Below are 72089 nucleotides of genomic sequence, written 5' to 3' on the forward strand. Positions count from 1 at the left end.
TATTTGAGAACACTTGATGTATGTCTTGCCGTGCGTATCTGTGGTGACAATGGGATATCACGTGATTCACTTGATGTATGTTTTGGTGATAAACTTGCGGGTTCCGCCCATGAACCTATGCATAGGGGTTGGCACACATTTTCGTCGTGATTCTCTGGTAGAAACTTTGGGGCACTCTTTGAGGTTCTATGTGTTGGTTGAATAGATGAATCTGAGATTGTGTGATGCATATCGTATAATCATACCCACGAATACTTGAGGTGACATTGGAGTATCTAGGTGACATTAGGGTTTTTGTTGATTTGTGTCTTAAGGTGTTATTCTAGTACGAACTCTAGGGCTGTTTGTGACACTTATAGGAATAGCCCAACGGATTGATTGGAAAGAATAACTTTGAGGTGGTTTCGTACCCTACCATAATCTCTTTGTTCGTTTTCCGCTATTAGTGACTTTGGAGTGACTCTTTGTTGCATGTTGAGGGATAGTTATGTGATCCAATTATGTTATTATTGTTGAGGGAACTTACACTAGCGAAAGTATGAACCCTAGGCCTTGTTTCCTATCATTGCAATACCGTTTATGCTCACTTTTATCACTTGCTACCTTGCTGTTTTTATATTTTCAGATTACAAATACCTTTATCTACCATCCATATACCACTTGTATCACCATCTCTTCGCCGAACTAGTGCACCTATACAATTTACCATTGTATTGGGTGTGTTGGGGACACAAGAGATAACTGTTATTTGGCTGCAGGGTTTCTTGGGAGAGACCATCTTCATCCTATGCCTCCTACGGATTGATAAACCTTAGGTCATCCACTTGAGGGAAATTTGCTACTATCCTACAAACCTCTGCACTTGGAGGCCCAACAACGTCTACAAGAAGAAGGTTGTGTAGTAGACATCAAGGCCCTGTTGACTGGGTTGACCCAGTCAATGTGCTGACTGGGCAGCCTAGTGCCACTAACATGTGGGCCCTGCGCTAATTAAACAGGTTTTATAAATAAATAAAATGTCAATTAATTTGTTAATTAGTTTTAATCACTAATCACTGACTAATGGGGCCCACACCCCTAATTAGTACTGTTAGTCAAATTAATTCACTGTTAGTGCCACAGTCGCTGACATGTGGGACCCATTGGTCAGGTTTGACCTAGTCAGCCGCTCTGTTGACTGCTGACATCATCAACATGTCATGCTGACGTCATATTCCATCTGTGTCAATATAAATAATTTTAGAAAATGTTATAAACTTTAGAAATTCGTAGAAAATAAACCGTAGCTCGGATCGAAAAACTTTATATATGAAAGTTGCTCAGAACAACGAGACAAATCCGAATACGCCCTCCTCATAGCTATCACATGCCCCTAGCATGATGAACATAGAGTCATCCCCTCTCTTTTCATCTGTGTGGAAAACGTCAGACGCCGGAAAAACCCCTCCAGATGTTTTCCCTCTCCGTCTGAACGTCTAGCTCTGCGTTAGTTCACCCCTAACACAGTGTATTACATATTATGCTTTATGATGCTTTGTTTGTTTTATATTTATTGTTTCTTCCCCCTCTTCTCTCCGGTAGACCCCGAGACCGATGCTACCCCTGTGATCGACTACGTCTCCGACAACCCTTCTTCCTTTGCAGCAGAGTTTCCAGGCAAGCCCCTCTTGATCACTCTGATATCGCCATTCCATTCTCTCTCATGCTTGCATTAGATTTTGCTATTGTTATTGTTTGCTCCTATTCTGATGCATAGCCTGTTTTTGCTACCTGCTTTCATACCTTACCTGCTTATTATAAACTGCTTAGTATAGGCTGGATAGAGATCCATCAGTGATCCCCACCTTGTCCCAGTTGCCCCGCTTTACGTTTGATGACTTGATCAACATGATCGACGTCCAGGCCTCGACACCGCATATCACCCCCTTAGTTGTACGACTCTGCAGAGTTACTATCGAGTGCCAAGGGTGATACCTTGTCAGCACTTCTGATGTTAACCCTGTAGTGTAGCTATTCGGTCATGGTAATCAAGGGTGATTCCTCCTTCACCACTCCCGATAACGACTCTGTTGTGCAACCCCTCAAGTGTGGACCAACGAGGGTGATTCCTCCAAGTCCACCTTGATGGTTACATCGAGTGGGAATCCATCAAGGGTGACTCCTCAGGTTCCCCCCTTACTGTTTCAGACACACGGTTACTTTGACTTACCACAGAACCATGATAACATCGGGTCGGCCCCGAGGGGTACCCGCGAGTGATGTGAAGTCGGGTTGATCTGGAGGATACCCGCAAGTTTTCCATGCGGCGCGGCCAAGCATTCTTAGCCCTTGCCGCAAGTCCGTGAGGCGGGGTGACGGGACCACATATCATGGATTATTGATCGTTACCGCACTACCAAGACACTAACGGTTTGGATATTTAATCCGAGTAGGCCTCTGGCCTTTTTCGCACTAACCACCACGCGGGAATAAGTATGGGCACTCTGCGTCGTATGTATCAGCCGAAAGCTCAACGAACGTCATCGATGTATCAGCCGGGTTGCACTGGAACGCCTCGCCTTGTATAAGGGGGGCTAGGTCTGCTCACCGGCCGCGTACAGAACGTGCAGGAGTGCGAAGGGTGATGGGCCCAAGACCCCTGCGCGCTTAGGATGTAGACCGGCGTGCTGGCCTCTCTAACGAGCCTAGGTAGGACTGCGGTGTGTTGATCAGCCGAGGGCGGTCATGACCTAATGGTGTGTCCGGCCGGAGTTGATCGAGCGTCTTGGGTAAGTTGGAGCACCCCTGCAGGGAAGTATTTTATCTATTCGAATAGCCGTCTCCACGGTAACGGAAGCTCGGAGTTGTATCCCGATCGATACAACTTGAACTTGATGTTGAGGCATGTAATGGAAATGATGGCTCCGGGATTGTTTTCTCGCCAGGAGTCGAGGAAGTGATCTCTAGGCGATGTTACAACATATTTACTAATATTATAATATGCCACTCTTATCTCTTCTGATGCTGCAAGATGCTTGGAGCTGCTTGAAGATGCTAGTCTTCGATAGGCTAGGCTTTCCCCTTCTCTTCTGGCATTCTGTAGTTCAGTCCACAGATACTACCCATTTCATTGATACCGATGCATATGTAGTGTAGATCCTTTCTTGCGAGTACTTTGGATGAGTACTCACAGTTGCTTTGCTCCCCTTTTTCAACCTCTTTCCATTCTTCCCGGATGTTGCAACCAGATGGTGGAGCCCAGGAGCCAAACGACACCACCGACGACTACTACTACCTCGAGGGTGTCTACTACTACATGGAGGCCGCTGACGACCAGGAGTAGTTAGGAGGCTCCCAGGCAGGAGGCCTTGCCTTTTCGATCAATGTTGCTTTTGTGCTAGCCTTCTTAAGGAAAACTTGTTTAACTTATGTCTGTACTCAGATATTGTTGCTTCCGCTGGCTCTTGTGTATTCGAGCTTATGTATCCGAACCCTCGAGGCCCCTGGCTTGTAATATAAAGCTTGTTTTATTTTAATCTGTGTCTAGAGTTGTGTTGTGATATCTTGTCGTGAGTCCCTGATCTTGGTCATACATATTTGCATGTATGATTAGTGTACGATTGAATCAGGGGCGTCACATAGCCGGACGATGTGTGTAACGCATCGACGTAGTTGCATGAGTTTGTATCGATTTGAGGTATGGTGAATGAGGTGTCCGGTTGTGAGAAGAAAAAATTGAGGCTTGACCGGTCAGTGTCAGCACATTTGAGGGGTCGGATTTGCCCATCGCGGCTGTAGATGCTTGCAGATCATTCCGAAATGGTGTATGAGTTCCTCAATTTTGAATACGATGGTGCATTTGGAGAAATTGTTGAAACGCTGTGCTGGATGTGATTGCTCATGTGTTAAAAATTCAAAACTTGGTGAACAGTCTCAACCTCATCACCCACAATCGTGTTGTGTCTGATCACACAACTTATCACGACCTCTCATAATGTCTCTAGATCCCATTGTTTTGCAGGTATGCAGATCCTTGTCGAAATCCGTCGTGATTGTTTCAAAGTAAAGTAAGCTATGAGAATGTCAAAAAGTTGTGCTTTGGCATTTAACTGAACACTTGCCACGTGCGGTGTTTTCCATGGATGACGTCGGCAGAGGCAAAGGGTACCTGCACGGCGATGGGATGCAGGGAGTGTGGTGGCAGTGTAGGTCGAGGCCGGGAGGTCGCTGGGTAGCAGAGGAGGTCCAACAAGGCTTGGGCGGCATTTGAGGCGTATGGCGGAGGCTTCAGTCTCCTGGAGCATAGATAGAAAGTGTGAGTGGGGGTGTTAAGAACGCGGGATGTGGTTTGGTTTTTGGGTGAGTTTGGGGTGTCGGATGCCGATGTGGCAGACGTTCGGGCTTCTCTAGAGCTCCCCCCCCCCCCGGTTTTGGGGTTGGCCTAGGGGATTTTGTACGCCTGAACAAATACAAAATTGGTGTCCACTTTGGAGACATAAAAGCGATTGAACCGGCTCAGTCCAAAATGGATGTTCGCATTGGTGTCCTAAATGTGCCCGAACCATTCAGCCCGGACATATAGAAGAAAATTGGTGAGCCACATTGGAGATGCCCTAAACCCATGGCAACCACAACACTTAGTAGAAGTGGCCACACCATGGGATCTTATGCATATGACATCACAATTTTGAACTCTCTCCTTCGCCGTTGCTTAGGAGCGGTGAATGAACACATGTCTGGTCAAGGTCTACATGTGGTCACGGATGTGGCGCCACCACTCTTCACCATTGTTGTCACCAATGGAGATGGGTTATTCCTCCTTTGGAGGGGGTCGTTCGATGGCTCTTTTTGGAGTGTGTTGTTTATCATTGTGGTGTGCGAAGTACTTGATGTCTCAGCCCTTGGATGGTAGATCGTCATCGTCAAGATGGTGTAGAATGCAGTTCATGTCTAAGGTGAAAATATGAGATCTGATTTTTACTCTTAGAGCCGACAATTTTTTTTCTCTTTTACCTTGTTGAAAGTGATGTATTTGTGAGGTTGTTTTTGCCTCGATTGCTTGAACCTAGCATCCAGGATGAAAAACTATGCTCTTGTCGTCACAGGCTAGAAATTGGAAGTAGGCTCGAGTGTGTTCCCCCTTCTTATTTCTTCTTAATTGTGTTGTCACATAACAACAACTAACTTAGTTGTAGATAATAAGTCGTGTCTTGTCATTGTTCTACCATGGTTGTGTATTCAACGAACTCTTGTTGTCGATGGTTAATCGTGTTAAGCTTCATGCAGTAGCCAACACAACCAAAAGTCTGTACCGTTGGGAAAAGCTAGGCAATCCACATCTTTTGGAAGAAAGGGAAAAGGTGTATGTCATGTGTGTCATGTTTTGAAAATAAGTCTAGTGTCAAAGAATGTCATCTTATAGAAACTCTAGCATAGTAGCCAAAACGATAGCCTCTGAAATGCATGTAAAGAGCATTCCATAATTTTTTGAGGCCGCAGACGCTATTTGCAAAATTAAGATTGCAAAAAATGTTGCCTCCATAAGGTTTTCTTTTTCATTTCAGTATTTGATGAAGATAGGTCTTTTGGGCATCTATCCGCCTACTCGCCCATCTCCTCATCGGGGTCTTCGTACTCCTTAGGGCCTCGAGGATGTTGGTGAGGTCTTCCACATTGGTGATCAAATGGGTGGTGGGTTGCTCAAAAAATTTGGCCTGCTGCTCCTCGGGCTGGCATGACGCCAATCCTTGGAGAACAAGTTCTCCATGTGACCTTCGCCATACTCTAGATTGTTGAATCTAACACTCTGTCTTAGAACTTAAATCTAGACAGGGTTGATGTGGTCGGTCAAGTCAACAACAAAACTCGTGGAGTATGGGATCAAAGGAGAATTTTTTACTTAATGCTATGGTTGGGTTTTACCTTAGTAAATCTTTAGTAGTTGTGGATGCTTGCTAGAGTTTGAATCATAAAAACATGTGATCCAAGTACGGAAAGGATGTTAGCTTAAGCCTATCCCTCATAAGTATGATGAGTGTGACTATTGTGTTATATTCAAATGCCTAGGGACAATTTTTTCTCATTGTTCTCCAAAACACTCTACTTTATTGTCTTTTATTAAAATATCAACTAACTCTTTATTATCTTTCAAATCTATTTTTTTGTTCCCACAAAGTAGTTTTATTTGTTGTTCTAGGTAAAGCGAGCAGCGGTGTGCGTAGAGTTGTATCGGTGGTCGATAGAAGTTGAGAGAATATTAATTCTACATTCAACTCCTCATTCGGTTCGATGCTCTTATTTATCGAAAAGGCTACAACTGATCTCCTATACTTGTGGGTTATCAGGCACATGCCATCATCTCCTAGTGGCACCTTATTTGTCAACTTGTTGTCCTCAGACATTATCTCTTCCGCTTCGGGGATTGAGCAGAGGTACCTGGCATGTCTTCATTCCTGAGAGCTCCCATGCTAGACTTGCTCATCCTCGGGGACGGCTGACGCAACCATCCTGTATAACCTCTCCACACAGTACATGATATATCTCTTGTCAATTTGGATGGTGATAACATCCAAGGCGCCCTGTATTTTCAGGGTGTTGTAAGCATAATGAGACACTGCGATGAACTTGGCAAGTCCAGGACACCCTACTATGTCATTGTAGGGAAGTGGGGTATCAACCAAATCAAAGGTGATGCTCTCTGTATGGAAGTTGTTGGGACTGCCGAATGTGACTGGCAAGGTGACTTGACCTAGAGGTTGGGTGGACCCGAGGTTCACTCCCTGGAACTTTCCCGTTGGGCGTAGCTGCCTAGCCAGGAATAGCATCTTCTTGAAAACCTTCTTGAAGAGGAGGTTGAGGCCGGCGCCGCCATCCACCAACATCTTGGTGACCTTGAGGGGAGGCCAAATTGGAGGGGGACCCCCCTCCTCTTGGCTGGCCAAAGGGGGGAAACTTCCCCCTTGTGGTGTCCCCTGTTCCTCCTCCAACTTATATATACTAGAGATTTTGGGCACTTTTGAACACACAAGTTTGGATCCTACTCTAGTTCTGGTTCTAATTGGTCCTAATTGATCAATTAGAGCTAGACCTAGATCCACTAATCTTCATAAGTAGAATCCTAGTGTGGTTCTAATCTCCTTCCTCTAATTCTTCGGGGACGATTAGCTCTAGACAGTGAAACTGTCGGATCGTGAAGACCGTACGCTTGCAATCTGTGGAGAGGTCATGCCTTCGGCCTTACGTTCAAGGGACCGTTCATAGACAGTTCGAGAGACTTAAAGTATTATCTACACTGACTCATTTTCTTCCACTGCACTTGGAGTTGGTAATGATCCGATCCAAACCGTGTTCCTGGTTTATCGTAGGATAATTGTTTTTGTTTTCTACTACGTTTCCCAACACAAAGGTCATGTGAAGCCATGGAAGATCAAGAGACATGGTTTTGGCATGCCTATTTTGCAATGTCTGGATCTTGCAATGACATCAATGTGCTCCACTGGTCGCCACTCTTTTCACGGTTAGCCAATGGGGAATCACCACGGATGGAGTTTCAAGCAAATGGTTATGCATACAACATGAGCTACTATCTAGCGATGGGATATATCTGTAGTGGGAAACCTTCATAAAGTAAATTCCAAGACCCTAAGGTGAGAAACAACTTCAATTCTACAATGCTCAAGCAACCGCTAATAAGGATGTGGAGAGGGCGTCTAGAATTTTGCAAGCCCGATTTTCTATTGTGCGAAGACCGGCTAGGTTTTGGGAACAAGAAATTCTTTGTACTTCATGATTGCCATTGTGATCTTGCACAACATGATCACTGAGTATGAGCATGGCTAACATATGGATTACTCCTACGATTTCATGGGAAGGATGGTGCATCCCATTAGAAGGGAAGACCGCGCCTAACGCTTTCTCAGAGTTCATCATTAAATTCGAGAAGCGGATACTCAGGAATATCTTCATTGAGATCTCTATGGAATGGGCAAAAATACCACCTGAATGTCTTGTGTGATGACCTTTTGTGTTATGTTTGACAAATAATTGTGTTGAAATTGAGGTTGTGGTTTGGTGAACTATGTAATAATTAAGTAATATTTATTTTTATTTGTCTCAAATTAATTTTGGAGAATCTGTCAAAGTAAAATCTTTTATGGTGCTCAAAAACCTTCATCCTCCTCACCTAAAACCAATTTTAGGGCACCAAGTTGTTGGGCATCTATTGGAGATGCTCTAAAATAGCCCTTTACAACCATTAAATATGAAGGGAATACTACTAGTTTGAAGCACTCTCCAAAACTGTAAACTTTTTTGAAAAATCCAGCGTGTGTTGGCTTGTGTATTATCAAAGGCAGGTAGCATTAATTACACAGCCGATGTTGTGACTATAGGGAGGAAATTAAGAGAAATGAAAAAATGGGTCACTAGCAATCACTATGTTTCACGTCGGATCCCCAAAAGGAGGATGCATACACTTGGCACCTGCCAATTGATACGTCCATTTTGCATCATGTTTTCTTACTGTTATTTATAATGTTTTTTATCCATAATAATGCTTTTTGGAGTAATTCTAATGCCTTTTCTCTCATAATATGCAAGGTATACACAAAGAGGGAGAATTCCGGCAGCTGGAAATCTGGACCTGGAAAAGCTACGTCAGGCCACCTATTCTGCACAACTCCAAACAAGCTAAAACTTCACGGGGATTTTTTATAAAATATGTGAAGAATATTTGAGCAAATAACTACTAGAGGGGGCCCACCAGGTGGGCACAACCCACCTGGGCGCGCCAGGGAGCCCAGGCGCGCCCTGGTGGGTTGTGCTCACCCAGGACCACCTCCGGTGCCCATCTTGTGGTATATAAGTCATTTTGACCTAGAAAATATAAGGGGAGGACTTTCTGGATGGGGCGCCGCCGTCTCGAGGCGGAATTTGGGCAGGAGCACTTTTGCCCTCCGGCGGAGCGATTCCGCCGGGGGAACTTCCCTCCCTGAGGGGGAAATCGTCGTCATCATCATCACTAACAACTCTCCCATCTTGGGGAGGGCAATCTCCATCAACATCTTCAACAGCACCATCTCATCTCAAACCCTAGTTCATCTCTTGTGTTCAATCTTATTACCGGAACTATAGATTGGTGCTTGTGGGTGACTAGTAGTGTTGATTACATCTTGTAGTTGATTACTATATGGTTTATTTGGTAGAAGATTATATGTTCAGATCCAATATGCTATTTAATACCCCTCTGATCTTGAGCATGATTATCATTTGTGAGTAGTTACCTTTGTTCTTGAGGTCACGGGAGAAATCATGTTGCAAGTAATCATGTGAACTTGATATGTGTTTGATATTTTGATAGTATGCATGTTGTGATTCCCTTTGTGGTGTCATGTGAACGTCGACTACATGACACTTCATCATATTTGGGCCTAAGGGAATGCATTGTGGAGTAGCAATTAGATGATGGGTTGCAAGAGTGATAGAAGCTTAAACCACAGTTTATGCGCTATTTCGTGAGGGACCGATTGGATCCAAAAGTTTAATACTATGGTTAGAATTTATTCTTAATACTTTTCTCGTAGTTACGGATGCTTGCGGGAGGGTTAATTATAAGTAGGAGTTTTGTTCAAGTAAGAACAGCACCTAAGCACCGGTCCACCCACATATCAAATTATCAAAGTACCGAACACAAATCGAACCAACATGGTGAAAGTGACTAGATGAAATTCCCATGTACCCTCAAGAACGTTTTTCTTATCATAAGAAACCGTTTTGACCTGTCCTTTGCCTCAAAAGGATTGGGCTACCTTGCTGCACTTTTGTTACTACTATCGTTACTTGCTCGTTACAAATTATCTTGCTATCAAACTACTCTGCTACTTACAATTTCAACACTGACAGACATTACCTTGCTGAAAACCACTTGTCATTTCCTTCTGCTCCTTGTTGGGTTCGACACTCTTACTTATCAAAAAGAGCTACAATTGATCCCCTATACTTGTGGGTCATCACCAATCTCCATGATTCAATGGATAACCTGATGGAGAGCAATGATTGGAGTAGGGCACGTTGTCCAGCACTGTTCATCAGTTTACCCTTCCAGCTGCAAGTTTAGCCTTGATCTGGTCAAAAATGAATTAGAGGTGAACTTTCCTTAGTCTTCCTAGGCTAATTGGTAAGACAAGGTACGTGATCGGGAAACGCACTCGCTGTCCAGCAAAACCCTGCACCACCTGGTCCAAATCTACATCTTGACATTAGATATGTGCCACATTATACTTGGTAAGGTTTATCTTCAGCCCCTGGCCACATCAAACCTTTCCATGATCTCAAGAAGACAAGAAACCTCCTCTTTGCCTGGATTGGAAACGAGAATTCCCTCCAAAATTATTGAGATAGAGGAAGCAATGATAAATCTGCTAGAGTTGGTTTCTATTCATCTAATCTTTATACTAGCATTATTATATAAGAAGTAGACATACCGCGATTCTTCTAGAGTTGATCTTAGGTGGCTCTTCCGATGTAGAGTGGGTTTGCTTGATTGAATAGTTGCGTGAACCATGGTCGTTAAGATGCCAACATTAAAAATGATGTAATATCATTGGGAGTCACAATACTTGCGTTCGATGTTCAGTTTGATACTAAAACTTTAAAAATACCGATTTGTAGTTATTCAACTTGCGTTCTCATGCAAATATGGTGCTTCCTCTCGTATCCAGCCGTATGACCTGCTCACATGGCATACCAACCTGCCGGAGGCCCACCTGTCAGTGGCTAACAGTGCACAAGCGTTGGTGACCCTAGTATGCCTTTTTTTTAAACTCCCTTGCAATTTATTTAATTACCCACAAAAGGCCTTAAATATAATTAGAAAAGATGAGGCGAATGTGTTTGAACCCAGGACAGGTTAATAAAACACTAAGACGCATGTCCATCCGACCAGCGCCGGTGGACAGTAAGCATGCACAACTAAACTTTATTTAATTACACGAAACAGTGTGTCAAGTTTGCGTCTGTCAATCAGATAAAGAGGCTCATACTGTTTGATGGATAATTTATGGGTGGGGCCACTAGTCAGTAGGATACTAACAACGTGTTAGGCTGACCAGGTAATTAGGCTAATTTACACAGGGTCCATCTGTCATTGGGTCAAGCAGAAGTTGGTAGCCTGGGCGCATGGATAATTTTGCCAAAAAAAAGGAGCGACAAAATCAATCTGTAGACCTTGAACGTGGAAGTGCAGGTGCTGACCACTACGTTAAGTACCCATTAGTGCATATAAAGAGAAATACTGAATTATATATTTTGGCCACGACAACTACTCGTATTGATTTTTTTTCTCCTGGACCAAATTTTCTATAACTTGTTTTTTTAAGTAAATATATTAGATGTTAAAATTATTTCAATTCAAAATTCATTTTGAAATTTTAGGCGAAAAAACTAGAAATTCTGAGATATTATGAAACCTGGATTTTTCCGACCACTTCCCAAAAAAAGGGAATCGGAAAAAAATCTCGCTTGTGAAAAAGTTTTGTACATTGTGGGTTAAGCATTATATATTTCGACGCTTTTTTTCATTTCAATTTTTTATGATGAAAAATGCTAAGATTTTTTCCAAAACCCGGGAAAAAAAGAATACAAAAAAAGACCTACTTCCATTATAAAACTGACTGTATCTATGAACGTGCTTGCTAGTGGGCTTGTTGTATATGTGGTCAGGAGTTCGAATCCCGCACGCTCCCTTTTTTCTCATTTCTCTATTTTTAATTAAAGACAGAGTTAGCGGTGCTTAATAAGAAGAAGAAAAAAAGCGTCAGTCGCACCAGCTGTTTCAGTCACTGACAGTAGGCCATAGCCAAACGCGGGATACATTTGAATACGAGCGAAGTGACAGTATTTGTAATTGCACGGACACGAAAATGGATGACATAAATCTGTATTTTAAAAGTTTTTGCATCAAACTGAACATCGAGCGTAAGTTATGTGACTCCCAATGATATTACCTCATTAAAATCATCCAAAATGTGAGCCTGCAATGTACAAATTGTACTCATATGCATGGCGTAAATCTGGAGAACTAAGGAGTTAGGAAACAAGTTGAAATTTTTCATAAGAATTGTGGAATTTGTATTTATTTTGATGAGCTTATACAATGATGGACTTTTTTCTTCGCGGGGTATATAAAGATGGGCATTTATTCACGGAAAATTCTTGGGTAATGCATATGGCCAACTTGGTGATGCTAATTTGTGCAATGGGTGCCTTCCCAAAAATACCAAAATTATATTATTTTTTTGCCTACAAAACAATATTGCATTTTCTAGAAGTAATCTTACGTCTTAGAATGTAAGAGGTCGCTATGGTCTACAGCCCTTGGATCAAAATTTATAGACAACTTGAAATAGTTTGAGGTCATGTTTTAAGAAATGGGAGTCCCAAGTCTCACAATAGTCAGAACGATGTGGTCTCAGGAACATGCACACACCTAACCTATCTTAGATGTCTTGTATGTTATCAACTCTACTCACCACGAGCGACTCCAACAACTGTGGTTTTCACACCTATCATTGGTGTCATCGTCGATCTACCATGCCTCATGTAGCCTCAGGACCATGAGGCACGGTGGATCCCGTCCCTTGGCGGTGAGAGGGCTCCTGCTCCGTTTTTATGTGTTTTTAAAGTTTGTTTAAGGTTTGTGTCCTGTTTATGAAGATGAGGAGGTAACTGATGAAGCTATGTACCTAGGGTAGGATAATGGACATGTCCTAACTGCCCTACCCAAGGACATCTCTAGAAGAAACCACCTTTCAATCGACTTGGAGGTGTTCCACTCGACAGACTCGAAGACGCTCGACCAAGAAGCAATCACTCGACCAAGATCCAACCACTCGACGGCCAGGAGACCTGAAGTCACTCCGCACGCTAACGGTCGGTCATTAAGTAGCTTTTATGGTCATCATAGCACTTTATTACTAGCGTTACCAGTAACGCCCTGCCTTAATGTACATTGAACCCTTTGTAACGTGGGCTGGCCGGGGTCCTGGCGCACTCTATATAAGCCACCCCCCTCCTCCGAGACAAGGGTTCGCACCTCTGTAACTCATATTCACATTATCCAGTCGACCGCCTTCGGGCTCCGAGACGTAGGGCTATTACTTCCTCCGAGAAGGGCCTAAACTCGTAAAGCTTGCGTGCTTACAACTTCTCCATAGTTAAGATCTTACCTCTCCATACTTACCCCCCTACACTACTGTCAGACTTAGAACCATGACAGTTGGCGCCCACCTTGGGGCAGGTGTTTTAGCGTTTGTTGGGGAAGTTGCGAATTTTTTCTGATCCGAATCATCATGGTTTTCGGTGGAGTTTCGGTGGAGGACCGTAAGATCCGTCTCGGCACGCTCACGTTCATCGTCGACGACTCTGCTTGGCTCCAGGAGGCTCCGCTCGACGTGGACGCACTCCCTGCTCGCGGGGCAACGCACTTTAGCGCGTGCGTCCGCGGCGTTCTCCTGTGGCAACCGTCGACCCCCTATCGGTTGGCTCCTGTGTTGTCCTCACTCCCCGTTTCCCGCCGGCGCAAGCGTTCCGGTTGGTTGAGACTTCAGCGGTGGGTGAGGCACGCGGTGGCGCGTCAGTCGGCCACCCCCCAGGTCGCGGCGATCGAGCCCGACGAATCCCTCTACGGCCTGTTCGACCTGTCAACTGGCTCCGCAGAGACCGCATCCGAGTGCGACAGCAGCGATCCGGCGGCGGAGGTTCTGATGGTCGATGGACCGCCCAGTCCTCCCGGTTTTCCCCGTACCGACGGAGGCGCGGGTGGAGGCGACCCGTCGTGTCTCCATGAGGAGTATCTTCCCGAGCCTCTCACGTCGCTGCAGAGAGAAGAACTTCGCCGCCGGAACATGGAGGCACTGCACACTCCTATCGTTGGAGAGACCCCCGAGGCTCGCGCCTTGGAGGACGCGCGCCTGGCAAACTTGGCCGAGCGCACTCGACTGGAAAACCTCCAGCGAGCACTCGACGAGCGTGCGCGACAACGGGTTCCCGAATCCAGTCGACGTCAGCTCTTCCCGCTTCCGCAGGTATATCGAACTTCGATTCAGAATTTAGCAACTGCGGCCCGTATAGCGGAGTCGATTCAGCCTTCCCAGTCGGAGGCTGGCAGGGGCTTGCTGCAGATCAGAGCGTTACTCCGGGCAGCAGGAGATCAGAATTCCGCTGTTTCTCAGTCGCGGAACAAGATTCACAACAGATCCGTTGCCGCGGACACAGTCCAGTCGGCTCACAGCCCAAGATCGCCCCCGAGGCGTGAGGGACGTGGAGACCGGCGTGACCAGTATGGGAACCATGAGCAGTACGATCACCGAGTCGATCGTGACGGTCGATGTCGAGTGCCCACGCCTCCCCCGAGGAGCGGGTCGTATGTGCCTCGCCAGCAGGAGGACAGTGTTGGGTTTCGTAGTAATTTCAAAAAAATTCCTACGCACACGCAAGATCATGGTGATGCATAGCAACGAGAGGGGGGAGTGTGATCTACGTACCCTTGTAGATCGACAACGGAAGCGTTAGCACAATGTGGTTGATGTAGTCATACGTCTTCACGGCCCGACCGATTAAGCACCGAAACTACGGCACCTCCGAGTTTTAGCACACGTTCAGCTCGATGACGATCCCCGGACTCCGATCCAGCAAAGTGTCGGGGAAGAGTTCCGTCAGCACGACGGCGTGGTGACGATCTTGATGTTCTACTGTCGCAGGGCTTCGCCTAAGCACCGCTACAATATTATCGAGGACTATGGTGGAAGGGGGCACCGCACACGGCTAAGAATATGATCACGTGGATCAACTTGTGTGTCAAGGGGTGCCCCCTGCCCCCGTATATAAAGGATCAAGGGGAGGAGGCCGGCCGGCCCTCTATGGAGCGCCAAGGAGGAGTCCTCCTCCTAGTAGGAGTAGGACTCCTACTAGGAGGGGGAAAGAAGTGGGGAGGGAGAGGGAAAGGGGGGCGCCGCCCCCCTCTCCTAGTCCAATTCGGACCAGGGGGGAGGAGGCGCGCAGCCCACCTCTGGCTTCCCCTCTCTCTCTCCACTAAGGCCCATATGGCCCATTACTTCTCCCGGGGGGTTCCGGTAACCCTCCGGCTCTCCGGTTTTCTCCGAAATCACCCGGAACACTTCCGGTGTCCGAATATAGCCGTCCAATATATCAATCTTTATGTCTGGACCATTTCGAGACTCCTCGTCATGTCCATGATCACATCCGGGACTCCGAAATAACTTCGGTACATCAAAACTCATAAACTCATAATATAACTGTCATCGAAACCTTAAGCGTGCGGACCCTACGGGTTCGAGAACAATGTAGACATGACCGAGACACGTCTCCGGTCAATAACCAATAGCGGAACCTGGATGCTCATATTGGCTCCTACATATTCTACGAAGATCTTTATCGCTCAGACCACATAACAACATACGTTGTTCCCTTTGTTATCGGTATGTTACTTGCCCGAGATTCGATCGTCGGTATCTCAATACCTAGTTCAATCTCGTTACCGGGAAGTCTCTTTACTCGTTCGGTAATACATCATCTCGCAACTAACTCATTAGTTGCAATGCTTGCAAGGCTTATGTGATGTGCATTACCGAGAGGGCCCAGAGATACCTCTCCGACAATCGGAGTGACAAATCCTAATCTCGAAATACGCCAACCCAACATGTACCTTTGGAGACACCTGTAGAGCACCTTTATAATCACCCATTTACGTTGTGACGTTTGGTAGCACACAAAGTGTTCCTCCGGCAAACGGGAGTTGCATAATCTCATAGTCATAGGAACATGTATAGGTCATGAAGAAAGCAATAGCAACATACTAAACGATCGGGTGCTAAGCTAATGGAATGGGTCATGTCAATCAGATCATTCACCTAATGATGTGATCCCGTTAATCAAATAACAACTCCTTGTTCATGGTTAGGAAACATAACCATCTTTGATTAACGAGCTAGTCAAGTAGAGGCATACTAGTGACCACTCTGTTTGTCTATGTATTCACACATGTATTATGTTTCCGGTTAATACAATTCTAGCATGAATAATAAACATTTATCATGATATAAGGAAATAAATAATAACTTTATTATTGCCTCTAGGGCATATTTCCTTCAGACAGGCGCCCTCATAGTGGTGGGCGAAGGATTCCAGTCGACCCCAGAGGGCCAGGCTTTGACGCGAGATCCATTCTCGTCCAGGGTTTGGTCGACAGGAACAGGGCTCACCGAGAAGGTCACGACAGAGATGCACCTACCAGCAGCAGAGTACATGTTTCGGGGCCAGAGTGCTTTAGTAGAGCCATCAGGGCCGTTGTGATTCCTCCCAACTTCAGGTTGGCGACTGGAGTCAGTAAGTTCACTGGCGAGTCCAAGCCCGATACTTGGCTTGAAGATTACCAAGGGGCCGTCCAGATCGGCGGCGGCAATGATGAAGTGGCCATGAAGCACCTCCCTCTCATGTTGGAGGGCTTGGCCAGAGCGTGGCTGAACCAGTTAGCACCTAGCTGTTGGGGAACGTAGCAATAATTCAAAATTTTCCTACGTGTCACCAAGATCTATCTATGGAGTCATCTAGCAACGAGGGAGGAGTGGATCTACATACCCTTGTAGATCGCGCGCGGAAGCGTTCAAGAGAACGGGGTTGATGGAGTCGTACTCGTCGTGATCCAAATCACCGATGATCCTAGCGCCGAACGGACGGCACCTCCGCGTTCACCACACGTACGGAGCAGCGACGTCTCCTCCTTTTTGATCCAGCAAGGGGGGAGGAGAGGTTGATGGAGATCCAGCAGCACGACGACATGGTGGTGGAAGTAGCGGGATTCCAACAGGGCTTCGCCAAGCGCTGCGGGAGGAGGGAGATGTGTCATGAGAGGGAGAGGGAGGCGCCAGGGCTTAGGTGTTGCTGCCCTCCCTTTCCCCCACTATATATAGGGCCAAGGGAGAGGGGGGCGCAGCCTTTGGCCCTTCCTCCAAGGAAGGGTGCGGCCAGGGAGGAGTCCCTCCTCCCCAAGGCACCTAGGAGGTGCCTTCCCCCTTTAGGACTCTTCCTTTCCCTCATCTCTTGGCGCATGGGCCTCTTGGGGCTGGTGCCCTTGGCCCATATAGGCCAAGGCGCACCCCCTACAGCCCATGTGGCCCCCCGGGGCAGGTGGCCCCACCCGGTGGACCCCCGGGACCCTTCCGGTGGTCCCGGTACAATACCGGTGACCCCGAAACTTGTCCCGATGGCCGAAATAGCACTTCCTATATATAATTCTTTACCTCCGGACCATTCCGGAACTCCTCGTGATGTCCGGGATCTCATCCGGGACTCCGAACAACTTTCGGGTTACCGCATACTAATATCTCTATAACCCTAGCGTCACCGAACCTTAAGTGTGTAGACCCTACGGGTTCGGGAGACATGCAGACATGACCGAGATGACTCTCCGGTCAATAACCAACAGCGGGATCTGGATACCCATGTTGGCTCCCACATGTTGCACGATGATCTCATCAGATGAACCACGATGTCAAGGACTTAATCAATCCCGTATACAATTCCCTTTGTCTAGCGGTACGATACTTGCCCGAGATTCGATCGTCGGTATCCCGATACCTTGTTCAATCTCGTTACCGGCAAGTCTCTTTACTCGTTCCGTAACACATCATCCCGTGGTCAACTCCTTGATCACATTGTGCACATTATGATGATGTCCTACCGAGTGGGCCCAGAGATACCTCTCCGTTTACACGGAGTGACAAATCCCAGTCTCGATTCGTGCCAACCCAACAGACACTTTCGGAGATACCTGTAGTGTATCTTTATAGCCACCCAGTTACGTTGTGACGTTTGGCACACCCAAAGCACTCCTACGGTATCCGGGGGTTGCACAATCTCATGGTCTAAGGAAATGATACTTGACATTAGAAAAGCTTTAGCATACGAACTACATGATCTTTGTGCTAGGCTTAGGATTGGGTCTTGTCCATCACATCATTCTCCTAATGATGTGATCCCGTTATCAACGACATCCAATGTCCATGGTCAGGAAACCGTGACCATCTATTGATCAACGAGCTAATCAACTAGAGGCTTACTAGGGACATGGTGTTGTCTATGTATCCACACATGTATCTGAGTTTCCTATCAATACAATTCTAGCATGGATAATAAACGATTATCATGAATAAGGAAATATAATAATAACTAATTTATTATTGCCTCTAGGGCATATTTCCAACAGTCTCCCACTTGCACTAGAGTCAATAATCTAGTTCACATCGTCATGTGATTAACACTCACAGGTCACATCGCCATGTGACCAACATCCAAAGAGTTTACTAGTGTCACTAAACTAGTTCACATCATCATGTGATTAAGACTCAATGAGTTCTGGGTTTGATCATGTTATGCTTGTGAGAGATGTTATAGTCAACGGGTCTGAATCTTTCAGATCTGTATGTACTTCGCAAATCTCTATGTCATCTTGTAGATGCAGCTACTACGCTATATTTGGAGCCATTTCAAATAACTGTTCTACTTGGAGCTATTCTAAATTGTTGCTCCATTATACGTATCTGGTATCTCTACTCAGAGCTATCCGGATAGGTGTTAAGCTTGCATCGACGTAACTCTTTACGTCGAACTCTTTTACCACCTCCATAATCGAGAAAATTCCTTAGTCCACTAGTTACTAAGGATAACTTTGACCGCTGTCTTGTGATCCATTCTTAGATCACTCTTGTACCCCTTGACTGACTCATGGCAAGGCACATTTCAGGTGCGGTACATAACATAGCATACTATAGAGCCTATGTGTTAAGCATAGGGGACGACCTTCGTCCTTTTTATCTATTCTGCCGTGGTCGAGCTTTAAGTCTTAACTTCATACCTTACAACTCAGGCAAGAACTCCTTCTTTGACTGATCCATCTTGAACACCTTCAAGATCATGTCAAGGTATGTGCTCATTTGAAAGTACCATTAAGCGTTTTGATCTATCCTTATAGATCTTGATGCTCAATGTTCAAGTAGCTTAATCCAGGCTTTCCATTGAAAAACACTTTCCAAATAACCCTATATGCTTTCCAGAAATTCTACGTCATTTCTGATCAACAATATGTCAACATATATTTATCAGAAACTCTATAGTGCTCCCACTCACTTCTTTGGAAATACAAGTTTCTCATAAACTTTGTATAAACCCAAAATCTTTGATCATCATCAAAGCATACATTCCAACTCTGAGATGCTTACTCCAGTCCCTAGAAGGATTGCTGGAGCTTTGCATACTTATTAGCATCTTTCAGGATTGACAAAACCTTCCAGTTTGTATCACATACAACCTTTCCTCAAAAACGTTGAGGAAACAATGTTTTGACATCCTATCTGCAAGATTTCATAAATAATGCAGTAATCGCTAATATAATTCCAACAGACTCTTAGCATCGCTACGAGTGAGAAAGTCTCATCGTAGTCAACTCCTTGAACTTGTTAGAAAACATCTTAACGACAAGTCGAGCTTTCTTAATGGTGATACTTACCATCATTGTCCGTCTTCCTTTTAAAATCCATCTGTACTCAACAGCCTCACGACCATCGAGCTGTTCTGTCAAAGTCTACACTTTGTTTCCATGCATGGATCCTCTCTCGGATTTTATGGCATCGAGCCATTTATCGTAATCCGGGCCCACCATCGCTTCTCCATAGCTCGTAGGTTCATTGTTGTCTAGCAACATGACTTCCAAGACAGGATTGTGTACCACTCTGAAGTAGTACGCATCCTTGTCATCCTACGAGGTTTGGTAGTGACTTGATCTGAAGTCTCATGATCACTATCATAAGCTTCCACTTCAATTGGTGTAGGTGCCACAGGAACAACTTCCTGTGCCCTGCCACACACTAGTTGAAGAGACGGTTCAATAACCTCATCAAGTCTCCACCATCCTCCCACTCAATTCTTTCGAGAGAAACTTTTCCTCGAGAAAGGACCCGATTCCAGAAACAATCCCTTATTGCTTTCGGATCTGAGACAGGAGGTATACCCAACTGTTTTGGGTGTCCTATGAAGATGCATTTATCCGCTTCGGGTTCGAGCTTATCAGCCTGAAACTTTTCACATAAGCATCGCAGCCCCAAACTTTTAAGAAATGACAACTTAGGTTTCCCTAAACCATAGTTCATACGGTGTCATCTCATTGGAATTACGTGGTGCCCTATTTAAAGTGAATGTGGTTGTCTTTAATGCCTAACCCATAAACTATCGTGGTAATTCGATAAGAGACATCATGGTATGCATCATATCCAATAGGGTGCAGTTATGATGTTCGGACATCACACTACGGTGTTCCAGGCTGTATTAGTTGTGAAACAATTTCCACAATGTCTTAATTCTGTGCCAAACTCGTAATTCAGATATTCATCTCTATGATCATATCATAGATCTTTTATCCTCTTGTCACGACGATCTTTCAACTTCACCCTGAAATTACTTGAACCTTTCAATAATTCAGATTCGTGATTCATCAAGTAAATGTACTCAACATCTACTCAAACCATCTGTGAAGTAAGAACATAACGATGTCCACTACACGCCTCAGCACTCATTGGACTGCACACATCAAAATGTATTACTTCCAACAAGTTGCTTTCTAGTTCCATTTTACTGAAAAACGAGGCTTTCAGTCATCTTGCCCATGTGGTATGATTTGCATGTCTCAAGTGATTCAAAATCTAGTGAGTCCAAACGGTCCATTTGCATGGAGTTTCTTCATGCATATACACCAATAGACATGGTTCGCATGCCTCAAACTTTTCAAAAACGAGTGAGTCCAAAGATCCATCAACATGGAGCCTCTTCATGCGTTTTATACCGATATGACTTAAGTGGCAGTGCCACAAGTAGGTGGTACTATCATTACTATCTTATATCTTTTGGCATGAACATGTGTATCACTATAATCGAGATTCAATGAACCATTCATTTTAGGTGCAAGACCATTGAAGGTATTATTCAAATAAACAGAGTAACCGTTATTCTCCTTAAATGAATAACCGTATTGCGATAGACATAATCCAATCATGTCTATGCTCAACGCAAACACCAATCTCGATGGTAGAGGGAGCGTGCGATGCTTGATCATATCAACATTGGAAACACTTCCAACACATATCGTCAGCTCACCTTTAGCTAGTCTCCGTTTATTCCATAGCTTTTATTTCGAGTTACTAACACTTAGCAACCGAACCAGTATCTAATACCCTGGTGCTACTAGGAGTACTAGTAAAGTACACATCAACACAATGTATATCCAATATACTTCTATCAACCTTGCTAGCCTTCTTATCTACCAAGTATCTAGGGTAATTCTGCTCCAGTGGCTGTTCCCTTTATTACAGAAGCACTTAGTCTCGGGTTTGGTTTCAACCTTGGGTTTCTTCACTAGAGCAGCAGCTGATTTGCCGTTTCATGAAGCATCCCTTTTTGCCCTTGCCCTTCTTGAAACTAGTGGTTTCACCAACCATCAACAATTGATGCTCCTTCTTGATCTCTACTTTTGTGGTGTCAAACATCGCGAATATCTCAAGGATCATCATATATGTCCCTGATATATTATAGTTCATCACGAAGCTCTAGCAGCTTGGTGGTAATGACTTCGGAGAACCATCACTATTTCATCTGGAAAATCAACTCCCACTCGATTCAAGCGATTGTTGTACTCAGACAATCTGAGCACAAGTTCAACAATTGAGCTTTTCTCCCTTAGTTTGCAGGCTAAGAAAATCGTCGGAGGTCTTATACCTCTTGACGTGGGCACAAGCCTGAAATCCCAATTTCAGCCCTCGAAACATCTCATATGTTTCGCGACGTTTCAAAACGTCTTCGGTGCCTCAACTCTAAGCCGTTTAACTGAACTATCACGTAGTTATCAAAATGTGTATGTCAGATGTTCGCAACATCCATAGACAACGTTCGAGGTTCAGCACACTGAGCGGTGCATTAAGGAGATAAGCCTTCTATGAAGCAATGAGGACAAACCTCAGTTTACGGACCCAGTCCGCATAATTACTACTATCAACTTTCAACTAAATTTTCTCTAGGAACATATCTAAACAGTAGAACTGAAGCGCGAGCTACGACATAATTTGCGAAGACCTTTTGACTATGTTCAGGATAATTAAGTTCATCTTGTGAACTCCCACTCAGATAGACATCCCTCTAGTCATCTAAGTGATTACATGATCCGAGTCAACTAGGCCGTGTCCGATCATCACGTGAGACGGACTAGTCATCATCGGTGAACATCTTCATGTTGATCGTATCTACCATACGACTCATGCTCGACCTTTCGGTCTCTTGTGTTCCGAGGCCATGTCTGTACATGCTAGGCTCGTCAAGTCAACCTAAGTGTTTCGCATGTGTTCCGAGGCCATGTCTGTACATGCTAGGCTCATCAACACCCGTTGTATTCGAACGTAAGAATCTATCACACCCGATCATCACGTGGTGCTTCGAAACGACGGTGCACAGTTAGGGGGAACACTTTCTTGAAATTATTATGAGGGATCATCTTATTTACTACCGTCGTTCTAAGTAAACAAGATGCATAAACATGATAAACATCACATGCAATCAAATAGTGACATGATATGGCCATCATCACTTTGCTCCTCTTGATCTCCATCTTTGGGGCTCCATGATCATCATCGTCACCGGCATGACACCATGATCTCCATCATCATGATCTCTATCATCGTGTCTTCATGAAGTTGTCTCGTCAACTATTACTTCTACTACTACAGCTAACAGTTAGCAATAAAGTAAAGTAATTACATGACGTTTATGTTGACACGCAGGTCATAAATAAATTAAGAAAACTCCTATGGCTCCTGCCGGTTGACATACTCATCGACATGCAAGTCGTGATTCCTATTACAAGAACATGATCAATCTCATACATCACATATATCATTCATCACATCCTTTTGGCCATATCACATCACATAGCATACCCTGCAAAAACAAGTTAGACGTCCTCTACTTGTTGTTTGCATGTTTTACGTGGCTGCTATGGGTTTCTAGCAAGAACGTTTCTTACCTACGCAAAAACCACAACGTGATATGCCAATTGCTATTTACCCTTCATAAGGACCCTTTTCATCGAATCCGATCCGACTAAAGTGGGAGAGACAGACACCCGCTAGCCACCTTATGCAACTAGTGCATGTCAGTCGGTGGAACCAGTCTCACGTAAGAGTACGTGTAAGGTCGGTCCGGGCCGCTTCATCCCACAATGCCACCGAATCAAGATTGGACTAGTAATGGTAAGCATATTGAACAAAATCAACGCCCACAACTACTTTGTGTTCTACTCGTGCATAGAAACTACGCATAGACCTAGCTCATGATGCCACTGTTGGGGAACGTAGCAATAATTCAAAATTTTCCTACGTGTCACCAAGATCTATCTATGGAGTCATCTAGCAACGAGGGAGGAGTGGATCTACATACCCTTGTAGATCGCGTGCGGAAGCGTTCAAGAGAACGGGGTTGATGGAGTCGTACTCGTCGTGATCCAAATCACCGATGATCCTAGCGCCGAACGGACGGCACCTCCGCGTTCAACACACGTACGGAGCAGTGACACCTCCTCCTTCTTGATCCAGCAAGGGGGGAGGAGAGGTTGATGGAGATCCAGCAGCACGACGGCGTGGTGGTGGAAGTAGCGGGATTCCAACGGGGCTTGGCCAAGCGCTGCGGGAGGAGGGAGATGTGTCATGAGAGGGAGAGGGAGGCGCCAGGGCTTAGGTGTTGCTGCCCTCCCTTTCCCCCACTATATATAGGGCCAAGGGAGAGGGGGGCGCAGCCTTTGGCCCTTCCTCCAAGGAAGGGTGCGGCCAGGGAGGAGTCCCTCCTCCCCAAGGCACCTAGGAGGTGCCTTCCCCCTTTAGGACTCTTCCTTTCCCTCATCTCTTGGCGCATGGGCCTCTTGGGGCTGGTGCCCTTGGCCCATATAGGCCAAGGCGCACCCCCTACAGCCCATGTGGCCCCCCGGGGCAGGTGGCCCCACCCGGTGGACCCCCGGGACCCTTCCGGTGGTCCCGGTACAATATGGTGACCCCGAAACTTGTCCCGATGGCCGAAATAGCACTTCCTATATATAATTCTTTACCTCCGGACCATTCCGGAACTCCTCGTGACGTCCGGGATCTCATCCGGGACTCCGAACAACTTTCGGGTTACCGCATACTAATATCTCTATAACCCTAGCGTCACCGAACCTTAAGTGTGTAGACCCTACGGGTTCGGGAGACATGCAGACATGACCGAGATGACTCTCCGGTCAATAACCAACAGCGGGATCTGGATACCCATGTTGGCTCCCACATGTTCCACGATGATCTCATCGTATGAACCACGATGTCAAGGACTTAATCAATCCCGTATACAATTCCCTTTGTCTAGCGGTACGATACTTGCCCGAGATTCGATCGTCGGTATCCCGATACCTTGTTCAATCTCGTTACCGGCAAGTCTCTTTACTCGTTCCGTAACACATCATCCCGCGGTCAACTCCTTGATCACATTGTGCACATTATGATGATGTCCTACCGAGTGGGCCCAGAGATACCTCTCCGTTTACACGGAGTGACAAATCCCAGTCTCGATTCGTGCCAACCCAACAGACACTTTTGGAGATACCTGTAGTGTACCTTTATAGCCACCCAGTTACGTTGTGACGTTTGGCACACCCAAAGCACTCCTACGGTATCCGGGGGTTGCACAATCTCATGGTCTAAGGAAATGATACTTGACATTAGAAAAGCTTTAGCATACGAACTACATGATCTTTGTGCTAGGCTTAGGATTGGGTCTTGTCCATCACATCATTCTCCTAATGATGTGATCCCGTTATCAACGACATCCAATGTCCATGGTCAGGAAACCGTGACCATCTATTGATCAACGAGCTAGTCAACTAGAGGCTTACTAGGGACATGGTGTTGTCTATGTATCCACACATGTATCTGAGTTTCCTATCAATACAATTCTAGCATGGATAATAAACGATTATCATGAACAAGGAAATATAATAATAACTAATTTATTATTGCCTCTAGGGCACATTTCCAACACTACCAGCATTTACACTTGGGAGGATCTCTCCCGAGTGTTCGTCACCACATTTGAAAGTACGTGCAAGCGACCGGCAGGGCTGACGGAACTGCGGTCTTGTGTACAGAAGCCAAATGAAACTTTGAGGGATTACATCCAGAGGTGGATCACGTTACATCACTCGGTGGAGAATGCGCCTGACCACCAAGCAGTTTGTGCCTTCAAGGAAGGCGTCAAGTACAGAGAACTGAATTTGAAATTCGGTCGCACCGGGGATATGTCCCTGAATAGGATGATGGAGATTGCCACCAAGTACGCTAATGGCGAAGATGAAGATCGGCTCAGGAGTGGCAAACTCAAGTCAGTCGCTCAAGAACCCGGAGGCAATTCCAATCGGAAACAAAAGCGGAAAGCCGAGCCAGCGGCTCCCGGGGAAGCCTTAGCTTTAACCCAAGGAAAGTTTAAAGGGAAACCTAAAGGGCCTTGGAACCCTAAAAAGGTTAAAGACCAGGACGGAAATGATGTGTTGGACTTGCCATGTCTCATCCACACAAAGAAAGATGAAGAGGGTAATTTCATTTACCCGAAACATACCACTCGACAGTGTCGACTCTTGATCCAGCAGTTCCAGGGCAAACATCCCAAAGGTAAGGAAAAGGAGTCGGACAAGGTCGAGGACAAAGAGGACGGTGACGACGGATACCCTCAAGTCAATTCCACCTTGATGATTTTTGGTGATGTTGAGAGCAAAAGTCGACTGAAAGTCATCAACCGAGAGGTGAATATGGTTGCTCCGGCGACACCAAGTTATTTGAAATGGTCCCAGACTGCCATCACGTTCGACCAGTCCGATCACCCAACGCATATTGCCACCCCTGGGAGGCAAGCTCTAGTGGTCGACCCAGTGGTTGAAGGCACTCGACTGACCAAAGTCTTGATGGATGGTGGCGGTGGTTTGAACATATTGTATGCTGAGACGTTGAAAGGGATGGGCATTCCAATGTCCAGACTCAGTGCCAGCAACATGAGTTTCCACGGAGTCATTCCTGGGAAGAAGGCTGAATCACTCGGCCAGATTGCTCTTGATGTGGTTTTCGGTGATTCCAAGAATTACCGCAAAGAAAAGTTGACATTTGAAGTTGTAGACTTCCAGAGTGCCTACCACGCTATTTTGGGCAGGCCGGCTTATGCACGCTTCATGGCCCGACCGTGTTATGTGTATCTTAAATTGAAGATGCCTGGCCCCAAAGGTGTGATCACTATTACGGGCAATCGGAAGAAAGCGGAAGAATGTTTTCAGAAAGGTTCGAAGATCGCCGACGCTCAGATGGCAGTGGTGGAGTTGCGGGAATACCAGAAGACTGCAGACCCGAGTGATTTGTTGCGAGCCAAGAAGCCCGCTACAGAGTCAGCTTTTCAGTCGACTGGCGATACAAATACAGCTCATATCCACCCGACCGACCCCAGCGGTGCTCCAACTCATATCTCGACAACACTCGACTCCAAATAGGAAGAAGCGCTCATCCAGTTCCTCCGTGAGAATTGGGACATTTTCGCATGGAATCCCTCTGACATGTCGGGTGTTCCCAGGGAGCTGGCTGAGCACCGCCTAAGAGTCAACTCAAAAATAAAATCTGTCAAGGAACATCTCTGACGGTCCGCCGTCCAGAAGAGAAAGGCCATTGGCGAAGAGGTAGCTCGGCTCTTAGCGGCAGAGTTCATCCGAGAAATCTACCACTCCGAGTGGCTCGCCAATGTTGTCATGGTCCCCAAGAAGGACAAGTCACTTCGCATGTGCATTGACTTTAAACATATCAATCGGGCCTGCCCGAAAGACCATTTTCCTCTCCCCCGCATCGACCAGATAGTCGACTCGACTGCGAGATGTGAGCGACTGTCTTTTTTAGAAGCCTATTCTGGGTACCATCAGATCCGTCTGTATGGACCTGACGAGATCAAAACAACTTTCATCACTCCATTCGGGTGCTTCTGTTATGTTACCATGCCATTCGGCCTCAAGAATGCCGGAGCCACATTCATGAGGATGATTCAGAAGTGTTTGCTCACCCAAATCAGTCGGAATGTGGAGGCGTACATGGATGATATTGTGGTCAAGTCACGGAAGGGTTCCGACCTGCTGACTGACCTTGCTGAAACCTTTGCCAACCTCAGAAGGTTTGATATCAAGCTTAATCCATCAAAATGCACATTCGGGGTTCCTGGCGGAAAGTTACTCGGTTTTCTCGTTTCCGAACGGGGAATCAACGCCAATCCAGAAAAAGTTGGTACTATACTCCGAATGAAAAGTCCTGTGCGAGTGCATGATGTTCAGAAGCTTACTGGTTTCTTGGCCGCCCTAAGTCGATTCATATCTCGTCTCGGTGAAAAGGCATTACCTCTTTACCGATTGATGAAGAAGTCTGACAAGTTCGAGTGGACTCCTGAAGCTGACGCAGCGTTCGCAGAACTCAAAGCTCTGCTCTCCACCCAGCCGGTGCTTGCTGCCCCAATCAGCAAGGAGCCTTTGCTGCTTTACATTGCAGCCACAGGATAAGTCGTCAGTACGGTACTCACGGTCGAGCGGGAAGAAGAAGGGAAAACCTTCAAAGTTCAGCGCCCAGTGTATTATATTTCTGAAGTCTTGACCCCATCGAAGCAAAGATATCCTCATTATCAGAAGCTCGTATATGGGATTTATATGACCACAAAGAAAGTTGCCCACTACTTCTCTGATCATTCCATTACAGTCGTCAGCGACGCTTCGTTGTCAGAGATCTTGCATAACAGGGACGCAACTGGTCGAGTGGCAAAATGGGCGATTGAACTCCTTCCTCTAGATATCAAGTTTGAGGCAAAGAAAGCTATCAAGTCCCAGGCAATCGCGGATTTCGTCGCCGAGTGGATTGAACAGCAACTGCTGACTCAGGTTCACTCAGAGCATTGGACCATGTTCTTTGACGGTTCCAAGATGATAAGTGGTTCCGGAGCCGGAGTGGTGTTGGTCTCCCCCAGAGGAGATAAACTCAGATATGTTCTTCAAATCCACTTTGATTCCTCTAACAACGAGGCAGAATACGAAGCACTTTTATATGGGTTGCGCATGGCCATTTCACTCGGCGTCCGTCGCCTCATGGTCTATGGCGACTCAGATTTGGTGGTCAATCAAGTAATGAAGGAATGGGATGTCAGAAGTCCAGCCATGACTGGTTATTGCAATGCAGTGAGAAAACTGGAGAAGAAATTCGAGGGGTTAGAGCTTCATCACATACCCCGACTGAAAAATCAAGCAGCTGATGATCTGGCAAAAATAGGTTCCAAAAGAGAAGCCATTCCCAGCAATGTGTTTCTGGAACACATCCACACACCATCAGTCCAGGAGGATCCCTTCACTGAAGAGGCCCCGCAGCCAAAAAGTGCCACGGATCCGACTGAAGTTGAAGTGCCAGCTGTGGTCGACTTGATCATGGAAGTCTTGGTTATCACTCCCGTCTGGACAGAACCGTACATCGCGTACATCCTAAGGAAAGAACTCCCGGAAGACGAAGAAGAAGCTCGACAGATTGTCCGTCGATCCAAGGCCTTTACAGTCATAAAGGGACAGTTATATAGAGAAAGCGCGACTGGGGTCGGCCAGAAGTGTATTACACCAGAAGAAGGTCAGATGATCCTTAACGATATCCACTCGGGGACCTGTGGTCATCATGCGTCCTCTCGGACCATTGTGGCTAAAGCATACCGAGCGGGGTTCTACTGGCCAAGAGCCAATGAGATGGCCAAAGAGATAGTCGACAAATGTGAAGGATGTCAGTATTACTCCAATATGCCACACAAGCCCGCGTCAGCCCTGAAAACCATTCCACTCGTCTGGCCCTTCGCTGTTTGGGGGTTGGACATGGTTGGACCACTGAGAACAGGCAGGAGCGGCTTCACTCATGTGCTGGTAGCAGTCGACAAGTTCACCAAATGGATTGAGGACAAGCCTATCAAGAATCTTGATGCTTGCACCGCTATCAGTTTCATCAGAGAGTTGATATTCAGATATGGAGTTCCGCACAGCATCATCACCGACAACGGGTCAAACTTCGATTCCGACAAATTCAGGGCCTTTTGCGCCTCTCGGGGCACTCGGGTCGACTATGCTTCGGTCGCTCACCCTCGGTCGAATGGGCAAGCAGAAAGGGCAAACGGCCTAATTCTCAAAGGACTGAAACCCCGATTGATGCGCGATCTCAAGCACACAGCAGGTGCATGGGTCGACGAGCTTCCATCAGTCCTTTGGGGATTGAGGACAACCCCGAATCGATCGACTGGAAGAACCCCATTCTTTCTGGTCTATGGAGCCGAGGCAGTCTTACCGAGTGACCTGCTTCACAACGCTCCCAGAGTCGAGCTCTACTCAGAAGATGAAGCAGAACAAGCCCGGCAGGACGCAGTCGACCTCCTAGAAGAAGAAAGAGAAATGGCCTTGATTCGATCGACCATCTATCAGCAAGACTTGCGTCGATTCCATGCTAAACGTGAAGAGCCGAGCCTTCCAAGAAGGATACTTAGTCCTCCGAATGGATCAGCAGAAACCACACAAGCTCGCTCCTACTTGGGAAGGCCCCTTCATAGTTACCAGAGTCCTCCACAATGGAGCATACCACCTCTACAATGTCGATCGCCAGATTGATGAGCCACGAGCCTGGAATGCGGAGCTACTCCGCCCCTTTTATACTTAAATTCTCACTCGGATGAGATGTAATAAGAAAAACTCCTGTAGTTTATTTATCAAAGACAAGAGCGTTATAATTTTCCCAGTGATTATTATTGTTTTTTGTTTGCGTAAGAAATCCCCCAGTGGGTGGCTTAGCTGCGAATCCGCTTCGCCTAAGTTTGTAAAAACAGTTTCCTACCGAGTGGCGAGCCAGTCTCCCACTCGGGGGCTTAGCTGCGAATCCGTTTCGCCTAAGTTTGAAAAAATCCTACCGAGTGGAGAGCAATCCTACCACTCGGGGGCTTAGCTGCAGTCCAGCACTCGCCTAAGTTCTCTCACTTGGAGGCTTAGCTGCAGTCCGGCACTCGCCTAAGTTTGAAAAAATCTTTCCGAGTGGAGAGCAATCCTCCTGCTAGGGGGCTTAGCTGAAGTCCAGCACTCGCCTAAGTTCTCTCACTTAGAGACTTAGCTGCAGTCCAACACTCGCCTAAGCTTGAAAAAATCCTACCGAGTGGAGAGCAATCCTCCCACTCGGGGGCTTAGCTGCAGTCCAGCACTCGCCTAAGTTCTCTCACTTAGAGACTTAGCTGCAGTCCGACACTCGCCTAAGTTTGAAAAAATCCTACCGACTGGAGAGCAATCCTCCCACTCGGGGGCTTAGCTGCAGTCCAGTACTTGCCTAAGTTCTCTCACTTAGTGACTTAGCTGCAGTCCGGCACTCGCCTAAGTTTGAAAAAATCCTACTGAGTGGAGAGCAATCCTCCCACTCGGGGGCTTAGCTGCAGTCCAGTACTCGCCTAAGTTCTCTCACTTAGAGACTTAGCTGCAGTCCGGCACTCGCCTAAGTTTGAAAAAATCCTACCGAGTGGAGAGCAATCCTCCCACTCGGGGGCTTAGCTGCAGTCCAGTACTCACCTAAGTTCTCTCACTTAGAGACTTAGCTGCAGTCCGGCACTCGCCTAAGTTTGAAAAAAAAATCCTACCGAGTGGAGAGCAATCCTCCCACTCGGGGGCTTAGCTACAGTCCAGAACTCGCCTAAGTACGAAACACATCTCGTTCCTCAAGGACGACGAGGGGCAGGTCGACTGCCACCTTCTCCTGGGGAGTTTCGCCACAAATACAATGTGCGCTCCGTCCCACTCTGCAGTAATAGGGTGTGGGTCGACCGCCGCCTTCCCCTGGGGAGCTTCGCCACAAATACAAGACATAGGTCGACTGCTTCCCTCTCCTTCGGAGCTGCGCTGCGAATGCAAAAGTTGTCTCGAATGAAGAATGGGTTCGCTCAGCAGGAGATTTATAAAGATATTCAACAATAAACCAAGTTCGGGTAAATTCCAAAGGTTCCAAATCACAGATCGAAGTACTCGGACATGCAGCCCGAAAAAGTTTAACTGTTACAAAAACCACTCGGCATTCCGAGGCGAATTTAAGGTGGGACATAAGAGTTTGTTCACTCCGCGGGAGGAGGGCTGGCAGGCTCGACGAACTCATCCAGGTCGACGCCGTCGGCTATCCGAGTGGCTGCAGCGATGAAAGTCTCCATAAAGGTTCGGAAGTCATGCTTCTGGGTGTTGGCGACCTTGATTGCTGCCAGTTTGTCCTGTCGCACCTCCTTGCAGTGGACACGAACCAAAGACAGAGCCACGTCAGCGCCACACCGAGCAGCAGACTTCTTCCACTCCTGCACTCGATCGGGGATTTCATTTAGTCGAGTCATCAGGGACTCAATATCATTTTGGAGCACAGCCTCTGGCCAAAGTGCCGGGTCAATCCGCGACATGGCGACCTTCAGTCGAGCCAAGTAGTCCACGGCACTGTCGATGCGAGATACCAGACGGAGCAGGTTCATGGCAGTTTCATGTTTCACGGGAGAGTTGATTGGATCCAAACCAGGCTCGATCCGCCCAGTCTCCTCTTCAAACTTCTGGCAAAACTCTGCATTCACGATCCAAGGATAAGTCAATTTTCGTACACTGAGTCGACTAAAAAAAAGTCAGTCGGAACAGAATGTGCAACTTCAAGCTTGATGAACAGCTTCTTGGCAAGACTTCTCAGATAACTCTCCAGATCATCCCTCCTGCGAGCAATGCCTTCCATTTTCTTGCCCTGGACGAGATTCGCCTTCTTCCAGCGCGAGCACTCCTTGTTGGAGTCATTCAGAGCGGTCTTCAGCCTTGTATTCTCTTCTTCCAACTGGCCGACCGAAGCCAGCTTCTATTCGGCCAGAGCGGTCTTGTCGTCAGCCTCCTTACGAGCAGCGGCCAAATCCCGATCCTTCTTCGCCAGAGCTTCTCTCAGTTTTTCTGCAAAGAAATGATGATTGATTCAAAAATAGCAGAAGAGTACCCAAGCCTAAAACTGACCAGTCGACAAACTCGTCTTACCTGCGGCGCCGTCTCTGACCTTTTGCAGCTCTGTCCTGGCCAGCTCCAAGTCAAGGTTCAGTTGAATCTGTTGCTTCTCCAAGTCAGCAAAGCAAGCTCCGAGATCACAAGATTTCTGAAATCAAAGGGGAGAAGTTATTTTTACAGCAAAAAACAATAAAGGCAATAAATACTAAGACTACGGTCGACTGCCCGCAGTCCACCATAGTCTCAGGGACTACACCTAGTGGGTGCACTTAGCATGCCCCCACCAGTTCTGATCCCACTCGTCCGGCCCGCCGAAGTCGAGTGGAAGAGACAAACTACCAGTTCGGTTTATACATTCGGCAAAATACAAAGACTACAGTTGACTGCCAGCAGTCCACTGTAGTCTCGGGGACTACACCCAGTGGGTGCACTTAGCGTGCCCCCACTAGTCCAAAAATTCAATCGACGCACCCAGTGGGTGTACAGATGCAAAGGTTTTCGGAAAGAATCTTCAGGTAGCATATCCTAACAGAACAAGCGGCGACCAACTAACCTGAACGTTGCTCTGGAGAGCCGAGCTGGCATCATAGGCGGCTTGGCTGGTGTCCCGCACCGTCTTCATCTTCTCCATCATAATGCCCGCCTGGCGTATGGCTTCCTTAGCAGCATTCACCTCGTCCTCCGGGACATGATGGGTCACAAAAACTGAAGGCGGGTCGACAGGGGCCTGAGCAGTCGACGAAGAAGGCAAGGCACTCGACAGCGGCTCAGTGAAGGTAACAGAACCCCGATTGACGTCGCCAGTGTCCTGAACAACTGGTTCCGCCCTCGGCGTCGTCTGTAGCGCCTCGCTTGCAGGAGCTCGCCTATTTTTCCTCGTCAAAGGCCTCTCAGGCTCTTCATCATCATCAGGGAGGTCAATAACGTTGGGAGCTATGCAAAGTTCAATCGTCAAAATCACATCACCCAATGGTACGCGTTGCAGTTGAATCGACCAAAATAAAGACAGTATGGCAGGGATCATACCCGGATTAGAAGTGACCGCATCCTCCATCGCCTCATCTTCGTCCCTGTAAGCTGAGGTCCCGGAGGTAGCAGCGCTGACAGTTCCAAAGTTCGTCCAGTTAAAACAAGAAAAAAAACAGCGCGGAGCGTCGAGTGAATGCAAAGAGAGGCACTCACGCAGAAGCGACGGGGATATCAATCTTGATTTTCGGCAACGCCTTCCGAGTCTTCGGCTCTGCAACTCTGGGGTGCTTTGGCGCCTTCTCAGTCGGGGTTGGTGAAGAGATTCGAGGGTGCTTCGAAGACTGACCAGCCGGAGCAGTCGCCTTGTCACGGGCACTTGGCCGTTCTTGGTCAAGCTTGGATCGCCTCTCCCTGCGAGGAGGCGACTCGACTTCTTCTCCATCGCTTGAGTCGTCGCTTTCTCCATCCCCTTCACCATCGGAAGCCCACTCGCCACTTTCGCCGCCACTCGCCTCGCCTTCCAGAGCTTGCTCTTGCTCCCCGTTGGGCATTGAATACATTTCAATAATGGCCTGAAAGAAAGCAGGTAGATCAAAGTCAGTCGACGCAATATAGGCAGCTACGCGAGTGAATTCAGATTACAAGCAAAAACTCAGAATCAGATCTGCTCTGGTGCGTGAGACTGGTCGAATGGAGGGACTCTCCTGGCTCCCCTAGGATTGTCCTTATTCCTGGTAATGCCAGACAGCCACTTCTCCAGTGTGTCGTCGTCGACCTCCTCCGGGTGGATCCGAGTGGAGTCTTCAAGACCCGAATACATCCACATCGGATGGTCTCGGGCTTGGAGAGGCTGGATGCGCCGCTGAAGGAAGACCTTCAAGAGATTCATACCAGTGACCCCGTCACGAATAAGCTGGACCACTCGGTTGACCAACACCTTCACGTGCACCTTCTCCTTCGGGAGCACCTTCAAAGGGGAGGGTTTTTCCACTCGGTCCATGGTAAAGGGAGGGAGGCCAGTCGATTGCCCTGGCGTCGACTGGTCTTTACAGTAAAGCCAGGTCGACTGCCATCCGGGAACTGAGTCGGGAAGAATCATGGCCGGAAAGGAGCTTTTCCCTCTCGTCTGGATGCCAAGACCCCCACACATCTGGATCACTTGGGTCCTCTCGTCACTCGGATTAGCCTTTTTCACTGTCTGGGAGCGACAAGTGAAAATATGCTTGAAGAGACCCCAGTGAGGCCGACAACCCAGGAAGTTCTCACACAAAGAAATGAAAGCGGCAAGATAAACGATCGAGTTGGGGGTAAAATGATGGAGTTGTGCCCCAAAGAAGTTCAGAAACCCTCGGAAGAAGGGGTGAGGGGGCAAGGAAAATCCACGGTCGACGTGGGTGGCAAGAAGGACACGCTCACCCTCCCGAGGCTGCGACTCAGATTCCTTCCCCGGAAGCCGCGCCGAGTCGTAGGGGATCAGCCCCCCTTCGGCCAAGTCGTCGAGGTCTTCTTGGGAGATCCTTGAGTGGATCCAGTCGCCCTGGATCCAGCCCCTCGGCAGGCCGGACCGCGAGGAAGATCCGCCCCGGCTGGTCGCCTTCCCCTTCGACCTCGCTGTCGCCTTCTTTGCCCGCTCCAGAGCCGCTGTCTTCTCCTTCCCCATTGTCGTCGGCGAGACGCGCACGGTGCGGTGGCGCTGGGGCGAGAGCGAGCGCAGCGGAGGGGCGTGAGGAAGAGAAGAGGTAATGAGATGCACTGTTCGGGAGACTCCGGTCCGGCGCTTTATATCAGGCCGCTTCCGAGTGGCTGACGGGTAGGCCCAGGAGGCTCTGTCAAATCCCGTAACGACCGCGCGCGCGATACGTGGCGAAAAAGGTGGCGCGGGGATCGAGGCGGCTCCGCTCTATCCCATCTGATTACTGCGGCCTCCCCCGTCCCGCGCGCTTCCCAAAATTCGGATCCCACGAAATCTGCGCGCAGCAAACAACTTGTCAGACCAAAGATCTCCTCCGCACCATCACTCGGAGCCTTACAAGTAAAGAAACCCACTCGACGAAGAATTAAGAATGGATCAAGGCGACTGAAAAGGAAGTTGCTGTCATCACTCAGGTCCGTTGATCTGAAACAAGATATGCTCACGGCATGAAAAACGAGTCAGAGAAGTTCTCAACTCCTTCCCCACTCAAACCTCGATCCATTCGGGGGCTAATGATGAAGCTATGTACCTAGGGTAGGATCATGGACATGTCCTAACTGCCCTACCCAAGGACATCTCTAGAAGAAACCACCTTTCAATCGACTTGGAGGTGTTTCACTCGACAGACTCGAAGACGCTCGACCAAAAAGCAATCACTCGACCAAGATCCAACCACTCGACGGCCAGAAGACCTGAAGTCACTCCGCAAGCTAACGGTCGATCATTAAGTAGCTTTTATGGTCATCATAGCACTTTATTATTAGCGTTACCAGTAACGCCCTGCCTTAATGTACATTGAACCCTTTGTAACGTGGGCTGGCCGGGGTCTTGGCGCACTCTATATAAGCCACCCCCCTCCTCCGAGACAAGGGTTCGCACCTCTGTAACTCATATTCACATAATCCAGTCGACCGTCTCCGGGCTCCGAGACGTAGGGCTATTACTTCCTCCGAGAAGGGCCTGAACTCGTAAAGCTTGCGTGCTTACAACTTCTCCATAACTAAGATCTTGCCTCTCCATACTTACCCCCCTACACTACTGTCAGACTTAGAACCACGACAGTAACGGCTTCCTAAAGATAAAATAAAGTTTTCTTCGCCTAGCCCCTGTCCCAGCGTGCGACTAGCGTCGCCGAAAGGCATGAAGAGATGTGTCTCCGGTGGATCTCGCAAGATTCGATCGGTGTTTGTCCTCGTTCATCCGTGTTTGTGTATCTACAGGTTTGATCCTTTTAATCCACGCTTTTCTTCGTCGGCGGCGGTTGTTGTTTTGGTGCGTTGGTCCTTTGGGCCTTAGTATGATGACTTTCCAACTATTTACTAGAATAAGGTTTTGTTGGCTCCAGAGAAGAAGGGAAGATGACGTTGGCGCGCATTTGGCTGGCTCGAGTGCTTGTAGTCGTCGGTAGGTGGTCTAAACATGGATGTAATTTGTTATTTTTAGTGTTCTTTGTACTACCATGATATTTAATGAAAAGATCAAAAGTTTTTCCAGAAAAAACATGCACGAACATATAGCATTCAAAAGAAAACACACAGTACCGGATTTTTCCACATGTAAATATCGCTTCTTTTGAAAATACACGGCACTACCAAACACATGAATACTCTGCGCGCGCGTATGTGCAAACAACAGGCATGTGATGTGCTTATGATAGTATAATTATTTTCCTCATTTATATAAGATAAGACACTCTTTTCTTTGGATCCGGATATCCAGTGAACGGCTGATTTTTAGGCATGGCAAAACATACGTTTTCATGGTAAGTTGTGTGTGTGTCAAAAATGGCAAGTTTAATTGGCAAGAATGGTAAATCCGTCTCAATTCATTTTTTACCGAAAAATTGTCGTGCTTGCAAAAATATAAATTGCCATGCCTATATATATGACGTCAGATTTTCAGCCTTTTTATTCTATTTTGTCAAAGAAACTGAGGCAATATAATAGTGGCTTTTACTGATAGATCAATTGCAGGATAAGACCGCCAGAGGTTTCGTGCTTGCAAGCTGGAGTAGAGCGCCTTGAGGTATGAAAGATAAAATATGACCTTTGCTGGTAGAATTCCAAAGCAGAGTGGACTTAAGAATTATTGTATGGTTGTACTCTCTCTGTACCGTAATATTTGTCGCTGGAGTAGCTGAAGAGGGAGTACAATGCATGTTTCTCACGGAAATGCTAACCTTTCTCAGTAAGTATGCCAATAAGAAGCAACAAATGCATTGCTCTCAGAGGGCCGAGAAAGATGCACGTTTTCTTGGACGGTGACGGCGGCAGAGATTAGTCGTCATCAGAGGACAGATCCAATCTGGTCGTTGGCGACCTCGTTTTCAAAACAACGAAACCTACTGCTGAGAACAACATCCAGGGGTTGCAATGGCAATGCTGCCCACAGCGAACAAATTGTAGTGCCGAACAGTTATGAACAATGCCGACCATAGACTCTGGTAGTCTGACATCGCATGCTATCAGAGTGGGTGAAAACTTTTTGAAATGCAAGAGGAAAAATTGACATCGAATTGCTTTAGGTCTACTCACTGAATACAGCTTCAGTTTTAAGGTGCCGCTAGCGCGCGACTAAGACTGCGAAAGAGGGAAATTTAACGGCATGCAAAGAACACAAGAATATCAGGTGAAGACATGGAAAATTGAGTAGATTGATGGGGAATTCGTCTGTTTGGTCAGATATTGATGTGGCTTGATGAGACTCTGAGGAGACGAGGAAATGGACTTTTAGTGCTCAACCCCATTGCTGTAGCGTTTCTTATTTCAGGATATACCCTTAGACATTAATTTGCTCATTTTGGCAGCCATTTATTTTGCTCGAATGGCTGGACCACAAGATACCATGGCATGTTCTCGAAGACAACTTTTTCATGTCGAGTTGATTGCATGAGTCACGGCCTCTGCTTCTCCGGGTATGACGACGAAACGAGTTCAAACAATAACAGTGTTGTTCATTGCACAGATTAGGACAGCGGATGGTCTCACGGTCGCCCACGTGAAAGAATTCGTCATCGTTTGGACTAAGATAAGCGAAAACTGAGCTTAGCACAAATGAGGTTGATAAGATCACATGGAAATTCACCGCCCATGGATAATACACGAGTTAATTGCAGAAAACCACCAGCAAGGGTTGCAGAAAACCACCTAGTCTCTAATTTTGTGCAAAAATCACCGCGTTCTCAGTAATCTCTCTGCAGAAAGCACTGATCGGAGAATTTAGGCTGTTTAATTATTTTCTGACAAATGGAGCCGGACTGTAAGGAGCTGACTTGGCAAAACATTGACATACGACCCCCTAGATAAAAAAACGCAATCCAACCCAGCGGGTGGCCTCCCTCCTCCCTTCGATCCTGCAAGCCGCCGCCGCCTTGAGGCATCCTCTGCCCAGCGCCTCTGGCAAGCTGACGCCCGCAACCTGCAGGCCCCTCGCGCCGTCGTCCCCTGCCTCCACTTCTCCTTTCTTCTCTCTTGTTCTCTGCAAGAAGCCGCCATGGATGGAGGGTTGCAGTTGTGTGTGTGGGTGCAGGTCGCGGCGGCAGACTGCTGTTGCTACTGTCATCCGACATACTTTGTTCTTGATTTCAATTTCTTTTCCCGGCCGAACGACTCTGTTGCGCAACTTGCCCATTTTACTGCACACAAAATGGTTGTTCTTGGCATACAATTCTGTCACAAAGTGGATGACGGGGTTGACCTCCCGAGCCAATTCCTCTTCCCCCGCCAAGAGATGCCCGGCGCCTTCGGCAACCTCCTGGCCGCCGCCGCCGCCCCGCGATCTGCACCCACACCCACCGCGCCGCCCAGCTTGCCTGCACCCCCACCTCCGGCCACCTTCGCTCGCCGTCGTCCCATTCCCGTCCAGATTCAATGTCCTGGTCAGAGAGGACAACGACGCTCGGAGCACGAGCCCGCGGCCTGTGGCCGCTTCCGTTTGCCTCCCGCAGGGGCCTCCTGTGGCGGCCTTGAGTGCCGCCGTGACAACCTCGGGCATGGGCAGAAGACGACGAGCGAGGCGCCTCCCGCTTCCCGGCGGATCCACGGCGAGGCGGACACGCACGAGATGCGGCAGGTACTGGCCTCATCTCTGGGCCGCACGAAGCTTGTAGCGGTGGTCGCCGACGTGCTTGTCGGTGGCAGCGACGTCGCCGGAGTGGCGCGGGGGGTCGGCCAGCTCGGGCTCTCCCAATCCGACGGGATCGAGGCAGCAGGCTCTGTCGGGCATGTCCAGGGGCTGATTACTTTTTTTAGATCTACTAGGGGTCTGTGTGTAATTTTTTTGCCAAGTCAGCTCCTTACAGCCCGGTCCCATGTGTCAGAAAGTGATTAAATGGGCTAAATCACCTTATCAGTGCAATTTGCAAAAAGTTTACTAGAAACGTGGTGGTTTTTACATAAAATTATGGATTAGGCGGTTTTCTGCAATCGATGCCTCAAATATGATATTTTTTTGCAATTAACTCGACAATACACAGCATCCTTCGCCTACAAGATTAGAATAATCAAATAGACAATCGATAATCATTTGGAAGCATCTTAAAAGTTCTAGTGAAGTAATTCCTTGCAGCAAAATCTACCCACCTGAGTTCAAGTCTAGACTTGATACATGTTCCATCTTGCGTTAATTTTTCTCACCACCACTATTCATCTCTCCTTCCAACCTCCATCATTTTTTTCAGATTTCCATGTCGATCTGGTTTTCATAAAAAAGATTTTTGATAACCCAATAAATCAGATCAATCTATTGTATAGCACTAAATTCACGATCCCCCAACAAATTGTTTTTTGGGATAAAACCTAATGCCGGTTAGACATCTTTTGTAATCCAACAAACAGCAATAAATTCATGCTCTATAAACAAATAAATACACCCTTTATTTGCAAATGTAAGATGTTTTGGCAGTTTAGATCTCTTATCTTTGGTAAACTGGTCAAAAAGATCTTTTGTAATCCAACAAACAGCAATAAATTCATGCTCTATAAACAAATAAATACACACTTTATTTGCAAATGTAAGATGTTTTGGCAGTTTAGATCTCTTATCTTTGGTAAACTGGTCAAAAAGATCAATGGGCACATCTATTTTTGTCAGTTTAAATAATGACAGAATGTATATTTTATAACCAAAAGATAATTCTATTTTATTTTTTCCATTTTTACATCAAGATTTGCTCCGCGTGGTTCTCTTATATCGCGTTAAAAAATAACGCACTGCTAGGCGCTGGCGCGCCGGCCGAAATTTTCAGCCGGTCAGCGCCCTAGCGTTGGATACAGACACACGTGACCGTCAGATCTAGAAAAAAAATCCCCTCCTCGCTCGCGTACAAAGCACAACTCCATGAACCGCCCAGGCCTCGCGCTAGCAGCTCGCCGAGCCGCTCGTCGGCGCGCTCGCCGGGGCCGCTCGTCAGCGCGCTCGCCGGGGCCGCTCTTGGGGATTGCATAACAGCCGCCAGTGGATCCCCTAGCGCGCGGTCACCGACAGATTGCAGCTCTAATCCCCTCCCCCGGTTAATTCCAGCTCACGATTCGCCATGGTTGCAGCATCCCCCTGATCTACGTCATTGCCTCCGGCTCGTCGGCTTGCATCTGTTGTCCTACAAAAAAACTGAAAACAAAACAAAATCCTTGAAGCAAAATATTACTAGGTTCCAGCAAGAAAAAGCTCAAGTTCCAACATAACAAATTCAGTTGCAAAAAATAGCTCCAATGATTAGTTGTAGCGAGAAAAATACCAGCTTCCAGCAAAAGAATAGATCGGTTCCAGCAAAAACAAATTCAGAGGAGAAGAGCTGCAGGGTCGATTGTAGCAAAAAATAAGTTAGTTCCAGCAAAATAATATGCCGGTTCCAGCAAAAAGAACACCTCGCAAACCAACCGAGGGCCGACAATGTCGCCAAAAATCATGCCTCTCTGCCGACGGTCACGAAACAAAAACATCTCAGCGATCCAGCAAAAAAAACTTACAGTTGTAGCAAAAGAAAAAAAAGGACGGTGCCAACAAAAACGACTGGTTCACCTCGCAGCTCCACCGGATCTGGTTGTAGCTCCGCCGGACAACGCTTCCAGCTTTTCTCATCCATGGTTGTAGCACCCCCTCGCCAGCATGTAGGAGCCTTGCAGCTCCGCTAGACCGTGGTTCCAGCTTTCTCCGACCACGGTTGCAGCTCTGCGGAACTGCGGTTGCAGCACCGCCGAGCCAATCCACGCCGGCGGCCACATAGCTTGCAGTTGCCGGCCGTGCCGCCACTCGTGCTCGTGATGCGCCGTCGTCCAGTGCCTTTGGACCACCACCCCCGCCATCTGCTCGCAGTGCGCGCCCTACCGTCGCCCAACAAAACATCACACCCGCCCCCTCCCCTCGCCATGGATAAGAGCTCGTCAGGAGGTACAAACGGCGGCGAGGTATTCGGGATCGGGATGAAACAGAAAGAAGGGGATTGAGGAAGAGAGAGAGGAGGAGGAAGAGATAAGGTGGGGATAGATCGTGTGTGGGTCCCACAATGGACATGGCTTCTTCTGTTTCTTCCCGTCACGAGCTGGTGTGGATGTGTTTCGTGGTTTCCCGAGCGAGCGAGGTGCGACCGGCCCAAGTTTCAGCCGGCGCACCGTTCCCAAACATTTACCTAAAAAATATTTGGGTTCTGTCGTCCGCTTATGCTTCGTCCAACCTTACATCCATTCTCCCCTCACTCTCCCGTTTTGATTCTTTTTGTCTCATCTCAAGTCTTTTTACATAAATTTTCCTGAAACTACCTTAACTGCATCCACCTATTATTAACTTACCAAACAAAAATATTTTTTCTTTCATAAGCCAATAAGTGCTTACCAAATAAAATAATATTTTTTACACAATCAGGTTAATATGGGCAGATAAACACAGGTTACAGTACTAGAAAAATTCTAATCCCGGTTGCAACGCATAGGCAATCATAGTGTTTCTAAAAAATCTTGGAAGTTCTTGATAAGTTATGAATGCTGGGGATGCAAATGCTCTGATAATGTTTAACAGGTAGCCACCACTTTTCATCACTTGGTATTAAAATGTAATGAAATGATAGGAATAAACAAATACACGACCAAAATGTGAGGAATAATATCAGCTCCGTGTCTGTTCAAGTTCAATTCTAGAATAATTCTGGGACAATATTGGAAGCGCAAAACCCTGTCTGTAATAAGAAAGACAATTATGCATGCCGGTTATCATCATCCGCACCCTCGTCGAAAACACCTGATGATCCTACATGAAAATCCAGCTGCTTTTGATACTTCTGCCGCCTACGTTCATCAAACTCCTCCCAGCCCTCCAGCTGCTCGTATAAAGTAAAATAACATTAGCACCATAAAATATCTATGTCAGAGCCAAGGCCAAACAGGCAATAAGGTAGAGGATTTAATCATATTTCGGTTAAAATGTAAGGAATAGCATCGATATAGAACAAATAGTGTACTTATCAACAAGGTGGTATAAACATGGAAACTATATTATGTGGAAGTGTCCCAGGGCGAACCCAGCTATAGAAAGCAGCAGTAAGAGAGATTGCAGAAACAAACAGAACTTGAATGATGAAACTATAATTTCCTATTCCAAATGTAAGTATGTAGGTCAAAAAAAAGTATGTATATAGCCATCTTAATTCCACTGGAGCGATGATGATAACAAACAAAACTACCTATGTGTGAAGGTTTCAACCTTTCTGTGAACTTATACCTGTCGAAGAATGTCATTTGTAATTCCGGTGCCATGGAGATCAAGTGTAGTAAGCCGCCAGCACTTCTTGAATAAAGTCGGCGGTAGGGAATTAAGACCATTGTTCCTTAGATGCAGAGTCTGTTGGAAGTAACTTCTTACAAACATTGAATAGTACGGTATGTTCTCTTCAGTATAAATGTCGCCAAGATTAAAAAGAAGAGGCGAGCAAATAGAGAATAGAAATGTGCAACACGGTTACACAAGAAACAAGAGACAAATGATTTTCTGTTTTCACCACAAGATAGCAAGTATTGACCAAATAAAACAAAACCAGTCGTCCATTCCATGCTCTAATTTAGTAAATATATCATGCAATATCACCAAAGCCTAAACATTTATGACTTTCTCGACTCTCAAGTAATTAAACAAGAGTTTAGTGAATGATTCTTTAAGAAACAAAGAGAGTTAACTCACATGCTCAGCCTACGTGAGATCAAAAACATCATGAAGGAATAATTCACATTAATAACGGTTGAATTTGTTGTGCTATTATGTTATGCACAAGAATAATTACTACATTCGCAGGTTAAGCATCTGCATTTTTAAAGTCATTACAATTGGACATTTAATGTCGTGACATTTAACTCAGATGTTGTGCACATATACATAGCTAGTGATTGCGAATGCATCTTCCCATGTAGGTATAGGCGGTTAGGCACATACCTTCAGATTGTGAAGGTTTCCGCAAGCCTTTGGTAGTTCGGCTAAAAGATTCGATGATAAGTCCACCTGATGAAGTCAAAACTTTGGTGAACAACTGCCAACTACAAAGCTCAAAAGAGTTCATGGGGCATTTGCTTCGAAGGATCACTGCATGCTAGGATAGGTGGCTGCTTCACTGGAGAAAGAGAGAAGAGAAAGCACACACCTCAAAGAGAGATTCACAGTCGCCTATAGAGGAAGGCAGCGAAGTTATCCTGTCAAGTGAAAATGATGTAGTGTGAAAGATCAGGATACCTTTCAATTTTCAGATCAAACAGTACCACCATAATTCCCATTGGATGCTACAAGTATAACACATGCCAACATTTAGGAACAATAGAATATTCATAGAACTGCCACTACGAAAGCTCATGTTTTTCCCCTTCATTCTAATCCTATAAACTACAACGAGAACAGCAGAAAATTAAGAATTTAGCATATAGATCGCCCCTCTTCCCAGTAACCTCATATTACTTCCCAAATTTAATATACAGCATCTATCTGTAGTAAGCAGGCATATACATAAGTAAAAAGTGTGAATACTGATGTACTACAATGAGAACAGCAGAAAATTAAGAATTTAGCATACATACAGATCGTCCCTCTTCCCAGTAACCTCATATTACTTCCCAAATTTAATATACAACATCTATTTAGTAGTAAGCAGGCATATACATAAGTAAAACATGTGAATACTGATGTTAGCATATCAAAACATCAGATAACATCACTGAGGGTACTGCAAGTCCAGTAAGTGGCAAGTTTAGCACACACTACCTATTATTATTTGCTATAAGAATCTCTAGCTGCTTCAGCAAACCTATTTCAACAGGTAGGCTGCCAAGCATGTTATTTGCAATGCGAAGTTCACGTAGAAAAGTCAATGTGCCCAAACTCGGAGGTAAAGTGACCAATCTGCAAGATAATGAAAAAGGTTATAAACCGAAGCATCTTGTGATCCTGAGTACCAAAGATGCATGTCAAAACATACAAAGATCAGGTTGTTTAGTCTTCCAGACAAAAGTCAATGCAATAGAGGTATTTTGTTCAAATGAGAACTATGAACCTTTCTATTGGCAGGTAAATTTGCACATACATCTCGAGAGTAGGAGCAAAGCCCAGTGTCAAATTCTTTAAATAGGTATTAACGAAGAGCCAGATCATGAACAAGAATGCAGTGGTTATTTCATAACCCAAACTAAAATAATTACTTTTAGTTGTCCCATTAATCACGAAAACTTATTAGATAGATACACAAACTGCACCAGATGATTATGAAACTACAGGATTCCATCACAGATGATCCGAGAAAAACCAAGCTACTGGATTATAAAATACATTCTCCCAATGTTATTTCAACTAATGCACTCTGCATGTTTCAGTTTTGTGTCAAACATTGGTTGCTCTCAGTCAATGGTCAGAGCTGGCGAGTCAAAAAGATATATATAAAATAGGAGCAACTTTTACAAGTGGGTGGTAGCAGCAAACATATACAAGATGGGGGAATGTAATAATTTTCAGGAGATTACAAATGACTCAAGATTGTTTGTGTCCACTTGCAGCATAACAAATATTCACAGTATGAATAACACAACAGGATTTGAAAATTCAGACCTACCGATTTTGGCTTAAAGATAAAACTGTTAATGTATCAACACATGATAGACCTTCCCAGCTGATGCCCCCATCAGATATGTCATTGGCGGTTAGCAACAATTTCTACACGATGAAATGACGATATTTTCAACTATACCTCCTTATAAAGAAATCCATCAATGAATTTATTTGGAAACAACAATTACATTTAATGATTTAAGGGCAGCAATTTTCTGTGGAATTGCTTCAATTGAGTTGTTACAGACATCTAGTACTCGTATGGAGGAGCCACAGTCCCAGACTTCCTCAGGCACTGCCTGCATCCCAAATTACAACCAACGAGAAAAATTAGGTATTCAAAACATAAAAGAAAATTTGTAATTCAGAAGGCAATAGGTAAAGGACGGGTCGTCGGTGTAACAATAGAATAAAAGCATTCCATGATGATTAAAAAAAGTCTTGCTTCATCACATGGTGTCTTGGAGAATGGAGATGAACCTGGTAATGTGACATTTGCACATATCCTACATAACAAAGTAGGTGATCCACACTAACATATTTATCTCAACATGCAAAAAGGCTCGAATGTTTTAATTATATTTATGCTATTTATATTCAAGAAATAGTTTACAATTATAAAATAATCATATGTACTTTCAGTTTAGTTCTTATATTATTAATCCAAATCAAAATATATTGCAAGCAATTCCAATAGCAACGCGCGGTAACTAGCACAATAGATGGTATAGACCTCAAGTCAGTCTACCAACATGAAAAGAACCTTATGTCAGGACTGCTTTCATTATTTCGTCTGGGCTCTACTCAACACAAAAAACAACTATTAACCGCTGATTGTATTAACGCACCATTAATTGACACGGGAACTTCCACTTTTTTCATAGAAAGGCAGTTACTGAAGTTTGATAAACGTCAAATCACAGCTATTATATGTTGCTTTGAATTTGCAAAGATACTGCAAACAAGTTGAATCAGATACCTTCAAACTGGAACCAGATAAAGCAATGACACCTGTTATTTTCCAACGCTCCGCTCGGCTTTTGCTGATAATCTCCGGTTTTAGTGTTTGATTATCCTTAACATTTGAGGTTCTTTTTGCACTTGGTGCAAGACCACTGCTATTCTTAGTGATGGGGCCTTCCTGTGGAAAGTAGTGCACATGTAAGTTGATTGTGACAAACTACTCCATAGATAACCTGTATGACATGCTTTTACAATTGACTCCTAATGAAATTTTAGCATTGCCATGTGGTGACATGGCAGGAACTATGACTTCGCAGAAATTTCCCCTAAACATCAGAAAACCCCAATGATTGAAAAGTGAGGGCATCAAACTGAAGAATGAATGAAAATAAAGCTCCTCATCCTACTAACGTTGAGCATAACAAAAAATTCCGGTCTGTATCGACTTTGGAGTAACCATAAAAGCACATGACTGAAATCGAACTTCTGCAGGTTCATTGCTAAAGATCTGAAGAAAATAACGGGAGAACGAACGAAAATAATCGAACAGATTAGAGAAGAAATCAAGGTGATTTACCCCCTGGTGAAGACCCTGTGAAGCGATGAGCATGACCTTGGATCCGTCCCCCACCTGCATCGAGCTCAGACTCGCGGCGTCGGCAAGAACTTTTCCTGGAATCGCAAGGAAAGTAAGAGAAACAGCAAAAGGGTTAACCCAAAGCAAATTCCCGTTCAGGCGGTAAGGGTTTGGGATTCGGTACCTTTGCAGATGAGTTTCTGGCCGCGGGGGAGAACGTTGGTTAGCGGCTGTAGGAGGAGCTTCAGCTCCGCGGTGGAGGCGGATGTCGGGAGTTCCACCGGAATGGTTCGGCCGGCGAACTTCACCTGGACGGTGATTGTGGGCGGCGAGCTCTCCATGGCTTGTTTCCCCGCTGCTCGATCGAGCGAACGCAACTTTTTTTTTGGATCAATCGAGCGAACACAACTGAACCACCCCTTTCCGCCTGCTCATCTCCAGCCGCGCCCTCCCATGCGTTTTCATGCGTCGACGCTCAAAAATCGGTCCAGTGATATATCAAAAGCTTGTTTTTTGTCGGCTTGGATTAAAATTGACGTCGATGGACCCAGACAAAACCCAGCACGCTGCGAGGCGCCCAGGGACGCGATTCGGCGCGAAAGCGGATGAGCCCGTTGAGTCAGCGACACGCCGCTTCGTCGCCCTCGTCTCGGTTCCCGCGAGAATCAATGCGAAGGCTGCCGCGCTGCCGCGCCGGTCAGCCTCCATTGATGGCTCATGTGCGGCGCAGTGAACGAGCCGCGACGCGCGTCCAGCCACGCGTCGTCCGACATGCAGCCCGACGCCGTCCAGCTACGACTATAAAAGGCGACCTCCCCGCCGGTGGACGCCACATCTCTTATTTTCCTCACTCTCCGGTGCAGAAAGCAGCACTCTCTCCCCTCTTCCCGCCGACAAGAAAAGATGGCTGAGAGGTACCCAGGCAACGGCGCGGCGGTGAACGGCTTCGGCCGCCGCCACCTCCAAGAGGCGGAGGCGCAGCTGCTGTACGAGGCGAAGTACCCGGCGCCCCTGGACATGCGGGTGCCGGAGACGTGGAGGCTGAGCGCCGGCGGCATCCCGGTGCCACCGGTGCCCGAAGGGGCAGCGCAGCGCGACGAGATCGCCCGCATTCGCACCTCCCTGACGAAGGAAAAGCGGAACGAGTCGCGCTACACCGCCGATAGTCACGCCCTCTGGACGATGTATTTTGAGCGCCGCTGCGAGGAGCAGATCGCCTCCACCAACGGCATCATCCCGCGGGGCCGCCACAACACCGACGGACGACGCGAGTGGTGGGGCGTTCCGGGCCGCACCCTCGAGGCCGTCCTCAACCACATCGAGAACGGCAACGTGCCGCGCCTCGAGTACCCGCAGCGGTCGTCCTTCTCTCGCCCCGTGGTAGCTCCCGGACGCCGTGGCGGATAGAGCCGGAGTCGTCCTCGTCGTCGGGCTCCGGCTCGCCGGCCACGCTCCGCCCCGTCAAACCCGAGCCGGAGGAGACGCCGCTCCGGCGCAGCACCCGCAGCGGCGCCCTCGTCATCAATGAGGCCGCCCGATCCCCCCCCGGATCCTACCGCCTGGTCTGGCCGAAGCCGGAGCCGGGGCTGCTCCCGATGAAGCCGGATCACGTCGAGATGGCGGCCCCCGACGACGAGTCCGCACTCAAGTGGGTGAAGGAGGACTACGTCCGGGAGCATGTACGCCACCAACGCCGGGCGTACGAGGAGCTCCAGGCCCGTCGTCGCGGGCGCAAGGAAGGCGGCGTCATCGTCTTCGACGGCGACGAGGAGGGCGAGGCCGGGCCGTCCAGTGCACCACCACGCCTCGGCGACCCGGGTCAGGGCTGCAGCAGGGACCGCGCCGGCCCAAGCCAGCCGCACGACGATGACAACGACGACGACTACACCCGCTTCTACAGGCTTCTCGGCATGTAGACGGCGACGGCGGTGGCGACTAGGCATAGTTTGCATGTGTTTTGTGTTTTTTGTATAAATTTCAATAAAGTTTCGCCGAGTTCGTGCAAAAAACGCCGAGTTTTCATATATTTTGTACGGATGTCGCCGAACCTGGGGCGACCTGTGGGCCGATGACTGTGAGCTATGTGACGCCCCAAGACCGATGCGCCAGGTGTCTTTCAGTTATTCGCTGACGTTGCTATGTCATTTGCTTGCATGTTGCATTTCATCATGTCACCTCTTGCATCGCATCATGTCTTCATGCCATCATATCAGTAATCTTATAACTTTATAAATGAACTGTATGGATCTTCGATCCATTTAAATTGAGGGAACTCACATGATTATTTCTCTATATAACATATCCTCCCAATATGTTAGGGAGCTATAATAAATATTCTAACACACTTGCAATATTCCCCATGTCTTTTCTAGTTCAAGCTTGACTTGAAAACCTTGCCAAAAAATTTCTCTTCCGTTTTGCCAAGGTTCCTTCAAAAATCCGAACATTTTTTAGGCCTTCCAAACGCCCCTTACTTTTGAACCCATTTGAAATAATTCGAATGAGTTTGAATCCAAACTTCACTCACATGCGTTTTTCCTTTTTTCGTGGGTCAAGCTCAATTTTGTGAGTCCAGGAAAAATAATCCTTGTGCCATCATCAATTTTCTTCTCTCCTTTTTTTTCTTTCTTTCCTCTATTTCCTTTCTTTCTTCTTTCTTTCTTCTATTAATGAGCAGAAATATAGGGGAGAGAGAGCCCAGCCAGGCCGCTGGCCACTTGGGCCTCCCACCAGGCCCATCCTTCCCCCGCAGCTGGCCCACTCCCTCCCGAACCCTAGGCCGACCGCTCCCTTGCCCGACATCTCCCTCTCGATCCCTCCCTCGCACCTCGCGCCACCAGGAGGCAGAGCGTTGCTTCCATCGATCTCCTCATCTCTCTCCTTCCCTCGTCCTCCTCCCGACCACGTCATGACTGCGGATCCGCATGTCCCTCGCCCTCCTGCTTCTCAGCCGGTCTCCTTCCTCCATGGTGCCTCCTCACCGCCCGAGCCTGCAGCCATGTGCTTCCCTCCGCGGGCGGGCTTGAGCAGGAGCTCCCCGAGCCGGTGCTCGTCGGTCACCTCCACACGCCCTCCGTCGTCCGCTTCCGGCGCCTCCGACCCTCCTCTGCATCGTCTCCCCATCACCATGGCCCGACGCCCGAGCGCCTCTTGCCGCGAGCTCCACCAGGACCACGTCGCCGCCCCGCCTCCAAGTTCGCTGTCGCCAAGCGCCGCCTTGGCCATGCCCGACGCCGCCAGCAGGGCCCCGTTCCCGTCTCCGGTGCCTCAAGACCCATACCCGAGCCCTCTGCTCGAGCAGGAGCTTCGCCTCCTTGCTTTGCGCCAAGGCCAACGCCGTCCACTTCGCCTTCGTCTCCTGCTGCCGGCGCACCGCCGGACCTCCGCCTCGCCTCGTTCTTCATGCTGCCTGTCGGCCCTCCGTTTCTTCCTCGCGGTGAACACATTCAGCCATGGATGTTTTGAGTCGTTTGTCTCATGCACACGTCGTGTTTTCCTCCAAATCCACCGAAGTCCACCATGCAAAAATAACCAAGCACCCATGGACGCAAGTACCAACCGCCGCATTCCGTTTCATATTTGTCAAGGCCGAGAGGATGCCAAGTACCACGACGTCGATGCCCCTCAAGTTCGACTACATGTAACAGCAAGTACCACTACGACCGGAGACCTTGAACCTGTCAAGTACCCCTACACACGAATATGCCAAGGTGGACTACGCTCGATGATGTGACAAGTTCCTCCACCGATGACTCGAATGGCTACAAAACGTGAACCACTACCGTCGACCCTCGAAGACCCCGTGGGCGTCAAGTTCCGTGTCGTTGACCCCGAACCTCTATGAAAACATGCACGACTACTTCCGTGGCCGAAGACCCGTGTACAACTACCGCCGCCGAAGGCCGTTGAGTGAACGTCTACCCACATCATGTATTTGACCAAGTTCGATGACGACCTCTGAAAAACTCGGATTCGCCAAGTTCTACTACCGTCGCCCTCGGAAACCTTGGATTCGTCAAGTACCTCTCCGAAAACGAACGTGAACCACTACTTCCCTCGAAGACCCGTGAACGACTACTTCCACTACTAACTCGTTCCGCCCGAAACGCATGCTTCGAAGGTATAACCCCGAGACGACCGCCCGTGGACCGAATGCTTGCGATGTATGAGTTGAACCGTGTGTTGCTCCGTGTCCGAGTTGTTCTTTGCGAGTTCCTCGTTGCCATGCCGTCCACCCGTGGGAACCCGGCAACAGGGATCACCCCATCATCTTGCATGACACACTCACACCCACTTCCTTTTGCACCGGTATCCCTGTGAGCTACCGGATCATCGGAATGTTGGCGTGGCATCATTTTCAGATTCATTGCCGTGGCACCCCTTTCGTTTCGGCCATGATGACAAATGCATCATATCTTATCATGTCAACTTTTCCATAAGACTAGCATAAACTTGCGCATGTCATTCACATCATGATAACAATATTTAAAATGGTTAAAATTGTTATTTGCATTAAATTGTTAAATGCATATGGGGAGTTACCGGAATTGTTGTTTGGCGTTCCAGCCTCATTTAAACTTGCTGATGAGGACATCAATACCATTGTTACACCCACAGCCCCTACTGTTACATATACTGGACCAATTACTAGAGCTCGCGCACGCCAATTAAATTACCAGGTACTTTCGTTTCTTGGTAATGATTCTAATGTTCATGAGATTATGATGCTGCCTAAATTGGATACATTTGTTTTGCTTTCAAATGAAGGGCCTAGCTTGGAGAAGGATGAACATTGGAGCAAGAACACGCATGAAGTTGATGGCATGCGCAAGGGGATCAATAACGGAGTTACAAGTGATGATTTCAGGACTTTGAAGCCGCCATAAGGAGTGCATGAAGCCATGGACGAAATATACAAGATGCCACTTCATAATATTCGTCCATAGGCTATTCTAGGTGCTGCGTCACCTTATTAATGGGCCAGGCCCATGTAATTTCGAAATACTTAAGTATAGGCTATTTTTAGAGTCCGTATGTGTGGGGAAACAAGAGTTAGGGTTGGTTTCGGCCCCCACTGATGAGGACATGACTACCTTGGATACGACCAAAAATATTGCATACATGCATATTTGTCAGGTGATTTCTAATGCAAACTATTCAATAATCTATTTATGTTATCCAGAACAAAAATACTTCACACACTTTTGTGTTTTGTCTAATTGCAGGTGTATGGGACATTTGTAGAATCCACATATGAAGACAAGGGAAAAGGAGAAGTTTAGGTTGTGTTCAAAAAGTCCTCTCACGTCACTTTTGGGCCAAGAGAAGATAGAGTCCAAGTCTCTCACGTTTTGGATTCAGATTCGTACTGCACAGACATACCTGACTCAAAATGCCAACAACTTTTTCATACGGACTCCGAATTGGGTGATTCTTTTTTTGTTGGAAACTAGATTTCGTGCTCTTTCCAACCCAATTGGATTCACCTTCAAATTCATCCGGAGCGTTGAGTTACGGACGAAACAATCTGATGTTGCAGCAGAATCCGAGTCAAACTACAAGCCCAAAGGTGTTGCATCACCTCCACTTGGGCCCATGAGCCTTGTACGACCTAGGGTTAGTTTTAGGCTGCCTTGGTACGTCCTCCCACCTCCTTGGCCGCCACCCCTTGCTCCTATATAAGTAGATCCATCTAGTAGCTTTTTCCTTGGGATTTGTTTAGTTAAAAGTTAGCCATTGCAACTTCGTGTACTTCGTTTGTGTCCAACGACCAGACCAAGACCACTTACGGATCCCCACCATTATCAATACCTCATATATATTTGCAATATTCAGATTGCTTTATCATATTCTTGCTCGTTCTTCGATTGCTTGCAGGAATAGACCTTCGTGGTCAGGCTGACCATGCTTCCGGCATCGTTAGTAACCTCAGGAGATTGGTTTAGCGATTGCTAAGGCACAATGTTGTGCACGTTTGTAGTCGGATCGTCAAAGTCGTCTCCACCAAATCGATAGTTATCATCTCATCGAAAGATCGGGACACCCTCGCCTCTATCAAGTGGTATCAGTTTTCAGGTTGCTCGGTGAGAATTTCCAGTTTTCCTAGATTAGATTTATTTTCTTACCTATTGTCCAAGAAAAAGCCATAAAAAAAGAGTTAGATCTATTCATCCTTGGTCCAAGCCAGTCTGAGCCTTTGCAATTTTCTTTTCATTGCTTGCATAGTTGAATTATCGGTTGCATCGTCGTGTCGAGTTGCTGGTCTTAGTGTCTAGTTCGTTTAGAGTTTCGAGTTCTGTTCACATTAGTCACGCCACCGCTGCATCATTATCTCTTTCGTTGTCCACCACCCATCCATCAATTTCCACCACGTGCTACCCACCATTCATTGTCATAATAATAGTTGAGGTCATTCACATCTTCGCTTGATCCAATCTGCATCTTATCTAGTTTGTTTTGGAAAGAGGGAGAAAAAAAGAGAGAAAACAAACGAGAGAAAAAAAGAGAAAAAAGTCAGAGAAAAAAAGGAGACAAAGAAAAAAAGTGTGAGGAAAAAAAAGAGAGAAGAAAAAAAAACAAAATTCGGATCTTTTTAGATTCAATCTCGTAGTTGAATTCGGATTGGAATCTGTTTTGTGCACTATTCAGTAAAACAGGCATAACTTCCTCATACGAAGTCCGTTTTGCCTCCGCGAGTACTCAAACGAAAGCTAGCGACGAGCCGCATCTAAATAGTTGAAGACGCTAGTTCAATATTTGGCACCTCAAAATCGGCTTCTAAATAGGTCTTTTTTCCCTCCGAAGTTCATGAACACAGCTTATTCCAGTTTTTCAGGACAGTTTTCGAATTTTTTTGACTCCTCATATCAACTCGGAATTGAGTGATTCATTTTGTGTTCGAAAGCTTGAGTTAGTACCATTCTTGAAAAAAAATCGGCACAAACTTTTTCAGAGGAAAGTTGGAGACAAAGTTGTTGATATATCCTGCTTGGCTGTTGTTTCACATCATTATCTTTACTGCCGTTGTGATCTTCACTTATATCTTGCTGTCCAGAGCTACTTAGTATCCTTCATTGATGCTAGTTGTGCTACGACGTGACCTCATTAGTGTTCTAGGCTCGCGTCTCTAGTTCGGTCTAGCCTAGGACCAGCATAGTACCGTCGTTGAGCGCTTATTCAACATTGCATCTCTGAATTGATTATTGCTAATCTTTTGCTACCATATATAGCCAACCCAGCTCCACATATTTCTACACCGTGTATACGCATGTTCCCCTGGCAATCGCTTTACACAATCTTCGGAGTTATTTGACACCGCTGGTTGCCTGTCACCACCTGCCGCATGGTAAGAACTTGTAAGATATTGATATTTGCTTTACTGTGAGCACTTTACAACCACACCCTGGTAGTTCATAGGAACATTATTCTCGAATTTTGGTTCTTGTTTCTACTAATCATGACAGGTTCCAGAGATAGAAGTTCTTGGACGACGGACACATCTTCACCATCACGAGAGTTGGGACAACACACACAAGCATATGGTCAGGTTATCTCTTTACCATCATTTGAGGGTAGATTTAATCCTGCTATTTATCTAGCTTGGGAGCTTGAAGTAGAACAAGTTTTTAGTAACCATGATTTTTCTGAACTTGAGAGAGTACGAGCTACCATTAGAGCATTTACTGGTTTTGCTTCTGTTTGGTGGAGTGTACATTATAAGAAAAACATTGATAACCAACCCACAACTTGGAAAGTTTTGAAAGCTGTAATGAGACAACAATTTTTTCCTCCTTACTATCGTCGTGAATTGCGTTGCAAATTGGAGCAATTAAAACAAGGCAGTAACAATGTTCATGCTTACTACCAAGAGTTCAAATCTTATATGCATCATTGTGACATAGAAGAATCTAAGGATGATACAATGAATAGATTTTTTGGTGGTTTGAACCATGATATTCAGGCAAGATTTCGGTATATTCCTCGTTGCATTACTGGTATGTATGTCCGTGCTTGTACCTTTGAGAGACAGATACAGGAGGATGCATTGGGTGACTACAACAACTACTATTCCAGTTCATGCTCACCATCGCCGGTTGGTTACTCCACTATTGCACCTACTAGAGCAGCCCCACCTCGGATTGTGAGCGCAATATCATCTCAAGAGTATGGTACATTGTCAACGTCCGTACCTACATTAGCTACATCTTTGCGAGGTAACAGTAAAGGTATTGATGATATAACTTCACATGAGAATGAAGCATGCCTAGTTAACTTGAATGCATCATGTGTTGAGTTACCTGTTGATTTGAGCACACCACCTATTTTAGAGACTCTTGTTACTGTCATGAATGCGTCATGTGATCAAACAACTGAAATATCAACAATTTTGAGTGCACCCATTGAATTAACTGTTGATGCAAAAGAACCAATGTTTAATCATTTTGATATGACCTCTAATCTTGATGATGATTCTGTGTCCAATGACTTATTGCATGTTTGCTTATTTAAGCATGTTGTAGCATGTAAATTTGATGCAAGTAAGGTTTATTCATCGAAGTTAGGATGGTTTAATGATGAACATTGCCAATCTTTTGAAGAGAATAAGAGCTTCACTTATATGTGCAAACTGAGTTCCAATATTTTCATGCCTTCTACTTCCTGTGATAATTTTTTGGCTTTAGATTTTATGAACAATGAAAGTTACTCATGTATACATGTGACATATGTGCAAAAATCAAGGAAAGTTAAAATGGATGACATATACATATACAACATGTACACCTTATCTCTTTTGTTAGCCACATTTCAGATTAAGCAATGCCGAGGACGGCTTTATTTTCAAAAAGGGGAGGATGATGAGGACATGAATACCTTGGATACGACCAAAAATATTGCATACATGCATATTTGTCAGGTGATTTCTAATGCAAACTATTCAATAATCTATTTATGTTATCCAGAACAAAAATACTTCACACACTTTTGTGTTTTGTCTAATTGCAGGTGTATGGGACATTTGTACAATCCACATATGAAGACAAGGGAAAAGGAGAAGTTTAGGTTGTGTTCAAAAAGTCCTCTTACGTCACTTTTGGGCCAAGAGAAGATAGTCCAAGTCTCTCACGTTTTGGATTCAGATTCATACTGCACAGACATACCTGACTCAAAATGCCAACAACTTTTTCATACGGACTCCGAATTGGGTGATTCTTTTTTTGTTGGAAACTAGATTTCGTGCTCTTTCCAACCCAATTGGATTCACCTTCAAATTCATCCGGAGCGTTGAGTTACGGACGAAACAATCTGACGTTGCAGCAGAATCCGAGTCAAACTACAAGCCCAAAGGTGTTGCATCACCTCCACTTGGGCCCATGAGCCTTGTACGACCTAGGGTTAGTTTTAGGCTGCCTTGGTACGTCCTCCCACCTCCTTGGCCGCCACCCCTTGCTCCTATATAAGTAGATCCATCTAGTAGCTTTTTCCTTGGGATTTGTTTAGTTAAAAGTTAGCCATTGCAACTTCGTGTACTTCGTTTGTGTCCAACGACCAGACCAAGACCACTTACGGATCCCCACCATTATCAATACCTCATATATATTTGCAATATTCAGATTGCTTTATCATATTCTTGCTCGTTCTTCGATTGCTTGCAGGAATAGACCTTCGTGGTCAGGCTGACCGTGCTTCCGGCATCGTCAGTAACCTCAGGAGATTGGTTTAGCGATTGCTAAGGCGCAATGTTGTGCACGTTTGTAGTCGGATCGTCAAAGTCGTCTCCACCAAATCGATAGTTATCATCTCATCGAAAGATCGGGACACCCTCGCCTCTATCACCCACCCTCAAGGGCCACGAAATTCCCCTCTCTTCCTCCATATATACAGCCCTTAGGGCGTCGTTTAGACTTTGGGTTTTGTTTAGATTAAAAGTTCACCATAGCTGCAACTTCTCGTACTTCGTTTGTGTCCAACGACCAGACCAAGACGTCACAGAACCCCACCTTGATCAATAAAGCTTTCATCTTATATTCGCAATATCCAGATTGCAATCTCAGTTTCTTGCTTGTTCTTCGTTTGCTCGCAGGAAACAGGCCCTCGTGGTCAGGTTGATCGTGCTCCGGCGTGGTCAATAACCCCTCGGAAGTTGGTTTAGCGATTGCTAAGGCGCGACGTCTCGCACGTTCGTAGTCGGATCGTCAAGGTCGACTCCCACAGAAAACGATAGCCACCATCTCATCGAAACATCGGGACACCTTTGCCTCTATCAAGTGGTATCAGATTTCCAGGTTGCTCGGTGAGATTTTACAGTTTTTCGTAGATTAGATCGAGTCTGTTCTTCATACCTACAGTCCACGAAAAAGCCACACAAAAAAAATTAGGGTTAGTTCATCATATCCGAACCAATCTGAGCCTTTGCATAATCTTTTTAGGGTTTTTGCTTTGTTGAATTTGCGGTTGCATCGTCGTGTCAAGTTGCTGGTCTTAGAGTCTAGTCTTTTAGAGTTTCGAGTTCTGGTCATAAGTTGTCACGCCGCCGCCGCACCATCATCATCGCCCATCTACCACTTTTTCTTATCCGCCACCGCTCTGAATCCTTATCCATATACCACTACCAATCCGTATCCATATACCACCACCAATCCGTATCCATATACCACCACCGCTACCATATACCACCACCGCTGCCATATACCACAACCATATATCCACCACCAATCTGAGTTCTTCTCATATTAGGTTTGTTGTTGAGATCAATCTCAATTCCGATTCGTGTTTCCTTGCCTGCGTAGGTCTCGGAAAAAAAAAGAGTCTGGAGACCCCCGGGCAGTTTTTAGGCCAAAATTTTCACGGGCAAATTTTTTTTCCCTATCCTATTTTTAGCCTTTTCTGAGTCTTTTGAGCCACGTGCCATCATAGTGATTTTTTGTCGCACTTTTTCGTCGTCGCTGCCCTGATTTCCGAAAAAAAAGTGAAAAAAACATTTTCGTGCCCATCCTATCAGTTTGATGAGGGAAGAGTTTTGAGACACTCGCCATTATAGTAATTTTTCGGAAAAAAAAAGAGGAGCGCAAAAAAAAAGAGAGGAGCGCAAAAAAAAGCGAAAAAAAAGTTCCAGAGTGTGCTTTTCCCTTATTTACGTGCAGCGCCGTGATTTTGTTAGTGTTCTAGGCTCGCGTCTCTAGCACGGTCTAGCCTAGGACCAGCACAGTACCGTCGTTGAGCGTTTATTCAACTTTGCATCTCTGAATTGATTATTGCTGACCCTTTTTGCTACCATACTATAAGCCTTCCCAGCTCCACATACCTCTACGTCGTGCGTTTGACTCTCCCTTGCAATCGCTCTATCCAAGCTTTTGAGAGTTTTGACTACAACGGTTGCCGATCACCGCCTGCTGCTGGGTAAGAACTGGTAAGAATTTGATATTTGCTTGACGGATTTGTGACACCCGCCACCACCACCTCTTGTTAGTATTCTGTAGGATCATATTCTTGTGTGTTTTCTATTGTTGCTAACCATGGCAGGATCACAAGCCGACGAGACTGACTGGGAGAACATGACGAATCAGGAGTTGCATGATAAATTTCAGCAAATGATGAATGGACAGGTGCAGGATGTGCTAAACAGATTTGAAGAGGCCATGGAGAAGATAGATGACATGGAGAAGACGTTCGAAACAAAGCTCGATAACAGGTTTAATGAATTGCTCGCGCATCTTCCACCACCACCACCGGCTGCACCTAACGCACCTCTACAACAACAACAACGACGACTACCTACACATCGTGAAACAGCCCTCCGCCGAGCGAGCCGTCTCCCTCTTGCACCTGGCCAAACTGTTGGTGCTGCTGTTGCTACTTCTGTGGCTCCTGCTGCTGATGCGGAGGAGGATGATTTTGCTGGCGATTACGAGGATGAGGTTGATCAAAATCAGAACTACGTGCCACCACCAGCACAGCAACCATCAGGTCGTCCACATGCAAATAATGGCAATGGTAGGGCTCACCCTCAGGTACGAGATCATGACCATCTCCCTAAACTAAAATTGAATATTCCACCATTTGAGGGTAGATATGTTCCTGATATATATCTTACTTGGGAGTTAGAAACTGAACAACGATTTACATGTTTACAATATCCCGAGGAGAGACGTGTTCCTGCTGCTGTTTGTGCATTCACTAGTTTTGCATGTGTTTGGTGGTCTGAGCATTGTAGATTATATCCCATTCCTGCTACTTGGGCTGCTTTGAAAACTGCTATGCGTACTCATTGGGTTCCACCATATTATCAACGTGAATTACTTCAAAAATTGCAGCACTTAAGACAGGGAAAAAATTCTGTAGAAGAATATTATCAAGAATTACAAACTGGCATGATTAGATGTGGTATTGTTGAGGAGAATGAAGCTATGCTTGCACGTTTTATGGGTGGATTAAATAGAGAGATTCAGACGATTCTAGAGTATAAGGAGTATACTAATATCACTCGTTTATTCCATCTTGCATGTAAAGCTGAACGTGAAGTGCAGGATCGACAGGCATTGGCGCGGACTAACTTTTCTGCAGGTCGACCTTCTTCATGGACACCACGTGCATCATCTACTTCCACACGTTCTGCTTCACCGGCGCCTCCGTCGGCTGCCACCTCCAACCGTGATACAATAAAGCAGGCACAATCACCACTATCTGCCAAGAGCACACCTTCTGGACCTGCAAAGAGCTCTTCTTCATCCATGGCATCAACAGGGCAAACACATGATATTATTTGTCGACGTTGCAAGGGTGGAGGTCATTATGCGAGAGAATGCCCATCTAAGCGTGTGATGATTGTTACTGAGGATGGTGGGTATGAGTCCGCTAGTGACTATGATGAGGAGACTTTGGCTCTTATTACACGTGACGAACACGGTGGAGACGATTCTGATCATGAGACGCAATACATGGCTCCTGAAGATGCTGACAGGTATGAATGTTTAGTTGCTCAACGTGTTTTGAGTGTGCAGGTTACACAAGCTGAGCAAAATCAGAGGCATAATTTGTTCCATACAAAGGGAGTTGTGAAGGAACGTTCTGTTCGCGTGATCATAGATGGAGGGAGTTGCAACAACTTGGCTAGCATCGAGATGGTGGAGAAGCTATCTCTCACCACAAGACCACATCCACATCCTTACTACATCCAATGGTTCAACAACAGCGGCAAGGTTAAGGTAACACGTACTGTTCGTGTGCATTTTAGTATCTCTACATATGCTGATTATGTTGATTGTGATGTGGTACCGATGCAAGCATGTTCCTTATTACTTGGTAGACCATGGCAATTTGATAAAAATTCTATTCACCATGGTAGAAACAATTAGTATACTCTTGTTCATAAGGATAAAAATATTACTTTGCTTCCTATGACTCCTGATTCCATTTTGAAAGATGATATTAATAGAGCTAATAAAGCAAAACAGGAGAAAACTAAGAGTGAAAATCAGATTGTGGCAAAAGAATTTGAGCAACAAATGCAGCCTAATAATAATAAACAATCTAGTGTTGCTTCTGAAATTAAATTGAAAAGTGCATGTTTACTTGCCACCAAATCTGATATTGATGATCTAGATTTTAGCAAATCTGTTTGCTATGCTTTTGTGTGCAAAGAGGCATTATTTTCATTCGAGGACGTGCCTTCCTCTTTGCCTCCTGCTGTCACTAACATTTTGCAGGAGTTCGCTGACGTCTTTCCACAAGACGTGCCACCGGGATTACCACCTATTCGCGGGATTGAGCATCAAATTGACTTAATTCCCGGTGCATCATTACCTAACCGGGCACCATACCGTACCAATCCAGAGGAGACGAAGGAGATTATGCGTCAAGTACAAGAACTGCTCGACAAAGGTTATATACGCGAATCCCTTAGTCCTTGTGCTGTTCCTATCATTTTAGTGCCGAAAAAGGATGGTACATCGCGTATGTGCGTTGATTGTAGAGGCATTAATAATATTACTATTCGTTATCGTCATCCTATTCCTAGGCTAGATGATATGCTTGATGAATTGAGTGGCTCTACAATATTCTCCAAAGTTGATTTGCGTAGTGGTTACCATCAAATTTGTATGAAATTGGGAGATGAATGGAAAACAGCATTTAAAACTAAGTTTGGATTATATGAGTGGTTAGTCATGCCTTTTGGGTTAACTAATGCACCTAGTACTTTCATGAGGTTAATGAACGAAGTTTTACGTGCTTTCATTGGACGATTTGTGGTAGTTTACTTTGATGACATATTGATTTATAGCAAATCTTTGGAGGAACATTTGGAACATTTACGCGCTGTTTTTATTGTTCTACGTGATGCACGTTTGTTTGGTAACCTTGGAAAGTGCACCTTTTGCACCGACCGAGTATCTTTTCTTGGCTATGTTGTTACTCCACAGGGAATTGAAGTTGATAAAGCCAAGATTGAAGCTATTGAGAGTTGGCCGCAGCCCAAAACGGTCACACAAGTGAGGAGTTTCCTTGGCCTCGCTGGTTTCTATAGGCGTTTTGTGAGAGATTTCAGCACCATTGCTGCACCTCTTAACGAGCTTACAAAGAAGGATGTACCTTTTGTTTGGGGTACCGCACAGGAAGAAGCCTTCACGGTATTGAAAGATAAGTTGACACATGCTCCTTTACTCCAACTTCCTAATTTCAATAAGACTTTTGAGCTTGAATGTGATGCTAGTGGAATTGGATTAGGAGGTGTGTTATTACAAGATGGAAAACCTGTTGCATACTTTTCTGAAAAATTGAGTGGGCCTAGTCTGAACTATTCTACTTATGATAAAGAATTATATGCTCTTGTTCGGACCTTGGAAACATGGCAACATTATTTATGGCCCAAGGAATTTGTTATACATTCTGATCATGAATCTTTGAAACACATTAAAAGTCAAGCAAAACTGAACCGTCGACATGCTAAATGGGTTGAATTCATTGAGACTTTCCCTTATGTGATTAAACACAAGAAGGGTAAAGAAAATGTTATTGCTGATGCCTTTTCTCGTCGTTATACTATGCTTTCACAACTTGACTTTAAAATATTTGGTTTGGAGACCATCAAGGATCAATATGTTAATGATGCTGAATTTAAAGATGTATTGCAGAATTGTAAGGAAGGGAGAACTTGGAACAAGTTCGTTCTTAACGATGGATTTGTGTTTCGTGCTAACAAGCTATGCATTCCAGCTAGCTCCGTTCGTCTTTTGTTGTTGCAGGAGGCGCATGGAGGAGGATTAATGGGACACTTTGGCGTCAAGAAGACGGAGGATATACTTGCTACACATTTCTTTTGGCCAAAGATGAGACGGGATGTTGAGCGTTTTGTTGCTCGCTGCACTACATGTCAAAGAGCTAAGTCACGACTCAATCCTCATGGTTTATATATGCCTTTGCCTGTACCTAGTGTTCCTTGGGAGGATATATCTATGGACTTTGTTTTAGGTTTACCTAGAACAAAGAAGGGGAGGGATAGCATATTTGTTGTCGTGGATAGGTTCTCGAAAATGGCACACTTTATACCATGTCATAAAAGCGATGATGCTGTTAATGTTGCTGATTTGTTCTTTCGTGAAATTATTCGCTTACATGGTGTGCCAAATACTATTGTTTCAGATCGTGATACTAAATTTCTTAGCCACTTTTGGAGATGTTTATGGGCTAAGTTGGGGACTAAGCTGCTTTTTAGTACTACTTGTCACCCCCAAACTGATGGACAAACTGAAGTAGTCAATAGAACATTGTCTACTATGCTTAGGGCTGTTTTGAAGAATAACAAGAAAATGTGGGAAGAATGCTTGCCTCATATTGAATTTGCTTATAATCGTTCATTGCATTCTACTACTAAGATGTGCCCTTTTGAAATTGTGTATGGTTTCCTACCTCGTGCACCTATTGATTTGTTGCCTCTTCCATCTTCGGAGAAGGTTAATTTTGATGCTAAAGAACGTTCTGAATTGATTTTAAAAATGCATGAGTTAACTAAGGAAAACATTGAGCGTATGAATGCTAAATATAAACTTGCTGGAGATAAGGGTAGAAAACATGTTGTGTTTGCACCTGGAGATCTTGTTTGGTTACATTTGCGTAAGGATAGATTTCCTAATCTGCGCAAATCAAAGCTAATGCCACGTGCTGATGGTCCTTTTAAGGTTTTAGAGAAAATAAATGATAATGCATATAAACTTGAGCTACCTGCAGATTTTGGGGTTAGTCCCACTTTTAATATTGCAGATTTGAAGCCTTATTTGGGTGAGGAAGATGAGCTTTCGTCGAGGACGACTTCATTTCAAGAAGGGGAGGATGATGAGGACATCAATACCATTGTTACACCCACAGCCCCTACTGTTACATATACTGGACCAATTACTAGAGCTCGCGCACGCCAATTAAATTACTAGGTACTTTCGTTTCTTGGTAATGATTCTAATGTTCATGAGATTATGATGCTGCCTAAATTGGATACATTTGTTTTGCTTTCAAATGAAGGGCCTAGCTTGGAGAAGGATGAACATTGGAGCAAGAACACGCATGAAGTTGATGGCATGCGCAAGGGGATCAATAACGGAGTTACAAGTGATGATTTTAGGACTTTGAAGCCTCCATAAGGAGTGCATGAAGCCATGGACGAAATATACAAGATGCCACTTCATAATATTCGTCCATAGGCTATTCTAGGTGCTGCGTCACCTTATTAATGGGCCAGGCCCATGTAATTTCGAAATACTTAAGTATAGGCTATTTTTAGAGTCCGTATGTGTGGGGAAACAAGAGTTAGGGTTGGTTTCGGACCCCACCCTCAAGGGCCACGAAATTCCCCTCTCTTCCTCCATATATACAGCCCTTAGGGCGTCGTTTAGACTTTGGGTTTTGTTTAGATTAAAAGTTCACCATAGCTGCAACTTCTCGTACTTCGTTTGTGTCCAACGACCAGACCAAGACGTCACAGAACCCCACCTTGATCAATAAAGCTTTCATCTTATATTCGCAATATCCAGATTGCAATCTCAGTTTCTTGCTTGTTCTTCGTTTGCTCGCAGGAAACAGGCCCTCGTGGTCAGGTTGATCGTGCTCCGGCGTGGTCAATAACCCCTCGGAAGTTGGTTTAGCGATTGCTAAGGCGCGACGTCTCGCACGTTCGTAGTCGGATCGTCAAGGTCGACTCCCACAGAAAACGATAGCCACCATCTCATCGAAACATCGGGACACCTTTGCCTCTATCACTTGCCTAAATAGATAATTTCTTTATGCTTCTCCTCTTGCCATGTTTAACAACATTTAATAGTGTTGAGTACCTAAACGAGAGAGAACTAAATAAGTCATGTGGTGTTTTGTCAATATGCAACTCGTTGCATATTAAGCTCCATTTAATTTGTAGTATTGTTTGTGCACTTTGCCATGCCATGCCTCTTTAAACCGGACATGCATCATACTTGGTTGTGCATCATGCCATGTTTATGTGATGGTTGTTTTACTATGTTGCTTGCTTCTTTCCAGGTTGCTTCTCTCGTTAGCTTCGGTTCCGTTCCGGAGTTGTAAGGATTCGTTCGACTACGTCTGCTTGTCTTCTTCATGGACTCGTTCTTCTTCCTTGCGAGATCTCAGGCAAGATGACCATACCCTCGAAATCACTTCTATCTTTGCTTGCTAGTTGCTCGCTCTATTGCTACGCCGCGCTACCTACCACTTGCTATATCATGCCTCCCATATTGCCATGTCAAGCCCCTAACCCACCTTTCCTAGCAAACCGTTGTTTGGCTATGTTACCGCTTTTGCTCAGCCCCTCTTATAGCGTTGCTAGTTGCAGGTGAAGATGAAGTTTGTTCCATGTTTGGAACATGGATATTGTTGGGATATCACAATATCTCTTATTTAATTAATGCATCTATATACTTGGTAAAGGGTGGAAGGCTCGGCCTTATGCCTGGTGTTTTGTTCCACTCTTGCCGCCATAGTTTCCGTCATACCGGTGTTATGTTCCTTGATTTTGCGTTCCTTACGCAGTTGGGTTATAATGGGAACCCCTTAACAGTTCGCTTTGAATAAAACTCCTCCAGCAAGGCCCAACCTTGGTTTTACTTTTGCCTAACAACCTATTACCCTTCCCTTGGGTCGGCCAACCCAAGGGTCATCTTTATTTTAACCTCCCCGGGCCAGTGCTTGTCTAAGTGTTCGTCCGAAATGGGCAGCCTGCGGGGCCACCTCGGGGCAACTCGAGGGTTGATTTTACTCATAGCTTGACCTATCCGGTGTGCGCTGAGAACGAGATACATGCGACTCCTATCGGGATTTGTCGGCACATCGGGCGGCTTTGCTGGTCTTGTTTTACCATTGTCGAAATGTCTTGTAACCAGGATTCCGAGTCTGATCGGGTCTTCCTGGGAGAAGGAATATCCTTCGTTGACCATGAGAGCTTGTGATGGGTTAAGTTGGGACACCCCTGCAGGGTTTTGAACTTTCGAAAGCCGTGCCCGCGGTTATGGGCAGATGGGAATTTGTTAATGTCCGGTTGTAGAGAACTCGACACTTAACTTAAATTAAAATGCATCAACCGCGTGTGTAGTCGTGATGGTCTCTTTCCGGCGGAGTCTGGGAAGTGAACACGGTTCTTGTGTTATGCTTGAACGTAAGTAGTTTCAGGATCACTTCTAGTTCACGACCGTGCTTTGCTTCTCTTCTTGCTCTCATTTGTGTAAGTTAGCCACCATATATGCTAGTGCTTGCTGCAGCTCCACCTCACTACCTTTTCCTACCCATAAGCTTAAATAGTCTTGATTGCGAGGGTGTGAGATTGCTGAGTCCCCGTGACTCACAGATACTTCCAAAACAGTTGCAAGTGCCGATGATGCCCGTGCAGATGACACAACTGAGCTCAAGTGGGAGCTCGATGAAGATCGTGTTCGTTGTGTTGTTTCGTTTCCAGTTGATCAGTAGTTGAGCTCAGTTGGGGCGATCGGGGATCTTATGCATTTGGGGTTGTCTTTATTTTGGTTCCGTAGTTGGACCTTTGGATTCTGGATGATGTAATGCTATATTCATGTATTGTGTGAAGTGGCGAATGTAAGACAACTCTTTATCCCTTTCTTATTCAGTATGTGGGATGTGTAAAGATTACCCCTCTTGCGACATGCCTACAATGCGGTTATGCCTCTAAGTCGTGCTCCGACACGTGGGAGATATAGCCGTATCGTGGGTGTTACAAGTTGGTATCAGAGCCTTCCCCGACTTAGGAGCCCCCTGCTTGATCGAATCGCTGGCGTTGTTGAGTCTAGAAAAATGTTTTGAGTCTTATAGGATTATATATATCGGAGAGTAGGATCTTTTTACTCCTCAGTCCCTTCGTCGCTCTGGTGAGGCCTCCTGGCGTAGAGTTTTGACTCTTCTCTCCTCAAATTTCACTAAAAAAATTTCTTTAGGATCACTCGGGTATCTTGGAATCGTTCCGATGGTTTTGTGACAAGAACATTGTTCTTGGTGCCTCCTGACATTTAGGGGTTGTGGCAGTGTCCCGGGGAGTTGAGCTCCGAGGTGTTGTCGTCACAATTTTATCGTTGTAGTTCTGGAATACCTGAGCTCGCCGACATCGAAAATCTCTTTTATGCAGTTGTTGGTGAGATAACCTCGACGCCACCTAGTACTGGGGTGGGAGTTCGGGAGTATTTCCTTAACTCGTATAACGGATGCTTTTCGAAGGTTGAGGTAAATGATTTCCAAAGGTTTCTTGGTTATGTGTTGAAGGATGGATACAGCTGGATGTAGGAATTGCTAGTTTTGGGTGAGATATTATGCTTCCCTTGTATCCCCAACACCTGATTGCATAACCAGAAAGTTTCGGGAGTTTATAAGTGGGAATTCAAGTAGCTCCTAGGATATCTTTCCGACAGATGCATGATATGAGATTGGGGTTCGACGTCTAGTGGTCCGCCTATCCATGATTGGTTTTACAGTGGTCTCTTGTGTCTTAAAGAGTCCTTCGCTATGCTGACTCGGGGACGCCTCGTATGTCATGTGCACTGCCTTGTACATGATGGTGATGTATGATCGAGCCCGTGTGGGCCCCACCACAAAAACTTCGGACGAAATCTCTATCATATGTTTGTTCCAGCTTATTCTGCAAGTCAATCCTTTGTTTTGTTTTGATTGTGGTATTCGAGTTCGAAGTCAAGTGTTGATTCCATACCTTTCCTAAGCGGTATTCTCATGTTCCTATGTGAATACTAATCCTTCTCGATCATCGAGTTTGTCATTTCAATTTCTTCTCAACCGGTGAGCTTCCCTTCAAGTGGATCCGTTCATTTTCGACATCCGCAAGATCAACCCAAGTATTCTCAATGGTGTTTGTTTCATTCGTCCCAAATTGTCTTTGTTTTCCCACCCTCCCACCCTTTTACTTCAAGGATTCAGATTTCTTAATCTACTATCATCTTATGGATGTGAAGTCTCTCCATTCTTTTCCGTCAATGTTCTTACCCGGTGATTCTCATGAAGATCCTAACGGAGCCTCAAGTTCATCATTCTTCGTTTCTTTTATCTTCTCTGGTGGATTCAATTCAAGCTTTTGGTGTTGGTCATATCCCTTTCCTCGTTTCAAATGTTTTTTCCCATACCGGTGCGCCTCTTAATCTTTCACCGCTCACTGTTAAATTGTTCCGGAGTGCTGAAGATATCTTAGATGATTCATGGTTACATTCTCGATCTGTTCAAGTTCTTTTGAGGTTCTTATCTCATTCAAGCCATTTAATTCTACCAGCGCAATTTCTCTTTTAAATAGTTCAACGATGTATCTTTTGAGTGGGCCCTAACCCACAGGTCTTTTCCCAGGATCTTACCTGACTCTTCTAATCTTCCCAGAGTTACTCTCAAATTATTTTCCAAGTTTGATGTAAGAATGAATTATCATCAGTCATGTGTCTTCCTCCAAGATCTTTCAAATTCTTTTCATTGTTGTCTCAACTCCTTCATTATTCATTCTCCCGGAGTATCTCAACAATTAATGGTGGTGTTTGTCGTCGTCATTCTCGAATTTTGAAGACCGAAGAAGAGCTCCTCTTAAATTCTTATCCGGTCTTCCAAAGATTCATGGTTCTAGCTTGATGTCATCCTCTCATAATTGTTTTTGATTGTGAGAATTCTTTTCACCTATCCGGAGCAATTCAAGATTCTTTTCAGTTTGATTCTCCGAAGGCCATCATTTCAGGTTTATTCATTCTCAGCTTTCAACTATTGTTCTCCAAATCTTACCGGTGCATCATTAAAGTATCCTCTAATCAGTTCATGATCTCTTCGTTCTCTCATATCTAAACTCTCTCATGTATCTTTGTTCATTTGCAAATTCTTACCGGTGATTCATCCCTTTACTTCATTTGTTTTTCAATTCTTACGGTGGTTCTTCCAAGATTTTTCTTCCTTCGTTTATCATATCAATTTATTCGTTGTTTCAACCCTTCCGCTGGTTCGTTGAAGACCTTCCCAAGTTTGCGCCATATCTATCTTAATCCTTTTCTATGAAAATAAGTAGTATGCCAAATCCGTTGCTTGTCATCAATCCAAATTGATGAGGGATTCGCATAACGTAATTCTTATTATTGTTTCATCCAAGTGTTTAAGTCCTTATTCTGGAGGTTCATCAAAATTCTTGATTTCACTTGTTCATCTTTCTTTCCGGAGTTCCAAGATCTCTCAATTATATCACCACGAAGCTCCATCTAAATCTTCGCAAGACTTCACCTTGTGTTTTCAACTTCTCTTTCTTTCTATCATCCTTGTTTACCAGAGTTCTTTAGGGAGGCTCTACATGACGGCTCATCAAGGATTTAATTCCTTCTCAAAGTGTTCATCGAGATTCTTTTCAAAGGAGCTCAAGTATTCTTCATCTTGCATTCCGAAGTGCAATTCTTTCTATCTTATCTTTTCAAGTGGTGTTATGTCTTTCTTGACAATTTCCCTTCATGCTTCATGATTCACAAATTGTCTGGTATGACATATTTTAAACCCATCATTTTCAATTCGTTCATGTAAATGACCCAAGTTCTTCAATCTCTTCATTGGAGTTATCTTGGGTTATATTTCACCTAAAGCTTTCCCGAAGGATTGTTGCTATTGTGGTGCATGTAAATGACCCAAGTTCTTCATTTATCCTCCCGGTGAGATAAGTTTCTCGTCTCCTTGTTCATATCAATCCAATCTTTTTCCCGTGAGTGGCAGGTTGTCACCTCATAATTTCGAGATGTTTTCCATAAGCCCACTACAAGCTTATTTGTTTTCATGGTTGGTTTTCCAACAACTCCGTTATAACCTTCTTGGAAGGGTGCCTTCCAAGCTCATTTGTGGCATGAGTTGTCATTTTCTTCTAAATTCTTTTCTTTCCAACGATCCAACTTCTATTCTTTCGTTTCGGAGGAGGCATTGTGATGTTGCTCTCTTCACCCACCATCCCATTTTTTGTGAAGATCATGTTCTTTCTTTTGCTTATCCATTCAACCGGAGTGTTGTCTTAAATCTTTCTTAACCCTTGTGCCATTCTATCGATAGTTTCGGAGGCAGTGTGTTGTCGATTTCATCAAGTATCCTCTCATCTTGTCAAGTTCATGTTCAATTCCTTCCATTTACAGTCGGAGTGCTGCCCAAATCATATCATTCTTTTTCCTTCTCTATCTTGTTTTAACCGGAGTATTGTCGTAATTGATCCTTATCGTTCCTTGTACATCTCGTTTCAACTGGAGTGCTTGCATGTACTTCTTGTCCATTGCAACCCTTTTTTCTTATGTCTTTCAACCTACAAGGTTCTAGTAATGTTCCTTGTTCCTTTTTTCTAACGGAGTGTTTTCAACTTCGTTCATTTTCGTTGCATTCTTACTTTCAATTTGTTCAACCTCGCAAGGTTCTTTGGTTTCACTTATTTGTCAAAGAAGCAACTTAGTTTTACCTCTTCTCTTCCTCTTCCATTTCTATCCGGTGCCATCCTCGATCTCGGGACGAGATCCTCTCGTAGTGGTGGAGTGTTGTGACACCCAAAGACCGATGCGCCAGGTGTCTTCCAGTTATTCGCTGACGTTGCCATGTCATTTGCTTGCGTGTTGCATTTCATCATGTCACCTCTTGCATCGCATCATGTCTTCATGCCACCATATCAGTAATCTTATAACTTTATAAATGAATCGTATGGATCTTCGATCCATTTAAATTGAGGGAACTCACATGGTGATTTCTCTATATAACATATCCTCCCAATATGTTAGGGAGCTATAATAAATATTCTAACCCACTTGCAATATTCCCCATGTCTTTTCTAGTTCAAGCTTGACTTGAAAACCTTGCCCAAAAATTTCTCTTCCCTTTTGCCAAGGTTCCTCCAAAAATCCGAACATTTTTGGGGCCTTCCAAACGCCCCTTACTTTTGAACCCATTTGAACTAATTTGAATGAGTTTGAATCCAAACTTCACTCACATGCGTTTTTCCTTTTTTCTTGGGTCAAGCTCAATTTTGTGAGTCCAGGAAAAATAACCCTTGTGCCATCATCCATTTTCTTCTCTCCTTTTTTTCTTTCTTTCCTCTATTTCCTTTCTTTCTTCTTTCTTTCTTCTATTAATGAGCAGAAATATAGGGGAGAGAGAGCCCAGCCAGGCCGCTGGCCACTTGGGCCTCCCACCAGGCCCATCCTTCCCCCGCAGCCGGCCCACTCCCTCCCGAACCCTAGGCCGACCGCTCCCTTGCCCGACATCTCCCTCTCGATACCTCCTTCGCACCTCACGCCACCAGGAGGCAGAGCGTTGCTTCCATCGATCTCCTCGTCTCTCTCCTTCCCTCGTCCTCCTCCCGACCGCGTCATGACTGTGGATCCGCACGCCCCTCGCCCTCCTGCTTCTCAGTCGGCCTCCTTCCTCCATGGCGCCTCCTCACCGCCCGAGGCGTACAGCCATGTGGCTCCCTCCGCGGGCGGGCTTGAGCAGGAGCTCCCCGAGCCGGTGCTCGTCGGTCACCTCCACACGCCCTCCGTCGTCCGCTTCCGGCGCCTCTGACCCTCCTCTGCATCGTCTCCCCATCACCATGGCCCGACGCCCAAGCGCCTCCTACCGCGAGCTCCACCAGGACCATGTCGCTGCCCCACCTCCAAGTTCGCTGCCGCCGAGCGCCGCCTTGGCCATGCCTGACGCCGCCAGCAGGGCCCCGTTCCCGTCTCCGGTGCCTCAAGACCCATGCCCGAGCCCTCTGCTCGAGCAGGAGCTTCGCCTCCTTGCTTCGCGCCAAGGCCGACGTCGTCCACTTCGCCTTCGTCTCCTGCTGCCGGCGCACCACCGGACCTTCGCCTCGCCTCGTTCTTCATGCTGCCTGTCAGCCCTCCATTTCTTCCTCGCGGTGAACACATTCGGCCGTGGATGTTTTGAGTCGTTTGTATCATGCACACGTCGTGTTTTCCTCCAAATCCACCGAAGGCCACCATGCAAAAATAACCAAGCACCCATGGATGCAAGTACCAACCGCCGCATTCCGTTTCATATTTGTCAAGGCCGAGAGCATGCCAAGTACCAAGACGTTGATGCCCCTCAAGTTCGACTACATGTAACAACAAGTACCACTATGGCCGGAGACCTCGGACCTGTCAAGTACCCCTACACACGGATACGCCAAGGTGGACTACGCATGATGATGTGACAAGTTCCTCCACCGATGACTCGAATGGCTACAAAACGTGAACCACTACCGTCGACCCTCGAAGACCCCGTGGACGTCAAGTTCTGTGTCGTTGACCCCGAACCTCTATGAAAACGTGTACGACTACTTCCGTGGCTGAAGACCCGTGTACAACTACCGTCGCCGAAGGCCGTCGAGTGAACGTCTACCCACATCGTGTATTTGACCAAGTTCGATGCCGACCTCCGAAAAACTCGGATTCGCCAAGTTCTACTACCGTCGCCCTCGGAAACCTTGGATTCGTCAAGTACCTCTCCGAAAACGAATGTGAACCACTACTTCCCTCGAAGACCCATGAACGACTACTTCCACTACTAACTCGCTCCGCCCGAAACGCATGCTTCGAAGGTATAACCCCGAGACGACCGCCCGTGGACCGAATGCTTGCGATATATGAGTTGAACCGTGTGTCGCTTCGTGTCTGAGTTATTCTTTGCGAGTTCCTCGTTGCCATAGCGTCCACCCGTGGGAACCCAACAACAGGGATCACCCCATCATCTTGCATGACACACTCACACCCACTTCCTTTTGCACCGGTATCCCCGTGAGCTACCGGATCATCGGAATGCTGCCGTGGCATCATTTTCAGATTCATCGTCGTGGCACCCCTTCCGTTTCCGCCACGATAACAAATGCCTCATATCTTATCATGTCAACTTTTCCATAAGACTAGCATAAACTTGCGCATGTCATTCGCATCATGATAACAATATTTAAAATGGTTAAAATTGTTGTTTGCATTAAATTGGTAAATGCATATGGGGAGTTACCGAAATTGTTGTTTGGCGTTCCGGCCTCATTTAAACTTGCCTAAATAGATAATTTCTTTATGCTTCTCCTCTTGCCATGTTAACAACATTTAATATTGTTGACTACCTAAACGAGAGAGAACTAAATAAGTTGTGTGGTGTTTCTTCAATATGCAACT

At 45.9% G+C, this 72089-nt stretch overlaps 2 protein-coding genes across 2 annotated transcripts; both read right to left on the minus strand.

Moving 5' to 3' along the window:
• Positions 1-6446: 6446 nt before the first annotated feature.
• LOC147990742 (uncharacterized) lies at positions 6447-6860 on the minus strand. Its single transcript, XM_087538376.1, has one exon. The coding sequence runs from the start codon at positions 6858-6860 to the stop codon at positions 6447-6449; it is 414 nt and encodes a 137-aa protein (XP_087394502.1).
• A 34979-nt stretch (positions 6861-41839) lies between these two features.
• LOC125556210 (LRR/ubiquitin-like domain protein) lies at positions 41840-46921 on the minus strand. The gene is made up of 10 exons (XM_048718992.2): positions 46634-46921; positions 46450-46544; positions 45889-46050; positions 45098-45208; positions 44914-45014; positions 44073-44210; positions 43462-43510; positions 43257-43322; positions 42552-42671; positions 41840-42150 (listed from the first exon to the last, which is right to left on the minus strand). Exons 1-10 carry the CDS (start codon positions 46788-46790, stop codon positions 42028-42030), a joined length of 1122 nt encoding a protein of 373 aa, XP_048574949.2. The 5' UTR covers positions 46791-46921; the 3' UTR covers positions 41840-42027.
• Between the last annotated feature and the right edge of the window lie 25168 nt (positions 46922-72089).

Source organism: Triticum urartu, chromosome 1A (genome assembly GCF_056163025.1).
Source record: "Triticum urartu cultivar PI428250 chromosome 1A, HENAU_Tu73, whole genome shotgun sequence".
Taxonomy (NCBI): domain Eukaryota; kingdom Viridiplantae; phylum Streptophyta; class Magnoliopsida; order Poales; family Poaceae; genus Triticum; species Triticum urartu.

What these genes read in the sequence shown, in the direction of transcription:
- LOC147990742 (XM_087538376.1), bottom strand. Translation starts at nt 6,860, where the DNA reads ATGTTGGTGGATGGCGGCGCCGGCCTCAACCTCCTCTTCAAGAAGGTT.
- LOC125556210 (XM_048718992.2), bottom strand. Translation starts at nt 46,790, where the DNA reads ATGGAGAGCTCGCCGCCCACAATCACCGTCCAGGTGAAGTTCGCCGGC. An exon ending in CACAGGGTCTTCACCAGGGG is followed by an intron (nt 46,051 to 46,449) that starts GTAAATCACCTT and finishes TACTTTCCACAG; the next exon opens with GAAGGCCCCATCACTAAGAA. An exon ending in CTTATAGCAAATAATAATAG is followed by an intron (nt 43,511 to 44,072) that starts GTAGTGTGTGCT and finishes TTCACTTGACAG; the next exon opens with GATAACTTCGCTGCCTTCCT.